General features: G+C 42.1%; 1 protein-coding gene across 1 annotated transcript; it reads right to left on the minus strand.

Annotated features, from left to right (window-relative positions):
* Positions 1 to 2,115: 2,115 nt before the first annotated feature.
* LOC147457086 (putative protein phosphatase 2C 33) lies at positions 2,116 to 6,670 on the minus strand. Its single transcript, XM_086512100.1, has 5 exons — positions 5,397 to 6,670; positions 4,851 to 5,225; positions 4,513 to 4,636; positions 3,797 to 4,020; positions 2,116 to 3,702 (listed from the first exon to the last, which is right to left on the minus strand). Exons 1-5 carry the CDS (start codon positions 5,640 to 5,642, stop codon positions 2,764 to 2,766), a joined length of 1,908 nt encoding a protein of 635 aa, XP_086368226.1. The 5' UTR covers positions 5,643 to 6,670; the 3' UTR covers positions 2,116 to 2,763.
* Between the last annotated feature and the right edge of the window lie 65,419 nt (positions 6,671 to 72,089).

A 72,089-nucleotide genomic window follows, 5' to 3' on the forward strand; every position in this document is an offset into this window, starting at 1 on the left:
TTGGATTTGGTTTGCCCTTCCATATTGAAGTTCTAAAGACTACTCTACTATTTGCATTTTCTTAGATTTGTTTTGCCTTTGTTTTAGATTCAAAAAGGCTCCAAATACAAAATAGTGTTGGGAATGGGTTACGAACACTCTAGATCTAATATAATTTGACCCACGAAAATTGATTTTCTAATTGATGTTGTGAATGGATATGAGATGCAACATGGATCATAACCATGCACTAGCTCTTGTATCGACCTCTTGTCAAACTGCGGAAATTGATAAATCGTGATTTATGTACACTCTCAAATGCAAACAAGACTTTTGATATTTCCTCTCTAATGCCTAATTAAGTCCTTTTCAAGCTTTTCATGCAAAAATCTCACGAATTGACTCTCTATTATGGAGTTTGTCTCAAAGTTTAGAGTTATGATTTTTTGTTTGAAGTTATGGTCAACTGAAATTTTTTATGGCATTTTGGAGCGAGGAGGAGATGGATATTGATGTAATTAACGTACTCTTGTATGCACATAATTGAGAAAAGAACAAAAACAATCTCAAAAAGTTTAGTGGAAATGGAGTCACAAACGAGAATTTAGAAGCACATGAGTGAAAATCAAATGGACACAAATTCCCTAACCAAAAACCACTAACAGCATACTCAAAAACTCCCGAGTAAGATAACTAGTAAGCATCACCTCCTAGCTTTCCTCAAGCATCAAAACCGATAGTCTAACTATGTCATTTGTAAAGGCACTCTACCTAATCTAAAGAATCCTTAAGCTAATAATAGAGCACACGGCCAACTAAGAGTCGATCTCCAACAACAATGCTGCAACATTATGATCTACGCACTAATATTACAATGTTAAAAAAAGGGAGTCCAACCAAGTAGGGCACAAAGACTATGTCAGCTTATCAAGCAAAACAAAATGGTCTATCCACAATGATAAATGAGCTAACAAACAAAAACAATACATAAAGATCATGCAAACAATCTTGACTACACCTCTATTAACAAGATTGGGCATTTTGATGAACAAACAAACTCAAAATCAACAAAACAGAAAGAGCATTATACTACCTTTAGACCTACTATGACCTAATAAAATATCAATCCAAGAATGCATAAAATTGCAACTCATTGTCTTCAAGGTGCTATACCTTTCTAACTCTTTTTAATCAAAAACTAGTTAAATTTACTTCAATCAAACTACTTAACAAGCAGACTTAAATCATCAGCAGTCCATTCACATTCAACAGTAATCATGCATTGCTATAGTTAAGCCGAAGAATATTGCCAATGTTACTTTGATCTGCGAACGGACACAATGGACATGAGAGATCTTGATTTGAATTCTTGCTACACAGTCGGCTTTAACAGCAACTCCTCAAAATGAGTTGAAAATGAAAAAGTATCCAACATCAACTACTCCAAACAAATGCACAAAACTTGGAAAACTACACAAGATCTCCAACTAGCATCGAGGGAAGAACAAGGACCGTACTTTTAAGTGACCCAATCCTACTACGTTCGGTTAAACTAACTGTCAATTTAGCATAAACAAGTACATCAAAATCAAATACCGCAAAAAGATGCGCAAAATCCAAGTTGGCGATTTTACTTTCGGCACCAAGACTGGGCTCAAATAGATTGCAATTGATCAAAGTTGTTCTCTATTGCTTTTCCACATTAAATGAAATCTATCATGTTGGGCTGTCTAGTTTAGGCAGTACTTGATCAAGCAAAACTCACTTACAAAGCCAATTAGCAAGTAGAGCTAAGTTTGTTTATATTTGCAATTAACTCAAAAGACAGTCGAAGACGTGGGAACGTAGTAGTATGTCGAAGCAAACACTCTCTCTCTCTCTCTCTCTCTCTCTCTCTCTCTCTCTAGGAAAGGCATTGCCACGTGGGGAAGTCCAAGAGGCAGTTCACATGGGCATTTGGTTGCGCACAAGTTGCACACATTTTTAGTTCCCATGAGGAAACTTTATTAAAATGTTGCGCACTTGTTGCGAACTTGTTGCAACCCCGCTCCAGGCCTCGGGGGAGGAGCACCATGGCAACCGAAGAAAACAACAAGCGAGGACTTTGGTTCTGAATGCAGGCATTCGTTTTACTAGTTTAGCGCCAAAATTTCACTTTTTTATTAATAGTACTGCCTTTAATTGGGGGCAACAGTAGGTGCAAAAAAATAAGGTGTGCGCCATGTGAACTCAACCACATGTGGTTGCAGGTTGGCAACTAGTCTCCACGAGAACTGACTCCAATCTCCTTTACAAGTTTACGAGTCTACGACCCACATGTGAAACAGGGACAAGATATTAAATGAGCGCGTGAAACGCTGAAAAAAAGTAGCTGGCCGCCCTGGACAGACAAAAGTTATACATGGTTTTAAAAAAAGGCGTCTGTCTCTTTGCCGCCAGTCGCGTTGTCGACTACCGATGCTTGCACACCCTCTCACACTGTTGCACTCGCACGCACGCGCGCACGCTCACATCCCCCCCTTCCCGGGCAATCGACCTCCATCAGCCACTCCGCCAAACTGTGGCTGACGGAGCTCGAGCCCTGCCTCACACGCTGGTGCGCATCGCACTTGCACCGCACCCTTGTCAGCGCCTCGCAACAGTGCTTGCGCACCCGCGTACCATACACAGACCATCTGCTGCTACGCAGATCTCTAGCAGCAGATCTCTCCAAGCAAAATGTGGGTCAGGAGACCCACAATTGTAGAATACCCGGCACGCCTCATCACGCTCCGTCTCCACTCTTCACCACCTCCGTTTCGCTGCCGGCGCTGCGTTCTTCCCTACCCCTTTCTTGCTTTTACTTGATTTTGCCGCCCGGAACGATGGACTCCCCATTCTCTTGTCGCCTCCTAAAAACCTTGGCAAGTTCATCAACGAATTCACACGCGCCACACCCTCCAATGCGGACCACTCATCTTCATCTGCTACTGACAGGCATTCGGCCAGACTGCGCCTTGATGACGATCGACCCATGGCTACATTGCCTTCAATTTTTCCAACCTCATCTTCTCCTACATCTGACATGACAGTGATCTCAGACGGTGCCTCTTCCTGCACAGTTGGTAGCAGGGTCTCAAAAATCTCTGATCTCTCTTGTGGAGAGGGGCTTCTGGAAAAGGGTGAATTGACATGCTGTGTCTCTGCAATAGCCTCACAATGGTGGTTGTTATCCTCCGGTTTAGCATCCACCAAATTCACATTCGTATGCACAGCATCAACTGACAAACCCCCATTTTTATCATCTGCACCTGCATCCATTTGCTCGCTAATGGAGCTTTTGCCAATGGACACACCTTCCTCGATGGCTATGTCACCATGAGGTTGTGAGACAAGACTCTGTTCTACAACTGAATGCCTATCATTGACTCCTTTACCGCTACTAGATGTCCGGAGTGTATTTGAGCGGTTGAATTCAGGAGGGGCCATTGCCTCTTCTACATCCATTTTGGGGACCTCTCCTAGCTCCACTGCAGAGCATGCAGATACCGTTGCTTGAGCTTGCCATCTCTGCTGCTTGTTGAAATAGAAGCAAACGACTGCACAATCATCCACTTTGGATGTAGGATACTTAAGCCTCCATGCACGCACTGCAGTCTCCACTAGCGATCTCGCCGCAGTTGTCCGCGTGGGTGCCTCCCAGATGGTCTCCACTACCTCCTTGTTGCTCAACACATCCCAGACCTACACAAATGGTCCTTGGCTCAGTCAGTATTTTATCAAACTCCCATGTTACATGTCTATCCCATACAGATCAATCACAAAGAAGAAGACTTACTCCATCACTAGCTAGTACAATAAATTGATCCCTCTCCGTTAGCCTTGTGTAGGTCACCTCTGGGACCGCAATCAAACCAAAATCCTTCAGGCAAAAATCCCCAAAGGCCCTTGCCATTGCAAGCCCTGGTGAATCATCATGTGGTAACCATACCCTAGCTACTTCAGGCTCATCTTCCAGTGCAAAAACTCGTCCCTTGCACCGCTTTATCCTTTCAGCCTCCACTGCACACACACCCATTTATGTTCACCATTCAAGAGCTTTGCTTTGTGGAAGCCACAATTTTACCAGCATGACACATGACTGCCATAGAAAACTTATGTGAAGATAAAATATGATTGCAGTGCACATACATAAGTGGCTCATATGTCCTTTAATGTCGGGCTTATGCTATACTTCATATAAGCTTGACATAAATGTGTGAACATGATCTTTCCATACATGTATGTACTAAACAGACATGGCATTGTGTGCAACTGACAGGCACAGATACATGCATACACCATTTGTGGTACATCTATATTTCTAAATTCTCAGCCAATGGTATGCTTCATCTAATCGTTGCATACACATCTTGCAGAATCTTTACACAAGCCATACCCAAGTATGCAACTTCTGGTGTGTTTGTCAAATACTCTAGCTGATCTCTTCATCATTGCAAAGCTAGAAAGAAGGCCTTCATGTAAAGGGCATCGCATTGCACAAGATACACTTACAAGGCAAATTAGGCTTGAGATCCACAGTCAGCTGAATGGCCTCCACCTGAGTATTATCATCTTCAATTAGCGTTGCCAGAACAGCTCGTGAATCTCCCACATTTGCAATCACTATATCTTGCCCCTGACAAGCAAAGCCGCGTTTTTCATCAACTAAACACCCAAAATGCGATTGTGCATGCAAGATCACAAACTTCAAACTTAAACAGAATAGTGTGTCACGACATGCACAAAACCTACGTGCATATCAACGTCCAGAACCAGTGCATCAAGGAGACACAAGCATTCACATGCACAAAAACCATTGGTTAAGCATCTGCTCAATTCATGCGTCGGACCTGTAGCACCATGGTTACTGATGTTGTCCCACTGCAAAAACAATCGATGGTTGGGTGAGACTTGAGCTCCTTGTCCATGGCATGGTATGCTTTAAGAAAGCAGTCCTTCCAACTGGAGAAGACTTTTTTTGGCCCATCGGCTACTGTCCCATGGGCATTAACATCTAGTGCAACTCCTGTATAATTTAATGCCTTCACCTCATCAATGCCATTTGCCGATGGGATCATTCTCATCTCTTGCCGTGCTTGCGTTTTGTAGATTGCAGCAAGCTTGGAAGGTAATGAGTCTCTAACTTTCCTTGCAACAAGGTGACCATAAGGGCCATGCCCATCAAAAACTCCACAGAAGGTAGTGTCTGCTCGAGATGCAAAGCTCTATCTCAAAAAACAATCATGTAGGAGTTAGGAGAACAGAGAGACATATGAAAAACCATACAAAAAACAGCATGCATAGCTGAGCTGGTTATGAACTCAGCTCCTTCAATCATCCCACAACGAGATGGTACCTTTAATGCAAAACTTGCAGAAACAACAAGAGGTACCCACCTCCCAAACAATCATGGCATCCTGATTTGTGCCCTTTCTGCCTTGTTGAGTGAAAATGCAAGCGTTGCTGCTGGACCCATTCAGACACATCCGACCTGGCATGCGGAATAGGAGCTCATTATTCTTGGCCTCAGCTGCCAAGACCTCCATAATGCGCTGCTTTCTCTGCTTCCGCTTAGCGCGAGCAGAGCCGCCACAACCAACTTCATCATCTGAGCTATCATCGACCGATAGGCATGCGCCCATCTCGAGAAGAGGAAGCTGGAGACTTTGTACAAGAAAGCTAGCAAAACAAAAATCGGCTTTCTAAGGTAAACTCCGATCAACTTAGGTAGATTTGGAGAAGCCTATCGAAACCTGATAAGAAAAAAGTAAAACTGGCAATGGTAGGGAAGCCTTTGTGGAGTTGAAAGTCTTTAGAGGTATGATGGTTCCATGTAATCTGTATGAAGTGGACTACCACAGAAAAGGCATCACATGGTAGATGCAACTATAGACTGCTGGGAAAATCAAGTGAAGCAACTTAGACCCTTCTCCATCAGCTGCAACCATGGTAAAAAGCTGAGGACAAGCTGCTTGAAAAGTTGTCCTGTCGCCGGCTTGCGGTGAAGAGCTGGACGGAGTCTTGGTTGGACGCAACAAGCCTAGGGTGCACAATCGGTGAGCTATGGGAGCAAGGGAACAAGCACAGCTTTGCAAGTAGAGCTGATGAAGTCGGCACGACATGCGCAGAAGCTCGAGCCGATTGTGAGCAACTCAGCAAAGGCCTTTGCTAACAGAGTGAGTACAACCATCTTTCATCATGACCTTGGCATTCATGTGTGTTGTGTAAATGCCCAGCCAACCCGTGACCCATGAATTCAAGAAGATGAGCTGTATGAGATGGAAGGCGTGTCTTTCTGTTGAGTGAGCTAACGAAGCCTTTCAGCGACCTGTCATGGCTTCGGAACCTCGACATGACGAGCTGCCGCTTTAATTTATAGGGTTCACAGGGAGCGTCACTGTTCAAGTGTCATTTAGAGGGAACGGGGGGAAGGGGGAAGCTTGTCGTCTAGTTTAGAGCCAGACGCGTGTGTAGGACAAGACAGAAAGAGGAGCGGAGAGAGAAGAGAATCAAGAGATGCGCTGTGTGTGTAATTAGAGTTTGCATGAAAGAGCCCTATCTTTCTGCTGGCAAAGGGCTCGCTACGTGTGTCCTTCGACTCCAACCCAGCACCCGGTAACGAGGCAGCATTTCCCAGCTCTCATGCGTCAAGAGGCCGACAGAGAGAGAGAGAGAGAGAGAGAAAGAGAGAGGGGAACCGACTCTCGGGTGCAGGGGACCGAAGGCTCGAAGGTCTTCCTTCTCTCGGTTATGATACGAAAGAGAGACATTTTGCTCTCTCTCTCTCTCTCTCTCTCTCTCTCTCTCTGTCATCCGAGTCGTAACGCCCCTTTGCATTGAGCCTGGCAGTATATGCCGTCCGGGCCCGTCCCTTCCCGTCATTCTGTCTCTAAGCTCCGTTCTCTCTCTTCTCTCTACTTGTCCTTGTTGATTCTCTCTATAAAGCTCCATATGAGTGATCTGAGTTAACTTTTTGCGTTTTGAATCTTGTTCTCTTGCATTGCATTCGTCCGATCAAAATTTGTCGATGTATCCGACGGTGGAAGAATGGTTACTCGGCCCGAATTGTGCTCGAGTTCGAATTGCCTACTCTAAGACCATACAAAATTCCTTTTTATGGATTTCCCACAGAAAAATTTGAAAAATAGAGCTAATTTTTACTATTTTTACACTATATTGCCCAAATTTTAGGCGAGATTTTTGCATTTTCCCTTCCTCTCAACCGTAGGGATTTCATTCAAGTCTTCACCTTGAAGTGGTAATGACTTATCGTATTAAGACTCCATGGGAGTGTTAATGACATCAAATTCACAATGATTGGTTAGAACCGGGCTTTGTTGTAAGCCTGTCGGGTATTGCTCCTCTCTCGCAGGGCTAGCAGAGATGCGCAGCGAGCTCGACTATTTCCTCTTCACAACCCCCATATTTGGAGGTGGATATATAAACAGTGTCCACTCCTCCAAGCCCTCCATTTTGTCACTAACAATTTTAGTTGAGGTTTACTCATTTGGATTTCGTTCAGGTAACTTCGATCCCTCTATTTTCTAAAATCCATGAATAGTTACCTCCCCTGGTGGGTTTCTATCCGCTTGTAAACAAGTTTGGGTAGGGAGCATCCTCGTGGAGGGTTTAGGTGGTGCAGGTGCATGGGGCTCATTTCTATAGTTGGAATGGAGCGTCCCTTATCACTACACTGGTGTACTTATCTGTTACGTTTAGTTACCTCCCCTGGGTGTATATCCGTTTGGAAACAGGTTTGGGTAGGGAGCATCCTCGTGGAGGGTTTAGGTGGTGCAAGTGCTTGGGGCTCATTGCTATAGCTTGAATGGAGCGCTCCTTATCACTACACCAGCGTACTTGTTACGTTTAGTTACCTCCCCTAGTTGTCTATCCGTCTAGAAACAGGTTTGGATAGGGAATATGGTTTAGATGGTGCAAGTGTCTAGGGTTCATTTATATTGTTGGGATGCAGTGCTCCTTATCACTACACCGGCGTACTGGTCCGCTACGGTTAACTACCTCCGTTGGGAGTCTATCCACTTGGAAACCGGTTGGATAGGGAGCATTCTCGTGGAGGGTTTAGGTGGTGCACGTGTTGGGACTCGTTTCTACAGTTGGAATGAAAGCGCTCCTCATTATTACATGGGTGTACTTGTCTGCTATGTTTAACTACCTCCCTTAGGTGTCAATAGGTCGGATAGGGAGCATCCTCGTGGAGGATTTAGGTGGTGCAAGCGCATGGGGCCCATTTCTATTGTTGAAATGGAGTGCTCCTTATCATTACATTGATTTGATGCCATTTTTGTTTTATTTTATATGTATATTATTTTACTTTATTATCCAAATGTTCAATTAAATCCATTTCAAAAAAAAACTAACATTTTTGTGATTGTATGAACATAGGTGGCTTGTGAACTTATCATGGACGCTAATGCTTGCTCCCAAAACATCAATGCAGCTACTTTTAGTCGCCCATCGACTGGTGGTGAAGGATCAAACGATGGAACTTCCAATAAAGGGAAGCGCATGGCTTGTGGTGAGGTGCCAGCATGTGAGTGGTTTTTTAGATTGGCGTTGCAAATTAAATAGCAAAGAAAAATCAAGAGGTGCACCTTGTATGAGGAAACACTTCCTTGGATCAGGGAATGGAACAACTAATAGGAAAAATGGAGGTAGATGTAATGGCATAGGTCTTGAGAGTGCTACGAAACGCTTCAAAGAGTTATTAGGAGGCGTAGCCAATGCAAAGCGACCTAAAATACTGACTTCAAGGACAATTTGCTTCAGAGCACCAATACAGTGTTGCCTCAACACAAGGCAGACAAAATAGTGGTGCACATGTAATGGAATTGGTATTTTTGATAAAAATGTTATTCATTACGAGGTGTTGTATGTGTAATTGTGGAATTGTGCGATGGGAGATTGTTATTTTGGTTCTACAGGGAAAAGGGGGTGGGCGGTCCTGTGTGAAGGAGTACGAGCGGAAGTGTGACGCGAGAGAGAGTGCGAGAAGAAGAGCACGATGATATGGTGAACTCGCTCTACTGTAATGTGTAGAGCATAGTGAGTTCTTATTAGGTTTTTACAAAAGAATATGTGTACATACCTGGCGGCCCGCCCACTTACCTAGGCGACCACATTGGGCTTTATACCCCAACAACCTCCCACTTAAAGTCCAATGTGGTACTTTAAGTGTGAGAGAAGCTACTATACAAGCTAATATACAAGAGATGTAGAGAAGTGATGTACTACCCTACACCTAACTGCTTGCGAAAGTGCGCAAAGCTCTCTGAGGAAAGTCCTTTTGTAAGTAGATCAGCAGGATTTTCTGTGGTGTGAACTTTGACAAGCTGAATTTGCTTATCCTCGAGCATTTCCCTGATGAAATGATACTTCACATCCACATGCTTTGTCTTTGAGTGATAAACTGGATTGCGAGCCAGTTGTATAGCACTCTGACTATCACAATATAACACGGGCATCTCTTCTTTGATTCCCAAATCTGTTACTAGTCGATTAAGCCAAATTGATTCTTTGCATGCCTCTGATGCTGCAACATATTCAGCCTCTGTAGTAGACTGAGTAACACAATCTTGTAATCTAGAACGCCATGATACTGCTCCACAAGCTAATGTAAATACATACCCTGACGTAGACCTTCGGTTGTCTAAGTCACCTGCATAATCTGAGTCTGTAAAACCCTTTACACTTAGCTCCTGACTCCCATAGCATATACGCATACTCTTTGTAGCTTTCAGGTATCTCAATATTCCTTTCACTGCCTCCCAATGTTTCTTGCCTGGGTTTGACATGTATCGACTTACTACTCCCACTGCAAATGCAATGTCTGGGCGAGTAGCAATCATTGCATACATCAAACTACCCACAGCAGAAGCATATGGAATCTTATCCATTTCAGCCTGTTCTTCCTCAGACACATGACAATCTTGTTTGCTAAGTTTCACATATGGTGGCAATGGAACACTCAATGCCTTTCCCTTCTCCATATTGAAACGTTGCAAAACCTTGTCAATATACTCTGTTTGAGATAACCAAATCAACTTCTTTGATCTGTCTCTCTCAATGCGCATACCAAGTATATGACTTGCCTCGCCCATGTCTTTCATGTCAAACGATTTTGCCATCTTTGACTTCAAAGCTGAAATTTCTTGCAAGTGCTTGCCAGCAATCAACATGTCATCCACATACAAAATAAGGATCAGCCAACTACCATCCTTAGCCTTCTTTGTATATAGATAGTGATCCAACTCACTACGTTTGTAGCCTTGAGAAAGCATAAACTTGTGGAATTTATGGTACCATGCCCTCGGTGATTGTTTTAAGCCATAAAGACTCTTTAACAACTGGCATACCAAATCTTCCTTGCCTTTTGTTAAGTATGGAGCCTGATTTACCCTTGTAATTTTCTGTGGTAAAAGCGCACATTTGTAAGGCCCCCATTATGAGGAGAAGCCATCGTGCGTGAAGGAAAATCACTCATCGGAAACCAAAATTTTCACGGACAAGAATGAGGGGCAACTTTAAAGGCCTCGGGGGCGGAGGCCCCCGAGACTTTTTTTTCGCCGGAATATTATGGCCGGACGGCGGCCGGAAAGTGGTCGAAAAACAACCGGTCGGTTGGCCGGTGGCCGGTAGTCAATGGCCGATGGCCGGTGGTCGGAAGTCAATGGCCGGTGGCCGGTGGCCGGAAGTCAATGGCCGGTGGCCGGTGGCCGGTGGCCGAATTCAATGGCCGGTGGCCGAATTCAAAAGTGGACTTGTCTTCTCAAGGGCGGCCACACATTGGCGGATTGGAGGGTCCGATTTGGACTTATTCGCTCAAGGGCGGCTACACATGGCTGTCTCTCATAAGAGAGGGCAGCCCTTTTGGCCTATAAAAGGAGGCCATTTCTACACACATTTCATAGTGTAAAGTTGATGCAACAAGGTGAGTGTGAGGTGGTGAGAGTGAAGCAAGGAGGGAGCTCCATTAAGGGTATAATCCCTTTGTAAACTACTTCTTGTTTTGAAGTACGAAAGCCATTGAGTGGCTGCTTTCCCGTGGACGTAGCCCACATTGGGTGAACCACGTATATCGTGTGTACTCTCTCTCTCTCTCTCTCTCTCTCTCTCTCTCTACTCTATAATCTCGTGTATATAAATCTGTCTCTCTCCATTAAGTAATCTACTCAATTATCTATTTAGCTACGTCTTATTTCCTAACACCTTTCTCAACAAACCCTTCTGGCTGCTGCATGTAAATTTCCACATCTAAATCACCATGCAAGAACGCTGTCTTCACATCCATTTGGTGCAACACCAAATCTAATATGGCAACCAATGCAAGAAAGCATCTCAATGTAGTCATCTTGACCACCGGAGAGAAGACTTCATCAAAGTCAATGCCTTGTTCTTGCTTAAAGCCCTTGGCAACAAGCCTTGCTTTGTACTTTGGCTGACTATCATGAGCGGTGACCTTATACCTGTAAACCCATTTACAAGGTAGAGCCTTTTTGCCGTGTGGTAATTTAACTAGCTTCCATGTTTGGTTTTTATGCAGAGCTGTCATCTCTGACTGCATGGCCAATTGCCAATTCCCGGAGTCCTTCATTTGCAATGCTTCCTTGTAACATGAAGGCTCATTGCAATCAGTCAACATGACATAGTTGATAGATGGAACAAACCCATCAGGAGGTCGCGTGATACGTCCAGATCTACGCACAATAGGTGGCTCAGGCTCAGCCACAACCTGTGGTTCCACTCTATCCTGTCCTTGCTCCTCTTGAGCCCTGACATTTTGTCTTGCACGTCCAGCTCCATCTTCTTGGAAGACAACTCTTCTAATCTCCTCAACCCTCTCTAGTTTAGAGTGATATTTGGCTTCATTAAAGTGAACATCATTGCTGCGGATAACCTTTCTGGATTCAGGATCCCAAAGTCTGTACCCCATCTCACCAGAATTACCATAGCCTAGAAAGATGCACTTTCTACTCTTTGGCTCAAGTTTGTTCCTAAATTCCTTTGGAACGTGAGTATATGCCTCACAGCCAAAGACTCTGAGATGCTTGTATGAGGGCATTTTGCCTGACCATACCATCTCTAGCACTGAATCCTTCTGCAAAACCTTGCTAGGAGATCTATTTATAAGATGAACAGCTGTTGATACAGCTTCAACGCAAAACCCGTTTGGCAGTTGTGCATTAGACAACATACTTCTGACCTTCTCTTGTATGGTCCTATTCATCCTCTCAGCAACACCATTTTGAGGAGGATTGTAAGGAGCAGTAAGTTCACGTTTTACACCTTTTGACTCACAAAAGTCCTGAAAGGCCTTTGAAACATACTCTCCACCTTTGTCAGTGCGTAAGAATTTAAGCTTCTTGTCACTGTGATTCTCCACAAGTGTCACAAACGTTTTGAAAACACTAAACGCTTCATCCTTGTGCTTGAGAAAGTAAACCCATACCTTCCTCGAGTAATCATCTATAAATGTCATAAAGTAAGAAGCTCCCCCTAGAGATAGGTTAGGCATAGGTCCACACAAATCACTATGAACGAGTGCCAACTGTGTATCTCTTCTACTGCTTCTATGCTTATGTGGCTACTGTGTTTGCTTACCATACAGACAATGTTCACAGAATTCAAAATCATTAAATGAAAAGCCAAGAAAATAACCAGAACGAGACAAGATTTCCATTCCCTTCTTGGACATATGTCCTAACCGGCTATGCCACAAAGAAACGTTCGGCTGCTCGGTTACATTGATTACATTTTTAGAGACATTTGATACATAAATCATGTAAAGTCCTCCAGACTTTACTCCATGTGCTACTGTCATCGAACCCTTGGATATCTTCCACATGTTTTGTCCAAAAGTGGTGAGGTGCAGAATTACTCAAAGCTGTGCGAAAAGTGTCCCAACTTTCCGGCAATGTGATCAATAGGAACATAGTTGTAACAGGTTCATCAAACTTGACACCTTGAGCTGACAACTGACTGTAGATGGTGTTGAATTCATTCAGATGATTGGACATAGGTGTCCCTTCTTTCATCTTCAAGTCAACAAGCTTCTTAAGCCAGTATACCTGTGAAGTTGCACTCTGCTTCTCATAAAGATCACTCAGCTTTGTCCATGCTTCATAAGCCGACATCTCGTCTGCTACATTGAAGTAAATGCTTTTTGCCAAAGTCAACATAATGGTAGAAAGTGCCAATTCATCCATTTCTCTCCATTCATCTTCGTCCATATCTTGTGGTTTTATCCCCTTGAGCTTTATAGGTTTTATCTGCTTCTTTTGTACCAACACGTGCCAAATCTGCTTCTTCCACAATGGGAAATTGGTTCCATCCAGCTTCTTGATATTGTAAAGAGCAGTGTCCTGTGATCCAGCCATAGCTATGCTTCACAGTAGTTTACTTTCCTGGGAAAAATTCGGCAGAGTTTCCCCTGTAAACTGACCTCTGAACCAATATCAACCTGTCAAATGAACCAAGAAAGATTCAGATTCTGCAGAAATTTCGGGAGAGTCTCCTTTGTAAAATGGCTCTGGTGTACTCAAGAACAGACCAAAAAACAGCTCAAAAAACACTTTCTCTCTGACACTGTAAGCTGCGGGTAAACCTGTCCTGCACCTGTACTGTCTCTCACTGTATTGTCATTGTCCTGTAAGCATAGACTGCGACAATGCCTCAACGGCAGTAAAGCAAAGATGCAATCCCAATTGTCTAACTCACAGTCAATACATCCTAGCTGCCTATCTAAGGGTGCTCGAGGGATCGCTCCAAGACCTATATCACCGAAAGGATCTCAACATTCGAGAATCCCCCAGCTCAATAAAACCTCACTCGACCCTCAACAAAGGCTGTAGTAAATCTGACAATACATAGACTTCTCACAAAATCATACATCCACAAATTTCCCACTATATGTTGTAACCGATGGGGCGATTGTTTGCTGCGTGACTCACAGCCAGCAAACCCTCAACAGACATACATCATCTCTGACAATACATCCCATGTGGAAGTACCTGCAATGTCAGGATGAAATCTGGAATATCAAGCAGCAAACACAAGCTACCTGATGAACTAGTGGATGTTGCCTACAATCTGTGTGTAGATGCGCCCGTGTCGTATGTGACACGCCTCCAAGAACTGTGAGCCGTCCTTTGATGTGTAGACAGCCACAAATCAACACCCTGGGAGTGCCGATATCCTCAGCACCTGTAGTCGTAGGCCGAAACCCCAAATTTGCAGAGTCGGATCTGCACCCGCTGAGACCACGTAGTCGAAAATGGCCTGCGCAGAACTTTGTCGAAGGCGAACGGTGGCCGAGATGACCTCAGAGCTCTGATACCAGTTGAAGGAGTACGAGCGGAAGTGTGACACGAGAGAGAGTGCGAGAAGAAGAGCACGATGATATGGTGAACTCGCTCTACTGTAATGTGTAGAGCATAGTGAGTTCTTATTAGGTTTTTACAAAAGAATATGTGTACATACCTGGCGGCCCGCCCACTTACCTGGGCGACCACATTGGGCTTTATACCCCAACACTGTGAGTAATTATTTGTGCGGGGGGTAGGAGTATACCCGTTAAAATAGCTACCATTGCAACTGTTGCGATTGTCCGATCGGTTGCGTTGTTGAAAATTGGGGCTATTATTTTGTTGTGGATGCATGCGGCGTGCCTCTTGCACGATGGAATTTATCTCTTTCTCAGCATCGGGAGCAAAAGAGATAGATTCGTACAGTGTAGATAGTTTGAGAAAGTTTAGCTTTGATCAAATAATCCATAACACTTTATAAAAAATACCGACTCCATTAGAACACCCTCCATGCCAGTCACTACACACACAGAAAGTGCTAGTACTCAAGATGGGTTGCATGAGTACCAATTTGGAATGCATAGAATGAGGCAAGTTAGTCTCGAGCAGAGCTTTCAATCAACCGCTCTTGAAGAGGCACAGTCTGCTCTTGCACAAGCTATCCATTTTACAGGCGGTTCTATGTTGGTGGTAACATGAGAGCCATGGAAGCATGCATGGAAGAACATCGATGAGTATGGTGCTGGTTTTTCCCCTCCATCATATCATCAGATGCACACAAAGTTCTTCAACACCCAAAAGGAAGTTGATAGATTGATCTTGAAATCAATTGATCAAACAAGATGCACTATACTCAGTGATGGATGGCCAAATGTCCAACGAAGGCCGCTAATTAATGTGTTGTTGTTCAGTCCTTGAGGGGAGTGCTTTATTAACAGAGTGGACAGCTCGGGTGAGATTAAGTCAAGGAGCTATATAGCTGATATAATAACAGAGACAATTCATCAAATAGGTGTCCCCAATGTAGTACAGGGGATCATGGACAATGCAAAAAAATTAGAGCATCTGGTCATCTCTTGGAGAAGCGTTTTTTTAGCTTGCACACGTTTGGTTGCAAAGCGTATAGCTTGAATCTTGTGTTGCAGGATTGGTACAAAAAAGATGACACTTATTGGTTCAAAAGCATTATAGATAAAGCAAGGAAGGTGGTGAAGTTCATTTTGAGGAGACAACGTGTGTTGGACATGTATCGGCAACGTCTATCCACAATGTTGAAGTTGCCTTGTGAAACAAGATTTCGTACTAACTTCTACACTGAGGAAAGCCTGTTGCAAAACAAAAATTTTGTTTTGGAGACATTTGTTTGTGCTGAATTATATGAGTGGGAAGTTGAGCAACCAGAAAGAGTAAAAACAAAGGTGTGGTCCTTGAAAGTGCTTAGTGATGATAGACACTTGCGGTCTGATGTTGGTGACACATACTTGGTGATGAGATCTATGATGATATCCTTGCGGCAGTTTGATCTTAAGCTACCAATATATAGAAAAGGTGTGCGTGTACTAGTATAATGTTCAGGAGATTTTGAACTCTCCTTCAAAGCCTGCTAATTGTTTTGATTAAGCCTTGCCCTTTAATGAATCTAAAAGGGATATCTTAAATAATTATGTACATGCTTGATGGGTCAGTGCACATAGTCCATTGCATAGTGTTACTTTTCTGATTGTTCTAGAGTACTAGAACATGAATTGTTATGAATTAGATGAAGAGGTGATTGAAGATTTCTATGACGTGGTTAGTATTTTCTATAGCAATCCAGATGATCAAGCCCAAGCAGTCGTCGACTTGACAAAGTACAGGTTAAAGGATGACCTTTTTAGTTTAGATTTTGTTCAGAACCTTGCATCAGAATAGCGAGCATGGAGATGGTGGCTCATGAATGGTGATTTGATGCCTACATACGTAGATTGCCTATTAGTGTTCTTGCACAGTGTGTTGTCAATTCAAATTTCGAGCGAAATTGGAGTACCTACAGCTATGTACACTCAGCTATTCGTAATCGGGTTCTAAGCAATTGTGTTGAAAAATTGGTATACATATATTGCAATAATAGGCTCCTCAACAATATTCAATTAGAAAGTTATGAAGAATACGAACCATGGTGGACTCTAAATTAAAAATGAAGATGACCAAGAGCAAGGGGAAGAGGTGACAGTAGAAGAACTAGAATCTTGTGAGCTTGGGAAGTATATTTCAACATAGGAGTCTGAGTATTGCCATTTATGACTTTAAGAAGTTTGGTTGCTTGAATCAATGGGAGGCTTTCTACACTTTGCATTTATAAAGTTAAGTGACAAGTTGTTTTTACCACCATTGCCTATCAACATTGTCAAATGTTGCTTTAATGTGGACAACCACTAGGACACTAATATTAGGACCAGCATGGTGGATATACACCAAGTAGGACTATCAAAACATTCACAAATCACTTTATCTACTTGTTTCATTGCAAGGGAGTTTGCAAAACACATTATACACATGACATTATTTTGCAACCAAAAGTTTTCTAAATGAGAGTATCATAATTTATGAGTCTCAAAAATCATTGTAAGTTTTATAAGGTTTAGCTTTCATTGCAAGGATATCTTATACAATGATTCAAAAAGTCACTACAATTCACTCCAAGTTATGATGTTTATGAAGATAAATTTAGGTTGTCCAAAATAGAGTCTCTCTATTGAAATGGTTGCCACTAAGCATTGACATTCTTTCTATTGGGGTAAAGGTGTTGAGCCTTTGCCCGGGGCCCGACGTATGGTGTCCAACCACCCGCCCACCGTGTGTACATCCCCATATTCATTATATACATAAGAATAAGGAGCTCCTCATACTATGTCTTCTCTTCCAAAGGTTGCTCCACCCACACACCGTCTTGTGCTTCTCCCCTTCCCCGCACACACCGCACCGTGCACACGTGCACTCACAAGTGGTATTAGAGCTACGACGAAAAACAATGCATGCGCACCTGCTCGGGAGCGATAGAGCTTGGCCATGGCGGCTTGAGCTCGATGGTAGCAGATCTGAATCGGCGGCATCGAATCGGAGCCCATCGAGCACCGAGAGGTGATCGAGCGAATCTTGGCAACCCGACGGGTGTAACGACTCCATCAAAAAGGGGATCTTGGAGCTTTGGTAGGTCTACAGAAAGACAGTCGAAGCGTGTGTGCTTGGCTTGGAGAATGCAAGGAAATTGCAATTGAAAACAGAGTTCTTGAAAAAGCTTGGAAATTGGGAGCTTGAGTAGGTGCAGTCGAGCATAGAGTCAAAGCTTCGGAGTCGAAGAGTGTGTGTCGTTACACACACACGGTCAATTTGGGTTGACGAGGGGCCCCATGAGCAGCAGGAGAATAAGGAGCAGCATTGCTGCAACAATCGGGCAAAGGAACACACACACACACACACACACACACACACACACTATAACGCTCTTTGTTTCGAGCAGGGCGGGCAAGGTTGAGAACAACCGATTTTTGGCAATCAAAGCAAGAGGAGCATGTGGAGAAGAGGCAGATCGCCATTTGCCCCCCCCCCCTATCTTGTGTGTGTGTAACACACACACTCCCCCTCCCCCAACTCGTCTGACTGTCGACAGTGTGTAGGCAAGCTCGCTTGTCAGCTTTGAATTTTTTGTTTTGAAACAAAAAATTGTGTGTGCGCGCATGGGGATGTCCCCGCCAAAGGCCCTCGACCTCCCTAACCCCGACTCTCCGACTAAAGCTCAACAGTTGAGAATGAGATTGAGAGCGAGCAAACGTGAGAGAGAGATAGCGAGTGAGTGAGAGATATAGAGAGAGCCCTCTTGTTTGGCGTGCATTTATGTGCACACACACACACACACAGGAGTTTGTTGCACATGGCGAGCTTTGGCGAGTAAGCCCGGGCATCACCCAACATTGGCTTCTCCTCTGTTTTGGTTTTCGGCGGCTTGACATCGGCTTCGACATCAATTTTAGCGATTTTCGCGGCGTTTTTCTCTATGGTTTCGCATTGATAGCTCGGCACATCGATTTTGACACCAATCAGGTGGCTATTTGACTAGCACGATTCCGCCCGATGGCGGAAGCTGACAACGAGCGTTCTCTCGGCACAGCATCATCGCTTCCGCCCGATGGCGGAAGACGGCTCTGACGGCCATCCCCGGCTTTTCGACTTCGATGTTTTTCCAGTTTTCAACTTCGACAGCCATCCCCGCCTTTCCAACTTTGATGTTGCTCCGGTTTTTGGCTCTAACGGCCCATTCCAGAGAAGTTTTTTCCCTTGAGCGCACTTGGCTCTTGGTAGGTGTTTTACTGATCGATGAGGTAGTGTGGATGTGTTTACTGAGACACTGTGTGTCTGGTCTTTATGCGATTTGGTGAGACTTTTTTTTGAGTTTTTTATGAGTTTCCAGGGGAAACTCTGTCGGATTTTTCTCAGATTCTTGCCATGGTTTATGGGTATTTGCAGTTTGCTCTTTGATGGTTTAATGGCCGTGCTAGACTCCCACTCAGTGGATCGAGTGTTTACTCTCACTTTGACAGGTTTTGTCAGCTTGGACACAGTGTGGTGTTCTTGTACTCTCATAGGAGTGAGGATTATGTATGCTTGTGTGGCTACAGACTTTGACAGTCTCACAGGTTTCACAGTATTTTGCAAATTTTTGCAGGCAATTTCTCTTTTGGGATGCGTTTTGAGCTAGTTTTCTCTCTACTTGCATATATGGTTATGCACTTTACGCTCGGTTGAGCAGTTTGTCCCAGTTTATGCTTGCAAAGTTTGCAGATTGTGGAGTTGGTTTTATGCATAAGTGAGCTTCAGTTTTGATGCGTTTGATCATGCTTTTGATGGTTGTGTAGTGGTCAAGTTACCTCCAACTTTGTTGCCAGTTTGGCATGGTTTATGGTTGAGATTGTACTTGAGGTTTCACTCAGTTTCTAGGGGAAACTCTGCCAGTTTTTTCCCATATTTCTCACCATACTTTTGTTCTTAGCCATTCACATATGGTTGCAGATATGTGTGACGATTTAGAGTCGAACAATAATGACTCTTGAGAGACGGCGGTCTCATTCTTGCCGATACATATGATGTTGGCATTGTGGTCACACAGGGCACATTAGACGTCGTTGTTTCAAGCGTATGAGATAGCAACGGAGATCTATGTATGGTGCACATGAGATTTTGACACATGCTAGAGCAGTGGCTTCATATGGCAGTGACGGTGATGTCACATTTGTCTTTAACGTTCCTCTTGATTACACGTCTTTCAGCTATGACAGTTCTCCACATTGGTTGCTAGATGAGGATGCAGTTTTCCATGACATACTGCATCGTGACTGGTTTAGCACCTTCTCTAGTGGAATACTTGGCTGTGTGCACTTGGCCGATGGTTCGGCATTGGACATAGAGGGTACAAGAGACGTTTGTTTGTCTTTGCCTGGTGGTGCATCATACACGCTATGACATGTGCGCTATGTTCCTCAGCTGAGACAGAGCTTGATCTCAGTGAGACAATTAGCATTTGGTTGTCAGATACTACTTAGAGAGTAGTCTTTTCAGATGCATTGCGGTTCAATAGTCATTGCCAGAGGAGACCGCAACGGCTTGGTATATCCTATGCATGTGTCTGAGGTTTCGATATAGCGTAGTCTCGCTTTTGTTGCTGGCATGCTTTGAGCGAGAGATGAGACGTGTCTCTTTCGCATGTGAGCTCCACCATGCTCATGAGATAGAGAATTTTGTTGTGCAGGACGTGCCAATAGACTCAGTAAAGAAAAGGTAGAGCGGTAGAGCGGTAGTGCTCTAGTGAGACACAACAGGTGTTGTCAGAGTTTGTGCAAGTAGAGGTAGAGCAGGTCTGCTCCCTAGAGACACGGACAGAGATGATGGATATGGAGTTTTTTGATATTCTCATGTTAGAGGCCGATGCGTTGGTACCAGGACACACAATTTTGCCTATGGGTGACAGGGATGTAGGTTTCCCAATGTCAGTGTTGACACTTCCATACGTGATGGGTAGTCTTGATGATGTGGTGATTGAAGATAGCACACGGGGCGCGAGTTCAACCATGTTTGCATAGATTTTGTAAGCGTTTGAGTATCTCATGTTTGACTTGTTAGTGTCGAGACCCGATCTAGCAGCTGCAGTGGGAGCATTTGCAGTAGGGGTTGTAAGTCGTGCGATGGCTGACACTAGCATGATGCATAGTGGAGTTTTGTAGACCATACAGAGTAGTCTGTGGGATTTACATGCAGGCTCTAGCGTGGGTATGCACACTCGCCTACCGTAGAGCTGATACAATTGCATGTAGATCGATAGAGTGAGCCAGTGGGCATAGGTTGAGAGAGTCTCTCACCTAGTTTCTTGTACACACTAGTACTTTAGCTAGTAGGTCTCATTTGTCGGTGCATTGCCTTTAGTAGTAGGAGATTGTTGGGATAAAGGCACTCCGCCTTTTGCCCGGGGCCGGACATCCGGTGTCCGGTCACCCGTCCACACGTGTACATGCCCTTATTCATTATACATATATGAATAAGGAGCACCTCACTCACTACTTCTAAAGGTTGCTCCACCCACACACCGTCTCGTGCTTCTCCCCTTCCCCGCACGCACTGCACCGTGCATGCACACACGCATTCGTGCACACGCGCACTCACAGTTTCTCCATTTTGAACATAGAATACACAAGCTCATCAATCAAAGCCTTGCATATATGGCACTCCTTTTTATTCACCATGTTGTTCATGAGACATGGAAAACGGTACATATGGCGGCAAGCTATTATGTAGTGACTACTCCAACTGTGGAAAATGTGCCCGCAAATTGGGCAAGGACCCATAATGTCTTTTGTGTAAGTTGGAGGTGGTTGCAATGTCTTGGGATGCTCAATCATGTTCACGATTGATTGTTGTTGACACCACTCCTCCATTTCACGGAGCTCACACCTAAGGAGCTTGATGTCTCTCTGTAACTCTTTGGAGTTACTTGTGTCACCTACCCTCGTCATCTATGTGGAGGTACAAATATGTGTTTGTAACTCCTCCACAATGTCATGTGTTTGCATAGCGATGCCATCCAATGCATGTATTAGCTCCTCTTCTGATATTGTAACCATCTCACTGTGCATATCCTCTATGCTCTTATTGGGGGCCCTACTGCTGAAGTCCACTAGCTCATTTTGAACATATTGCGCCTATAGCATCTTTGTAAACCATAGGGGACAATCCGTGTGGGCATGTGCATGCAAGTTGTATGACCTCAGCATGCATGCAAATTTTTGGCACAACACATTTGTCCAACTTCAATCTCCCCTTGCGGATGGAGAATTCAGACACGCTCAACCATGCTTCCTTGACCATATTTGTGGTGACATCTTTGTTGATGTCTTTCCATTGCTCCCCATTGGTTGATGCCCACTCACTCGTCCGAACGGCAACTCTCGCTTGGTCATTTGGGCTAGTTACATTTGTAAGTACGTGCAAGCGATCGTATGTCTCTTTTGGATTTCTCGCGTTCATCCATGCCTAGCAGAAACACATTTACTTAAGTTATCACAACACACCACATATTGTATTGAGTCACTTTGCACCATGGGCCATCATTATAAAAAAACTTTACTTGTGAATCTGGTGTCCAGAAATTGATTTAATGTATTGATCACTTTGCACCATGGTCTATCACTATATAGAAAATTCCATTTGCAAATTCAAAGTCTAGAAATTGATTTAAATTTTCACAACACACCACATATTGTATTGAATCACTTTGCACATGGTCCATAAGTAATGAGAGAGTGTACAAATGAGAGAGGTACAATTTAACTCCATGGTCTTTATTGTACAAAGAACTCCATTTACAAGCCCAATGTTCACATATCCGATTGGATAATTACCATGAGTAAAACATACAAGACCATTGTCTACAAAAGTGAACAAAAAAAACTAGAATCTAAGCATCATCTCACTAAACGGATGCAAACACACTTTCGAGTTGAGCTCTAACATATCCAAATGGTCACTCATATTTTGCAAAGTCTTTCTTTGCCTAGGTGGTAACTAACAATAACTCCAGCCTAGTAGTAGAGCTGATGCCAATAGCAACAAAGTAGGGCATCATTCAATGGAACTAACAACAACTCTAGTCAAGTAGTAGAACTAATGTTGATAGAAACACTAAATTAAGCCTAAAAAATAGGGCATCATTCAATGAGACTAACAAAAAAGCCAACCCAACAATAGAGTTGATGTTGATAGCAACATTGAACTAGGCTAAAAAGCAGGGCACCATTCAATGAGACTAACAACAAGTCCAACCCAATAGTAGATCTGATGCCAAAAGCAACACTGAACTAGCCTAAAAACCAAGGGCATCATTCAAAGAAACTAACAAAAACTCAAGCCCAATAATAGAGTTGATGTCAAAAGCAACGCCGAACTAGCATAAAAGCATGTATATCCCACAAAAGACATAGAAAGCATCCTAATAGCTTGCACAACGACAGTCCCAATCCAATAATAAAACTGATGCTGACAACAAGACTAATAGAACTACCTATAAATCGAACATAACCAATTGTGGGACGCATGTCTAACCTCACCATCCTATCTTATTGTAGTATTAGTGAGAACCACAATTAAATTGTCAATCCATGGGATGAAGCTGACTCGACTAGTGCATAGAGGCTACAAGAGGTTGTCAATCTCTTGGAAAACAACTAACAACTCGCATCTAACTCAAGCTACACTCAAGTGACTAAAAACACCAAAAGACAATTGCTCATCAGTAAACAAATCACATCCGTTACAGCATCAAATGACATCCAAACATAATGAAACTTATAGGACATGCTTATAAGACCTAAGCACACATGCTTATGGTCTCAAACGCCACTTTAGGTCAAGTTTCAAAATCGCGATTATTAACAGCTGTGGATTTTTGACCTAGTCATTTTCGACCCAGAATGCATCTAAATGCTTAACAATGATGCCCCAATACCCCGCCTATGCTTGGTTTTTGATTTGAAAGTGTAAATTTCTAGTTATGAAAAAGTTAGGCCGCCGGTAGGCAACGCGAAAAGATACAAAATACTGTGATGTGTTTACGTCAGTGCGTAGAGCTTTTACCTGCGGTTGCAATGCAACAAACACGACTGCAATGTGACAACCGGGGAGGGAGTAGGAAGCATGAGAAAGAGAGGAGTGACGCTGTTAGCTCATGCTGTGTATTTCATTATCCAAAACTTGATAATAACTTACAAAAATTGGCTTTTATAGCTTAGCCAAGGTTTTTGGTGGTCAAAACTAATAATCTGGGAGTTCTACGAAAGATAGGTAATGACAGGTTGATACAATCTGGAAGCTTGTAGTCCCGGCTCATTAATTACAGAGTTTATTCGAGAAAATAGAAGTTACAATATTCCCGATTTATCAAAATAATAAGTGTTTTACAATGAGAACTCCGAAAAATGATACCGTGTTAGCTGCTAACATTCCCCCCTCCTCGCCTGTGTCGTCCCTTGACACAGCTTTATGGGTTGAAGTAGTCTTCAGGCTGGCGGTTGGCGAGGCGGTCTTTAAGTGCATTCAATGGCTTTTGGTATCTGATTTTTCTTTTTTTATTTGGCACTTGCAAAAATTGCATAGTTACTCTGTTTTTCAGCTCCACTACTGAGTAGCCTACAAACCTTGATGTGAGGTTGCTGACCACTGGCGCAAATATCTTCGCTCGCCAAGTGAAGAATCCCGTGTAGAACGCTTCCTGAAACGCCAGCATATTGTGTGAAGGTAGAAACATGCATTTGGCAGAGAAGCCATAGAGGACTTCTTCAGAAGGTTGGCCACTAAGATCGTAGCACAAACCTTTATTACCCTCAAGGAATGACATCCAAGGGGTGCCTGCTTGCTCTAGTTCATTGAACACTTCGATGCATGTGAGCAGCATTCGGCAGATCTTATATAGCATAACACACAAATCTGGTAGACTTTTAAAGAATGACATGGCGCCCTTTAGGGTTTTCACCATGTATTCTTCAGTTGCTTGTCCCTTTTCTGGAGCAGGCAATATGGGGTAGTTTAGCCAAGTTGACCACTTCTTGAGTAGTGCCTCATGTGCTATCCAGGTCCTTACTCTTGGTACATGATAGAAAGTCGAATCTTTTTGCAGGGCCGCAGGTGCTCTCGTGAACAAAATCAAGTATCTTGGGTTTTTGTTCAGTCAACTTAACCTCCACTTCGGGTGGTCTCTATTTGCGCCCTCGACTTGCATGTCTACGTAAAGCCTTTCTTTTACCTGTAGCAACTCAACTTTTATCAAAGGGTAGGGCAGGGATTGTTGGTGCCATTGCGCATTGATTTGATTGGGAGTGAGTTGTGTAACGTTGACGGAGTGAAGAACTCTCAACTCCCAATCCATCGCTGCCTTCCACTGCTCATCTACCTCTTGTGTAATATTTTCTTTCAGTGCATCTTCTTCAGCCTTTGAGAGCTGGACCATGGGCACTGTGTCTTCTTCTGTAATGGTTACCTAAAAATCCTCCACACCACTCAGTTCTACTGTGGACTGTGTCTCCATTTTAGCAAATGACACTGAGGGTATTTCTATTTGAGGCTGCTCCGAAGTGCTTGCCTCTTCTTGCGTTTCTGGCTTTCCATCTCTCAGCAGTTGGTTAACTCTTTTAAGCTCGACTATTTCTTTTAGCAACTCTTCTTCTCGTTGCACCCGCATCAAAGCCAGGTTTCTGTGTTGAGACTTCTCTAGCTTTAGCTCAAGCTTGAGGTCTTTGTTCTTTTTCTTTAATGCTTTGTACACTTCATCTGTCCCTTTGATCGAGGCTACTACGGGATTTTCTTGTATTTGCCGCAAAAAAGTTGCCTGATCATTTATTCCCTGTTGTGAGTATTGCAGGGAGGCGTTTGCTACATCTAATTGCACTTGAATCTTCTGAACTAACAGGGTTGTAGTTAGAAGTTCGTTGGTAACCTCTATCAGTTGTTTATCTTTGGCTTTGCAAGCATCTGACAATTTCGTAAGTAGGTCACCTAACTCCTCCATCTCCTTATGCTGTTTATCTCTTGCTAGCTGATGTTGTTCAGCTTCAGCTTTCATTTCTTGCACTTGCCTCTGAAGAACAGTGATGACATTTAATCTATCTTCTAACTCTCCTTGCAGAGTGTCAATCACCATGTCCCTAGTTCTTTAGCCTTTGTGCTGCGGCTAAGTGCTGCTGAATCGGAGTCTTTCCGTCATATCCTGCATTTGCCTTGCATATTCATTGACTTGCAAGATTACCTCATAATTTGATTGCCAGTCTTCATTTCTTGCTAGCTGCCTAGATGTCTCGGTAGTCTCTTGTGTCTCTCTTGGTTGCGCCGTGGTGGTTGGTTGTTCTTGCCCTTGAGGCTATGGCTTGCCTTCTTCTGCTTTGTCATCCTGAGGCTTTGTGGATGCCTTGGTCATTTATGCAGTGTGGAGGTGAAAGGTGTTTCCCTTGTTCCATGTTCGTGTGTTTGCTCAAACTTTGTGGTCTCCTCTAGTGCAGGACTCGTTGCCCTTTCCGACTCTGGTTCTTGTTCTTTGTGTTGCTCTTGTGTAGTGGCTGCCTGTTGTGCAGATTCGTCTGCCTTTTGCTGTTCAAGCTCTTGTGTAGCTTCGGCTGCTTTCTCTTGTTCAAGGTCTGCTTCTTTAGTTGGCTCATTTGTGGTGTCTTTAACTGCCGGTGATGGTGGTGGGCTCGGCATGGGTTGATCTTGGTGTTTAGAGACAAGAGAAGAGATGCGGGGAGACACATCACCTTGGGCATGTCGTGCTTCTCCTTGTGCAGTGGTCTCCTCTGCTCTCTTTTGTTCTTCTTCCTCTTTTGCCTTCCTTGCCACTTCTTCGGCCTCCTTTAACTTTAAAGCTTCTGCTTCTTGGTACATACCTTCCAGTGCTTCAGCGGGTTCTTCAGCCTCTTTCTTGGTGTGATGCTTGGTCCTTGGTCCCTTAAGTCCACTAGGCACCCATTTTTCCGGGTCCTTTTCTTGTGCTTGTTGGCTCCATTGGTATGCATGTTTTTCTCTTTCAAACCGGGCTTGCTTTTGCATGGGCTCTTCTTGGTGTGTTGCCACGGATTTTCTCTTCATTTCCTCTCTTTGTGCTCTCTTTTCTTCATTAACTGAGCTTTCACTGCTGTGCCTTTTCGACAAGCTTTCAGCGGACTCTTCATCAGATTTGTAGGATCTCTTGGTTGATCTTGTAGCTCGAGGAGATGGTTGAGCTGACAATATCCAAGTGTTTTGGTCTAAGGTAGCTAGTAGATTGTCGGCCATGCCGATGGCATGGTATGCAATCCTTGTCAATACCTCGGGTGCACCCAGGTAAGTAATCTTTCCTTCTTTCTTTGTGCCTTTCAAAGTGGTCAAGACATATTGTGTGTGGTCCACTGGTTGTTGACTTGAGGACTTGCGTGAAAGTGGTGGCAACCGGATGATTTGGCGTAGTATACCTTGGTGGCCTTTTAGCTAGAAAGTGGAAATGCTGGTGGTATAACCTGGCTGGCTCTTCCACCTGCTTGTGAATTAGGTCTGCAAAGGTTGCTGTGGTGATTTCTTTGGTGAAAGTACCTGCCATTTTCCTGTCCCTTGCCCTCATCGTCATTCCTTCTGTGGGAAGTCTGAGTGCTTCTGCCACTATTTCCTTGGTTATCACCACTTCAACTTTATTCCCCTGAGGGTCAGAAATCTGGGCAGTTCCATCTTCTTTAATCGTGGATAAAAGCTCATAAGCTTTTTGGAAATCCACACCGCACGACTCCTATTCATAGAAATCTCAAAGTCCTAGCATGCGGTTGGCTTCTTTGGTCTCAGGCTTCGCGGCGACATCATACACTTCTTTCGGTAGGAGTTGCAACTCTACCTGATGTCCCTCGTCACTCTTGAATCTGCGGGTGAACATTGTGGTGTGATGCTCTTCTAGCTGTTCTTTTGAAAGATAGGCTGCCTTGGTGGCTTTGGCTGAATCTGGATCCAATTGGTATGCGGGTAGCTCCTGCAACTTTTCTTTCTGGTTGAGCTTCTTCTTGGCCCTCTCTGCTGCTTGCATGGCTCCTGTGCAGTGAATGGAGTGTCAAAGTTAGCAGTTTTGATGGATTTTTCTTTGAAATATCCTTTAGTCTGAAATGCTGACAATTTTGGTCCAAATGCTTCAAATCAATTTTTGAACAAGCATAGATGCATAAAAACATGCAAGGAGCAAAATTGTAAAGTTCAAACAATTATTTGCAACCAAAGTAAATAATCACGATTATTTACAACTGAGTATTTTTTTCAACATTTTGCAAACTTGGCATCACAGGCTTGAAGTATATACCAAATACATGCTCTGAGTGAAATATGGGCTCATTTGGATGCATAGGGCGAAAATGGTACCAGATTTTGGCTTTAGGTCTCTGAAACAGTAGATAGAGTGGAAATTTGAGATTTTGAGCTCCAAATTGGTTCAAACTTGGCTAGTGGGCTTAACACATCATGTACTTTGGATGTATGATGGCAAAATATCAAAATTTTCCCATTTTGGCTAGAAAGTAATCGCGATTATTAACTTTTCTACCAAAATCAACATTTTTTGGTACAAATTGGGTCTAGGCATTGTATAGACTCTGTGTATGAGATATGAGCTAATTTGAATCAAGAAATGTGGTCCATAACCCAAAAATTGGCTTGCAAAGACTTCTTTGCGTTTTCTGGCAATTTTCCAAGTTATAGGTGCTCATTTTGGCTCATACTTGACTTTTGGCATGTAATAGGTGTATACACATGATAGGTGAGGTGATGATACAATTTCCAAGCAAAAATAGTGCAAAAGTAAATAATCACGATTATTTATAGCAGTCACAATTTTTTTACGAAACTAACAAATTTTGACCGAAACACATTCTATACACCTAAAACAAGTCCTACATTGAATTTGGTCAAGTTTGGTCTTGCTGGCATCACTTTGTGCTTTATCCACTCTGAAATATCTGATTTTTGTGACTATATTGCTTGTTGAGTTGGTCAGTCAATTTTGAGGCTTTGGACTTGTCCGCAACATAGTCATGAAGTAACTCATCCAATTCTGGCTTATTTGGAGTCAGTTTGACCCCGTATGTCGAATTTGACGCTTTGTAGCCTTCGAGCCATTTTTTTCTTTTCGAGGGCTTTGCTTGATTGATTTCACTAAACCAATTATATACATTGTATATGAACCTCGTAGGCAAGTTGTCTTTGGAGTCAGATCGAAATTCTGGCATCTGTCAAAAACCTAGCTTTTCTACTGGGGACCCCCTTGACCCCTGCCGAATGGTCAACTGATGATATAGAAAGGTTCTATTATGTTAGGGCATGCTACAATTCAAATCCCATCTGATTTGGTCAAGCTGACAGACCGCTATGGTCAGTTTTTGTTCGTAGGTCTTCTTGCACTGCTCGATTTCTAGGGTTTTTCTAGGAGTTTAGACTAGCTAGTGGCCATACAAAATGGATCATTCACGAGTAAAGAACTTACCCCTCATGTCTCGTGTGAGACGGCACTGAAAACGGGAAACTGTAGACTCCGGAAAAGATGCGCGGAAGAGGTCAAAAAGCTCTCTCTGCAAAGGCCACAAGTGGAAATGAGGCGGTTTTAGCCTACCTTAGATATCTATACCCGCACTTCCCAAAAAAAATTTCCCCAGATTCCCTCGTTAGTTCTACTAGACCGTGAAATCTATGTTAGACTCAAAAATTTCCTTGATCGGATTCTTGTAGCTCATTCTGCAAGAATTTTGCAAAAGTAGGTATGGCCGCTTAATTTAGGCTCTTCTGATTTCATTGAAATTTTTTGTGCTTGTCCGCCTTGTCTTTCTGATCACCATCGTGTCTTCCATTTTTCCATCTGAGCTTCCTTGCTATTCATTGTTGGGGTATAAAGCCGAATGTGGTCGCCCAGGTAAGTGGGCGGGCCGCCAGGTATGTACACATATTCTTTTGTAAAAACCTAATCAGAACTCACTATGCTCTACACATTACAGTAGAGAGAGTTCACCATATCGTCGTGCTCTTCTTCTCGCACTCTCTCTCGCGTCACACTTCCGCTCCTACTCCTTCAACTGATATCAGAGCTCAGATCGAGGCTCGGGGCAGCATTTGCAGGTAGCCAGAGTAACCTGCTCATATTGGAGTGAGATTCGGTGAGTCCGAAGCACTCGGTGTGCTCAGAATTTCATTCTGAGGTCATCTCGGCCACCGTTTGGCTTCGACAAAGTTCTGCGCAGGCCATTTTTTACTACGTGGTCTGGGGTGCAAATCCGACTCTGCAAATTTGGGGTTTCGGCCTACGACTGCAGGTGCTGAGGATATCAGCACTCCCAGAGTGTTGATTTGTGGCTGTCTACACATCGAAGGACGACTCACAGTTCTTGGAGGCGTGTCACATACGACACGGGCGCATCTACCCACAGACTGTAGGCGACATCCACTAGTTCATCAGGTAGCTTGTGTTTGCTGCTTGATATGCCAGATTTCATCCTGACATTGCAGGTACTTCCACATGGGATGTATTGTCAGAGATGATGTATGTCTGTTGAGGGTTTGCTGGCTGTGAGTCACGCAGCAAACAACCGCCGCAGCGGTTACAACATATAGTGGGAAATTTGTGGATGTATGATTTTGTGGGAAGTCTATGTATTGTCAGATTTACTGCAGCCTTTGTTGAGGGTCGAGTGAGGTTTTATTGAGTTGGGGGATTCTCGAATGTTGAGATCCTTTCGGTGATATAGGTCTTGGAGCGATCCCTGGAGCACCCTTAGATAGGCAGCTAGGATGTATTGACTGTGAGTTAGACAATTGGGATTGCATCTTTGCTTTACTGCCGTTGAGGCATTGTCGCAGTCTATGCTTACAGGACAGTGACAATACAGTGAGAGACAGTACAGGTGCAGGACAGGTTTACCCGCAGCTTACAGTGTCAGAGAGAAAGTGTTTTTTGAGCTGTTTTTTGGTCTGTTCTTGAGTACACTAGAGCCATTTTACAAAGGAGACTCTCCCGAAATTTCTGCAGAATCTGAATCTTTCTTGGTTCATTTGACAGGTTGATATTGGTTCAGAGGTCAGTTTACAGGGTAAACTCTGTCGAATTTTTCGCAGGAAAGTAAACTACTATGAAGCGTAGCTATGGCTGGATCACAGGACACTGCTCTTTACAATATCAAGAAGCTGGATGGAACCAATTTCCCATTGTGGAAGAAGTAGACTTGGCACGTGTTGGTACAAAAGAAGCAGATAAAACCTATAAAGGTCAAGGGGATAAAACCACAAGATATGGACGAAGATGAATGGAGAGAAATGGATGAATTGGCACTTTCTACCATTATGTTGACTTTGGCAGAAAGCGTTTACTTCAATGTAGCAGACGAGATGTCGGCTTATGAAGCATGGACAAAGCTGAGTGATCTTTATGAGAAGCAGAGTGCAGCTTCACAGGTATACTGGCTTAAGAAGCTTGTTGACTTGAAGATGAAAGAAGGGACACCTATGTCCAATCATCTGAATGAATTCAACACCATCTACAGTCAGTTGTCAGCTCAAGGTGTCAAGTTTGATGAACCTGTTAGAGCTATGTTCCTGTTGATCACATTGCCGGAAAGTTGGGACACTTTTCGCACAGCTTTGAGTAATTCTGCACCTCCAGATGGTTTGAACATAGCAGGTGTAGAAGGAAGTCTGCTTACTGAAGAAACTAATAGAAAGACAATGGACATAGGCAAAGGAACAACCTTAGTTGTCAGGGGAAGGACCAAAGAAAAGTACAAAGGTTGAAAGAGGAATCAGTCTCGTAGCAAGTCCCGCAGTGCTAAAGGCAAGAGTGACATAGAATGCTACCATTGTGGCAAGAAGGGTCACATGAAAAGAGACTGCAGAGAATGGAAAGTAGAAAAAGGCAAAGAGAAAGCTGAAGACCATGGTGAGAAGAACAAGTCCTCAGTGAAGATTCAAGAAATAAATGTGACAAACACTGTTGCAGAGGATGACAGTCTAGTGTCAGGAGACATCTACTTCTTGAAGAATACAATGGACTTAGCTCTTCTTACAGTATCTGATGGAAATGCACTGAGTGACTGGATTATAGACTCAGGGGCATCACTTCATGTGTCTCCAAACAAGGAGTGGTTTACCTCTTATGTGACCACTAAAGATCATGTTCGGCTAGGCAATGGGAAAACATGTGAGATCTTAGGTGTTGGAGATGTTCAATTGAAGTTTCAGAATGGCTCTTCTTTCACGCTGAAAATTGTGAGACATGTTTCCGCAATTACAAAGAGCTTGATCAGCACAGGTTTACTTGATGATGCTAGCTACGTCACCACTTTTGGACAAAACATGTGGAAGATATCCAAAGGTTCGATGACAGTAGCACATGGAGTAAAGTCTGGAGGACTTTACATGATTTATGTATCAAATGTCTCTAAAAATGTAATCAATGTAACCGAGTAGCCGAACGTTTCTTTGTGGCATAGCCGGTTAGGACATATGTCCAAGAAGGGAATGGAAATCTTGTCTCGTCCTGGTTATTTGCCTGGCTTTTCATTTAATGATTTTGAATTCTGTGAACGTTGTCTGTATGGTAAGCAAACACAGCAGCCACATAAGCATAGAAGCACTAGAAGAGATAAGCAGTTGGCACTTGTTCATAGTGATTTGTGTGGACCTATGCCTAACCTATCTCTAGGGGGAGCTTCTTACTTTATGACATTTATACATGATTACTCGAGGAAAGTATGGGTTTAATTTCTCAAGCACAAGGATGAAGCGTTTAGTGTTTTCAAAACGTTTGTGACACTTGTGGAGAATCAGAGTGGCAAGAAGCTTAAATGCTTACGCACTAACAATGGTGGAGAGTATGTTTCAAAGGCCTTTTAGGACTTTTGTGAGTCAAAAGGTGTAAAACGTGAACTTACTGCTCCTTACAATCCTCCTCAAAATGGTGTTGCGGAAAGGATGAATAGGACCATACAAGAGAAGGTCAGAAGTATGTTGTCTAATGCACAACTGCCAAACGGGTTTTGCGTTGAAGCTGTATCAACAGCTGTTCATCTTATAAATAGATCTCCTAGCAAGGTTTTGCAAAAGGATTCAGTGCTAGAGATGGTATGGTCAGGCAAAATGCCCTCATACAAGCATCTCAGAGTCTTTGGCTGTGAGGCATATACTCACGTTCCAAAGGAATTTAGGAACAAACTTGAGCCAAAGAGTAGAAAGTGCATCTTTCTAGGCTATGGTAATTCTGGTGAGATGGGGTACAGTCTTTGGGATCCTGAATCCAGAAAGGTTATCCGTAGCAATGATGTTCACTTTAATGAAGCCAAATATCACTCTAAACTAGAGAGGGTTGAGGATATCGGAAGAGTTGTCTTCCAAGAAGATGGAGCTGGACGTGCAAGACAAAATGTCAGGGCTCAAGAGGAGCAAGGACAGAATAGAGTGGAACCACAGGTTGTGGCTGAGCCTGAGCCACCTATTGTGCATAGATCTGGACGTATCACGCGACCTCCTGATGGGTTTGTTCCATCTATGAACTATGTCATGTTGACTGATTTCAATGAGCCTTCATGTTACAAGGAAGCAGTGCAAATGAAGGACTCCGGGAATTGGCAATTGGCCATGCAGTCAGAGATGACAGCTCTGCATAAAAACTAGACATGGAAGCTAGTTAAATTACCACAGGTCAAAAAGGCTCTACCTTGTAAATGGGTTTACAAGTATAAGATCACCGCTCATGATAGTTAGCCAAAGTACAAAGCAAGGCTTGTTGCCAAGGGCTTTAAGCAAGAACAAGGCATTGACTTGGATGAAGTCTTCTCTCCGGTGGTCAAGATGACTACATTGAGATGCTTTCTTGCATTGGTTGCCATATTAGATTTGGTGTTGCACCAAATGGATGTCAAGACAACGTTCTTGCATGGTGATTTAGATGTAGAAATTTATATGCAGCAGCCAGAAGGGTTTGTTGAGAAAGGCAAGGAAGATTTGGTATGCCAATTATTAAAGAGTCTTTATGGCTTAAAACAATCACCGAGGGTATGGTACCATAAATTCCACAAGTTTATGCTTTCTCAAGGCTACAAACGTAGTGAGTTCGATCACTGTCTATATACAAAGAAGGCTACGGATGGTATTTGGCTGATCCTTATTTTGTATGTGGATGACATGTTGATTGCTGGCAAGCAGTTGGAAGAAATTTCAGCTTTGAAGTCAAAGATGGGAAAATCGTTTGACATGAAAGACATGATGAGGCAAGTCATATACTTGGTATGCGCATTGAGAGAGACAGATCAAAGAAGTTGATTTGGTTATCTCAAACAAAGTATATTGACAAGGTTTTGCAACGTTTCAATATGGAGAAGGGAAAGGCATTGAGTGTTCCATTGCCACCATATGTGAAACTTAGCAAACAAGATTGTCCCGTGTCTGAGGAAGAACAGGCTGAAATGGATAAGATTCCATATGCTTCTGCAGTGGGTAGTTTGATGTATGCAATGATTGCTACTCGCCCAGACATTGCATTTGCAGTGGGAGTAGTAAGTCGATACATGTCAAACCCATGCAAGAAACATTGGGAGGCAGTGAAAGGAATATTGAGATACCTGAAAGCTACAAAGAGTATGCGTATATGCTATGGGAGTCAGGAGCTAAGTGTAAAGGGTTTTACAAACTCAGATTATGCAGGTGACTTAGACAATCGAAGGTCTACGTCAGGGTATGGCTTTAGATTGGCTGGTGGAGCAGTATCATGGCATTCTAGATTACAAGATTGTGTTACTCAGTCTACTACAGAGGCTGAATATGTTGCAGCATCAGAGGCATGCAAAGGAATCAATTTGGCTTAATCGACTAGTAACAGATATGGGAATCAAAGAAGAGATGCCTGTGTTATATTGTGATAGTCAAAGTGCTATACAATTGGCTCGCAATCCAGTTTATCACTCAAAGACAAAGCATGGGGATGTGAAGTATCATTTCATCAGGGAAATGCTCGAGGATAAGCAACTTCAGCCTGTCAAAGTTCACACCACAGAAAATCCTGCTGATCTACTTACAAAAGGACTTCCCTCAAAGAGCTTTGCGCATTTTCGCAAGCAGTTAGGTGTAGGGTAGTACATCACTTCTCTACATCTCTTGTATATTAGCTTGTATAGTAGCTTGTCTCACACTTAAAGTACCACATTGTACTTTAAGTGGGAGGTTGTTGGGGTATAAAGCCCAATGTGGTCGCCCAGGTAAGTGGACGGGCCGCCAGGTATGTACACATATTCTTTTGTAAAAACCTAATAAGAACTCACTATGCTCTACACATTATAGTAGAGCGAGTTCACCATATCGTCGTGCTCTTCATCTCGCACTCTCTCTCGCGTCACAGTTCCGCTCATACTCTTTCATTTATTATTAATTTTGACCTGTTTATTAAAAAAATGAAAGAAAATAACAGAATGCTCTAAAAAAGTAAAGTGAAAATGCAATAGTTAATAAAATCCACTGAAAAACACAAGTTTATTGTTTTTTGTTGGATTTTTTAATTTTTAAGTCTCATTATCAATAAAAATGATGAAAAATAACCAAAAAGGACTATTTTTTGATAGTTTATACACTATTTACACTCATCGGGAAGATATTATCAATGAATTTTCCCTTGATGATGAATTGTAAGGGCATTATTAGGTAATTTTGCAAAAATCACACGTTAACATCGAACTTTTTCCTCTCTCTTCAAACACTGCCCTTAATTACTTAGTGCCCTTCCTTTTCCTCCCTCTTCAAACACTGCCGTTAATTACTTAGTGCCCTTCCACCCCTCCTAGATGGTGTACTCCTGGACGACTGTGTGCATGGGTTGAACAATCGTGTCTATGCATAGCCGTGGTTGGCTCTATCATGCTTTGAAGATCAATGCAATTCAAAACACTATGCTGTGCAAGAGGCGGGTCTTGAGTAATTAACTCAAGGGTTTCTGATGTCGAGGCTTTCTGATGCTGTCTTCCAAAGAGAAAATCTTGCAGTTTATGTGCTCTCTGTTTGATTGTACCATCAAGATGCTTCAGCATGCTGATTGCTTGGGCTGTTGGTAGCACTTTTGTTTGTTGTCGAGCTTTTTCTCGCCATTGGTAGCTTGGTTTGCTTGGTGCTGTATGGTGTGGTGGAGTCTTTTGAGACTTAACTCGCCATTGCTTGACTGATCTTACGGTTTGTGGAGAAGATAAGTGCTCCTTTTTCTTCCAAATCCATTTGAAGTTAAGTTCCTTGCACGGAGATGCTCGTCTCTTTGTTTTTACCCTTGGAACCTTCTTTTGTTTTGTCGGTGAAGTTTTGGGCACCCAGATTTGAATCGGTTTGTCCTTAAGCTGTGATTTTGGTATCCAAATTTACCTGACTCGTTGGATGCTACTTGTAGCATTTTCTTGTCGAGGGGATGGAGAAGATTGATTACTTCGTGGTTTGGTGTGCTGATTGCTTCCTTTCCATTCCTCCTTGCTTGGTGCAATTGGAACAATGAGTTGTCTGCCTTAAGGTGATAGCTTGAGCTGATTTGTATCCCAATCTGGTACTGCTTGTTAAGTATGGAGCCTGATTTACCCTTGTAATTTTCTGTGGTAAAAGCACACATTTGTAAGGCCCCCATTATGAGGAGAAGCCATCGTGCGTGAAGGAAAATCACTCACCGGAAACCAAAATTTTAATGGACAAGAATCAGGGGCAACTTTAGAGGCCTCGGGGGCCTCCGCCCCCGAGACTTTTTTTTTTGGCCGGAATATTTCTTTTCGCTGGAATATTATGGCCGGACGGCGGCCGAAAAGTGGTCGGAAAACAACCGGTCGGTTGGTCGGTGGCCGATGGCCGGTAGTCAATGGCCGATGGCCGGTGGTCGGAAGTCAATGGCCAGTGGCCGGTGGTCGAAAGTCAATGGCCGGTGGCCGGTGGCCGAATTCAATGGCTGGTGGCCAAATTCAAAAGCGGACTTGTCTTCGCAAGGGCGGCCACACATGGGCGGATTGGAGGGTCTGATTTGGACTTATTCGCACAAGGGCGGCTACACATGGCTGTCTCTCATAAGAGAGGGCAGCCCTTTTGGCCTATAAAAGGAGGCCATTTCTACACACATTTCATAGTGTGAAGTTGATGCAACAAGGTGAGTGTGAGGTGGTGAGAGTGAAGCAAGCCGGGAGCTCTATCAAGGGTTTAATCCCTTTGTAAACTACTTCTTCTTTTGAAGTGCTAAAGCCATTGAGTGGCTGCTTTCCCGTGGACGTAGCCCACATTGGGTGAACAACGTATATCGTGTGTGTACTCTCTCTCTCTCTCTAATCTATAATCTCTTGTGTGTGAAATCTATCTCTCTCCATTAACTAATCTAGTCAAAATCTATTTAGCTACGTCTTATTTTCTAACAACTGGTATCAGAGCAAGGTTTGCTCGTAGCTAAATTATCTCAAGGAAAGGATTCCTTGAATTGAGTGGGAGTTATGGCGGAGGAAGAGAAGCTCAAGATTGAGAAGTTCAATGGCAAAAACTACCAACATTGGAAGATGCAGATTGAAGTCTATCTCTACCAGAAGAACCTCTATTTTCCACTAGGCGGTCTTGTGAAGAAGCCCGCAACAATGGCAGATGAAGCATGGATTGTCCTTGATCGAAAGGCACTGGGAACAATCCGGTTAAGCTTGGCGTCAACGGTGGCCTTCAATGTTTCGGAGATGAAGACCACGGAGGACTTGATGAAGTCACTTGACGACTTCTACGAGAAACCATCGGCATCCAATAAGGTATTTTTTATGAAGCGCTTGTTCAATCTAAACATGGCAGAGAATGGTTCAGTTGCAGAACACCTAAATGACTTTAACACGAACATAAGTCAACTTCGATCAGTGAAAATCAATTTCGATGACGAAGTGCGAGCTCTCCTTATACTATCATCTCTACCGGATAGTTGGGACAGCCTTGTGATGGCTGTAAGTAATTCTATCTCTGGCACAAATACTCTTAAGTTTGATGATGTTGTGGGTGTTCTCCTAAGCGAGGAAATGCGAAGGAGAAGCACAGGAGAATCATCAAGTGCTGCACTATCAGTGGAAACAAGAGGAAGGCCTAAGGAGAGGTTCAAAAACCAAAAGGGTCGTGATCGCTCAAGGCGAAGCAAGTCACACACAAAGTCAGTTCTTGAATGTTGGAACTGCGGCAAGAAGGGCCACGACAAGAAGGATTGCTGGTCCAAGAAGAAGAAGAAGGAGACAGAGTCTCAAGACAACAAGCCAACATCGGAGGCCAATGTGGCAGGTAAAGTAGAGCAAGATGCTCTAATTCTCTCATTAGACAATGTGTCTAATTCCTGGATAGTAGATTCCGGGGCTTCATTCCATGCGACGCCACACAAGCAACATTTCCAAGACTACACCAAAGGTAATTTTGGGTATGTATACTTGGGAGATGATGAAGCTTGTGAGATTGTCGGCAAAGGTACAGTTTCTGTCAAAACTGCTAACGGAAATGAATGGAAGCTTAAAGATGTTAGGCATGTTCCTTCTCTTCGCAAAAATTTGATCTCTACAGGACAATTGGACGATGAAGGTCACAACATTGCATTCGGAAACAAATGGTGGAAGATCTCAAAGGGATCTTTGGTGGTTTCCAAGGGAGAAAAAGTCGGTACACTTTACTTGTGTACTGTTAGCACGCAACCTTCAGCTTGTGCAGCAACTACAGAAGTTGACAGTGCGGTGTGGCACTACCGACTTGGGCATATGAGTGCCAAAGGAATGCAAATCCTTCAAACAAAGAAGCTTCTACCAGGTTTGAAAGAAGTGGACTTAGAGTTCTTTGAAGATTGAGTTTATGGTAAACAAAAGAGGGTAAAATTTCAAAAATCAAGAAATGAAAGAAAAAATAAAAAACTTGAGTTGGTTCATTCTGATGTTTGGGGTCCTGCAAGTACACCATCACTTGGTGGCTCATTGTACTATGTAACATTCATAGACGATGCGACTAGAAAAACATGGGTTTATGTCATGAAGAATAAATCCGATGTATTTTCCATATTTCAAAGGTGGAAAGTCTTTGTGGAGAATGAAACAGGTACCAAGGTTAAATGCCTCAGATCCGACAATGGAGGCGAATATTGCAGCCAAGCTTTTGAAAGCTTTTGTGCTAGCAATGACATTCGGAGGCAAAGGAAAACCCCAAGGACACCTCAACAGAATGGGATTTCAGAAAGGATGAACAGGACAATCATGGAACGAGCACGAAGCATGCGGCTACATGCAGGCCTACCGCTTGAGCTTTGAGCGGAAGCTGTAAGTACGTCTGTGTACTTAACCAATCGGTCACCCTCAACGGCATTGGATGGGGGAGTTCCAGAAGAGGCATGGACAGGTAAACCGGTGAATTATGCATTTCTCAAAGTGTTTGGGTGTGAGGCTTTCATGCACATAGATAGAAGCCTAAGATCAAAGCTAGATGCAAAGTCCAAAAATTGTTTCTTCATTGGCTATGGAAAAGGAGACTTTGGGTATCGCCTATGGAATCCTGAAGATGGTAAAATCTTAAGGAGTAGGGATGTAATTTTTAACGAAAAAAATATGTACAAAGATTACTTGGAAAGAAAACAAACAAAAGAAACAGGTGATGAGTACATGGAGCTTGAGGACGGTGAAGACTCAAGGATTGCAAACGGTGACATGTGCAACAACGTCAACCAAATGAGGAGCCTCAACCTATTCTCCGAAGATCTACAAGAGCAAATAGACCTCCAGAAAGGTTTGTTCCTTCCTTCAACCATCTCTTGATCTCAGATTCTGGAGAGCCGGAATCATACGAAGAAGCTATGCAACATGAATCCAAAGAAGAATGGACGAAGAGCATGCAAGTGGAGATGGACTTACTACATCGCAACCAAACATGGGAGTTGGTTGAGTTGCCTAAAAGTAAGCGGGCACTTCAAAACAAATGGGTGTACAAGCTAAAGGAAGAAGAAGGTGGGAAGAAAAGGTATAAGTCTAGGCTTGTGGTAAAAGGTTTTTCTCAAAAGAAAGGTATTGACTTCAATGAAATATTTTCTCCTGTTGTAAAAATGAACTCAATTAGGCTTGTCTTAAGCCTTGTGGCTGCTCATGATCTAAATCTCGAGCAAATGGATGTAAATACGGCATTCCCTCACGGTGACTTAGAGGAGGAAATCTACATGCTTCAACCAAAGGGGTATGAAGTAAAAGGTAAGGAGAAAATGGTTTGCAGATTAAAGAAGAGCTTGTATGGTTTAAAGCAAGCATCAAGACAATGGTACTTGAAGTTTGATCTATGGATGTTGGATCATGGATTCACAAGATGCAACTCGGATCACTGCGTCTACACAAAGAATTTGGGAGGTGGGAAATTCATCATCCTAATGTTGTATGTTGATGACATGTTGATTGCAAGTGCTAACATGCAGGACATCAAAGACCTAAAAGAGGAGCTGTCCAAATCTTTTTCAATGAAAGATTTATGTGTTGCAAAGAGGATACTTGGTATGAAAATATCAAGGGACAGGACGAAGAAGACAATAAAGCTATCTCAAGAAGATTACATCAAGAAGGTACTAGAAAGGTTTGCAATGCAAAATGCAAAACCAGTTTCTACACCTTTGGATGGTCATTTTAAACTAACGAAGGATATGTGTCCAAAGACACAAGAGGAGATAGCCTATATGTCTAAAGTTCCATATGCTGCAACGGTAGGTTCTCTAATGTATGCTATGGTCTGGACAAGGCCAGACATTGCACATGCAGTGGGAGTTGTGAGTAGGTTCATGGACAACCAAGGTAAAGAGCATTGGCAAGCTGTGAAGTGGATACTTAGGTATCTAAAAGGGACAACAACAAATGCTTTGTATTTTGGAGGAACTGATATTTTTCTAGAAGGGTATGCTGATGCAGATATGGCAGGTGACAAAGATACTCGAAGAAGCACTACTGGCTATGTGTTCATAGTTGGAGGCATAGCAGTAAGCTGGGCTTCAAAGCTGCAGAAAGTGGTTTCACTTTCTACCACGGAAGCAGAGTATGTAGCAATGACGGAGGCAAGCAAAGAAATTCTGTGGCTTCACAGATTCTTAGAAGAGCTTGGATTCAAACAAGACAATTGTGTCTTGTACAGTGATAGCCAAAGCGCTATCCATCTTGCGAAGAACTCAGCCTTTCATTCAAAGACAAAGCACATTGAGGTGAGATATCACTTCATACGCACTCTTCTGGAAGAGGGACAGCTAAAGCTAGGAAACATGCATACAAGTGAAAATCCTGCAGACATGTTTACAAAGGTGGTCAACAAGGAGAAGTTGAGCTTTTGCTCATCTTCAATTGGCATTCAAGGATAAGAAGCCAGAATGGAAAGCAGTCATAGGTTTGGTTTGGGGATCAGTTTCCAAGTGGGAGATTGTTAAGTATGGAGCCTGATTTACCCTTGTAATTTTCTGTGGTAAAAGCGCACATTTGTAAGGCCCCCATTATGAGGAGAAGCCATCGTGCGTGAAGGAAAATCACTCACCGAAAACCAAAATTTTAACGGACAAGAATCAGGGGCAACTTTAGAGGCCTCGAGACTTTTTTCTTCGCTGGAATATTCCTTTTCACTGGAATATTATGGCTGCCGGCGGCCGGAAAGTGGTCGGAAAACAACCGGTTGGTTGGCCGGTGGCAGGTAGTCAATGGCCGATGGCCGGTGGTCGGAAGTCAATGGCTGGTGGCTGGTGGCCGAATTCAATGGCTGGTGACCGAATTCAAAAGCGGACTTGTCTTCTCAAGGGCGGCCACACATGGGCGGATTGGAGGGTCCGATTTGGACTTATTCGCACAAGGGCGGCTACACATGGCTGTCTCTCATAAGAGAGGGCAGCCCTTTTGGCCTATAAAAGGAGGCCATTTCTACACACATTTCATAGTGTGAAGTTGATGCAACAAGGTGAGTGTGAGGTGGTGAGAGTGAAGCAAGCCGGGAGCTCTATCAAGGGTTTAATCCCTTTGTAAACTACTTCTTCTTTTGAAGTGCTAAAGCCATTGAGTGGCTGCTTTCCCGTGGACGTAGCCCACATTGGGTGAACCACGTATATCGTGTGTACTCTCTCTCTCTCTCTCTACTCTATAATCTCTTGTGCGTGAAATCTATCTCTCTCCATTAAGTAATCTACTCAAAATCTATTTAGCTACGTCTTATTTTCTAACACTGCTTTGTATGTTCGCATCCAAGGTATTCCAAGAATCATCGTCTCATTCATGTGTTTATCTGGTAAGCATACAAACTAATGAGGACATGAACATGCATCTACTATCACGTTCAAGTTGACTACTCCCAATGTTGGGATTGGGTTCTTGTTGCATTCTTTGATTGTCACTATTCCTGTTGTCAATGCTTGATTTGCTGCCTTCTTGTATGTGGAATAATTGACTGCATTTACACTATCTCCTATGTCGACCAAAGCATTGGTGCTATGATTGTTGAGTTGTACTTTGATGCACAGGTCCATTTTGTCTAACCAATCATCATTTGTTGAAACTGCATCTTCAGGTAATTCCCATTGTCGGTCATCTATTTCTAGAGGTGTTGATGGGAATCGATATCTGTTGATTCTTGAGAGCAGCTTTCCGTTTTAGTACCCAAAGCCGAGCTTCCTCTTGGGCTTCATCAATAACCTGCTGTTGTTTAATCCTTCTTTGCGTGGCTGCATGCATTCTTTCTAGCATTTCATTGGTTAGTGGTAAAGTGTATTTCTTTAAACGGCAGCCACTAATCCAATTAGCCATTGGTTCACCATCTAGGGTGAACAATTTTACAGCTCCACTTGGAGATAAATCTTCAATGATAAATGGTCCATTTCCCTTTTTCTTAAACTTGTGAAAGTGTTGCTTAAGGGAATAGATTAAAACTAAGTCCCCTTTCTTGAAGATTTTGTGATTAAGTGGGAATCAAAAAACTGTTTTTGCTTCCGCTTTTGTGCATAGATGTGAGCTATAGTAGTTAGCCTTTGCTCATCTAGCTTTTCCAAATCTTCAAGTCTTTCTGACAATTCATGTCCAGTCCACTCAAGATTCGTTGCTACCCTTAATGTCGTCAATAGAAATTCTATTGTTAGTATGGCATCAAGACCATAAACAAGGTTAAAGGGTGTAGCATTTAAAGTTTGTTTTGAATGAGACTCGATAAGCCCATAGAGCGGCATGGAGATTCATTTCCCAGTTTGTCCTTCTTGAACTTACTACTTTAGTCAGCATTGAGTTAAGAATTTTGTTTGTATGCTCAGCTTGTCCGTTTGCTTGTGGGTGATAGGGACCTGATTTGTTATGGATTACCATAAACTCATTAAACAAATACCCGATTAACTCATTGAGGAAATGAGTTCCCCGATCACTGACAATTTCTATTGGCAGTCCATATCTCGTGAATACATACTCATATAAGAATGTAAGAGTGGTTCTGGCATCATTTTTTTTGAGTTGCTTTAGCCTCGGTCCACTTGGTCAAATAATCTGTAGTAGCTACAATGATATATTGAGCTTGGGTTCTATAAGCAGGTGGCTATATTGGCCCTACAAAATCTATACCCCATTTTGCGAAAGCTCTAGCCCCCATCATTGGTCTTAAGGACATGCTATCTACACGTGTTGGCATTTTTGCTCATTGACAAACATCACACCTTAGAACATATTCTTTGGCATCTGCAAAAAGTGTTGGCCACCATATGCCTGCCATCAAGATTGCTCTTGGGGTGGTCTCACTAGAAAAGTGACCTCCAGCTACTCCAGCATGTGCTTGTTCTATAATCAAAATATACTCGTCTTCATTTGCACAAAGATGCAAATGTTGATCTTTACCTCTCCAATACAATTGGTTCCCATTAAGAGCATAGTCTCTTGCTTCAGTTTTAATTGCTCTTTGATGGAGTTTACTCATATCCTCAGGAAATGTTCGGCTTGATAAGTAAGTAAACAGATAGTCACTCCACTTAGGAACAAGTGACATTTGAAACAATGTTACATGAGATATGGGTGTTTGTTTTTGACATTGAGGACAATCCTTTACAAAAGATCGAACATCACTCCTCATAGTTGGCCAAAATACTCCAAGTCTCAAAATTCCTTGCATAGTTTAATCTTCCGCAAAGTGAAGTCCTACTATGGTAACATGTGCTTGACTTAGGTACTGTTTTTTTCCTTCAGGATTAATGCATAAGAGCAGTATTCGATCTTGATTTCTTTTGTATAGCCTACCAGCTAGTAATTGATACATAGCCGATTGCTCAATTAATCCGATCGTAATAGGAAGTGGTATTTGTGAATCCACTTGAGCTATTGTCATCAATGACACCATGTTTTCCGACCATCGAGGTATTCGTTGATGTATAGTGCCCTTTTTAACAACCACAGTGCAATCAAATTCCAGAAGAATGATGAACCATCTCACTATTCTTCTTGTGCTGCATGGCTTGTTGACCAAATACAACAAAGCTCGGTGGTCTACAAAAAACACAAACTTGTTGGCTAATAGGTAATGTCTATACTTTTTAATGGCACAGATCATTCCTAATCCTTCCCTTTCTGTGGTGGTGTAATTATTTTCCGCCATGTTCAACTGTCAGCTAGCATAAGAAATAGGAAAGTCAATTTTCTCGTCTCCTAATTGATAGAAAAATTGGAAGCATCTACATGTATGTGGAGTATCTTATTCCAATCTGGTGCTTTCAATATGGGAGCTGAGGTGAGAGCTTGCTTAAGCTTCATGAAGGATTCTTCACATGCCTCCGTCCACTCAAAGTGTGTAATCAATCTATACATGGGTTTTACAATTATAGCATACATGTAGATGAACCGTCGGTAATATCCACAATGTCCCATGAAGGCTTGTGCCCCCTTGACTGTTATTGGTCTAGGCAAATCAGCAATGAGATGATTTTTTTCAATATCAGTAGCTATGTCATTTTTAGACACAATATGTCCAAGAATTTTTCCTTGTCTACCCATGAATGTGCACTTTTTAAGAAAATGCATTTTTTGAATACCTTTTTGAGATGTTCAAAATGTTCAGCCCGGATTGATGAATGTACACATAGATCATCCATATACACATCAAAGAATTTCCTAAGATATTCTTTAAAAGCATGGCTCATCAACCTTTGAAATGTGACTGGAGCATTAGTTAACCCAAATGGCATGACCCGATAGGCAAAAATATCCCATCCTGCTGCAAAAGCAGTTTTATGATGATCTTTTGGGTCAACCAGAAGTTGATTTTATCCCAAAAAGCCATCTAAGAAGCTGTAAGCTTCTTTTCCTGCAACTCGTTCCAAAACATGTTCAGTGATTGGAAGAGGAAATTTGTCTCTAATGGTAGCTGCATTCACCTTTTTGAGATTAACACACGCTTGTAATTTCCCATTCTTCTTGGGTACTACCACAATTGGAGACACTCAATCTGTGTGTTCAATTTTGTAAATGAATTTGGCTTCCTTTAATTTTCCAATCTCTTCTTTTATCTTCCTGGCAAATGTTTCATTATACGTGTATGGCCTTTGTCTACTTGGTTTCACATAATCTCTCATGGGTATACTATGTTGACAGATTTCTGGATCAACACCCTTGAGATCCTTGTAAGACCAAGCGAAGATATCTCGGTATTCCTTTAACAAGCTTAGCAAGAGCTCTTCTTCTTCTTTTGTTAGGTCATTCACAATGTAAACAGGTCTAGGCTCTTCTCCTCGTTCAGCCAGGTCTATCTTTTTAGCGTTTTCAGGCCCTTCGTAAGACTCACCCTGTTTCAGTAGTTCCCTAATAGGTTTTTCGACTATGATTTTTCGATCTTGGAGGGTATACTTTTTGTAATGGGATGGAACACTCGTTACATCCTTTTCCATCCTCTTCCGTGGTTTCCATTTCGGTCATATATATCTCCTTTAAAGATTTTTTCAACTCTTGATATTTCTTTTTCCTCTCAACTCATGTCATGATTGGCTTCTTATCCTGTTGGTTTGCTTGAATATCCTTCCTTGTTTTTCTTGATGTTTTAGACATTTCTATTTTTGTTTGAAGGATATCTGCCAGTGATTTTATCCTTGACACAATCATTTGCATCTATTTGCATCAGGAATTGTGTTCTATTGGAAACTGATGGCATAGGTCGTGTTTTCACGTTTCTGGTATCTCTTTTTCGTCTATACCATTTTTGTCTTCTTGATTTTTGGTTGGGAAAGTAAAAAAACTTTTCCTCCCCTCCGTTCAAGAGTAGGTTAGCTCTCACATGTTCTTTTTCTGACCCCGAGTCTGAAAAGACTTATTGAGCTTTCATCAAGTCTTTGGGTTCCTCATCTTCGTCTTCAATGTTGAGGGTTGAAATCATTTGAATGAAACTACGTCATAGCCATCCTCATTGCAAAATTGAGTAGGTAAGGACGTATTCACACATACATCCATGGTCGCTAAAATTTGAGTCCACTTGAATGGCTCAAACAAATGCTTTGGAAAGGGTTCAGGTACATAGGCTTCGTCTCTGCAGTCTCTTTCTAGAATACATTCTTCTCGTTTTAAGCTTCCATTTTCTGAAGCTCCACACATCCAAATAGGAGTGTCTTTGTTTAACCAAGATGGAAGCTTAGTTTCAGCCGAAGAGACTGAATCAAACTCTTGTATGGGTGTTTTCAAGACATCTCTATAAGTGTGATCGTTTAGATTTACTCTTGTTATAGATCCCACTTGCTTCAAGTACAGATAAATGTTTCCCCAATCTTGGATAAGCTGTACTTGTCACATGAAAGGTCTTCCCAATATGATTTCATAATTGAGTGTTTTTCCAAAGTCTACTATGGAAAAAGTTTGTTGATATTCAATTCCCTAGGAATTGACTATCACCTTTTCAAGCAGCCGTAATGGTCTCTCAATGTGTTCGTCAGCAAATTGCAATTTCATTCGAGTTTGTCTAATGGTTGGTTGTCCCCAGGATTCCCATACTACTTTCATGGCTATGGCTATGCCTGCTCCACTATCCAGTATTGCCATGGTTTCAATGTCATTATATTTCACTGGGAGGGTGGTGTTTCCTTCTTCCCCTTCATAATATTCTCCGACTTTGTTTATTGGAACACATCAAATCTCTTTGATCTCCATTTTGTTTTTTATTTTTCCAATTTTTTTGAGAGTAGCCTCGTTATCCCCACCTTCTCTAGGGTTTTTTTGTAGATCATTCCATAAATATGGTATGAGTTTTAACAGTTCTCCCAAGATAAGAGTGCATTGGATGGGTGTAGACATGATTGAATGAATGTTGTCTACTTCTAGGGTCTGTTTAGCTCTTTTTACTTGAGTGGTCTTACACACTATAGATTCAAGGTCAATGGTTTCGACATTCCTGAAGCTTCAGATCCGCAATCCCCATACAAGGATTGTACATCCATATTCATATCAGAAGGTAGGTTATCCAACCAAAAATCCTCTATAGGAGCTGTCTTTAGAGTTAGGCTTCCATCATTGATCTCTCTACCTTTTTCCCATAAGTGTCCTGGCCAATCTTTCTCTACGGATGGAATTTCGTCTAAGGTATCTTCGCTATCCAACACTATAAGTTCTGGTTCTTTTGTTTCAAGGTGGGGTTTTGCCACCACATCGGGTTTTTGTTTAGTGTCTCTTACCACAAGCTCCTCAAGTTTTGCGATACTTTCAAGCTTGGGTTTTTGTTTTTCCAGCATTTCTTGCGTGATTCTTACCAAATTTTGATAAGCTTCCAGCTAAGCTACTTCCATATCTGGAGAAGAATAGTTTTTTCATTTGTTTCTATGTTTTGGCCTTCTTGGTAGGCTTCCAAGGCTACGTTAATAGGCTCAAAAATTTTATCAACCAGAGTGGATCCTTTAGATTTCACGGTTGTTTCCTTGATTTCACTTCCAGTTTCTTTCAACTTTTCCTAGAATAGCTTTTTTGTTTTCTCCTCGATTTCAACCCGTTGTTTTTGTTTTCTCATCTCATATCTTTTGCTTCTGCTTCTTTTGATCCTTTGAGAGGAAACTTTCATATTTTTTGAATCATCAGAGGTGTTGTGTTTCGTTTTCTTGGCCTGGGCTCTAGTGATTACCTTGACTGGAACAATCGGTTCACTCTCTAATGAGCTACTAGGTATAACTTGGACTACGTTTACTAATGTTTTACCCTTTTTTAAAGGATTTTTAGGACAATCTTCCGAAAAGTGTCCTCCCTTTTTGAAACATTGTATGCAATAGGCTTCAACTGTTTTTGAGGTTTTTGTCAGGCTCTGGACATTCATTTTTCCAATGATCATCTACACTAGAGTTGTGACAGTTTCCCATTCTTGGCTTAATCATGGTCTTACCATGGGAAGTCTGACACCTTGATTAGCTACATAATACATTGGTGCCAGCTCTGGTGGAGCATAATTCACGGTTTCTTCCATTGGTGGTGGATGTGAATTATACCAATCTCCTTCTACCATTACTGTAGATGGACTAGGCTATGCATAGGGTGTAACAGGCACTAATGCTTGTTCATCTATGACTCCTTTGAAGTGCATGTAATTTGCAAGAACTGCATTATGTTCTGGGTACGGAGGTTGTTGACCTAACAGAGGTTGAGGTCTTTCCATACCCATTGGTGGTCTTTGAGCTTGGGCCATATTAGGCTGATATCTGTACATGGGTTGTCCTTGTGGCCTCATAGGCACGTACTGAACATTCCCATCATACTTTGGTATGAAGTAGCACTTGTGGGTCTCATGGTTGGTCCATTTAACCTCAATTTCACACCGTTTTTGTGGCCTAATTGGTTGTCCCTGTTGAGGTATCCGTTGTCCTGGTCCCCTCATAGGTGCTTTTTGCATGTTATTCATCATGTCGTGCATTTTTTTTAGCATATCTTCTATGGCTGAAAGTGGTGCTGCAGTAGCCGTTCCCACTTGTGCTGGTTTAGTGGATGCTATTTTCTCACTTTGGCTATCCATAGGAACATCTTCTTTGTTAAAAATATCACAATTGTTTCCTAAGTCAATAGCATCTGACACACACTCTTCTAGGGTTGTATGCTTTCTACTATAGAGTATAGCATGAAGTTCTTTGTTTAGCAGTCCCTCTAGAAACAAAGATACAAGTCATTCTTCTGCAGACATCTCTAGCCTTGGGCATCTGGCAATGTATTGTTTCATTCGAGTTGCACAATCCCTAACAGACTCACCATGTTTCTGTTTAAAGCTATAGATTTGAGCTACCGTATTATGTATGATCCCAGCTTTGGAACAAGCAGCTACAAATCCTTGAGCTAATGTATTCAAGTCCATGATCGACAGTCAGTGGGTGCGGGGCCTTGGGTTACTGAGGTAGATGATGTAAGACAAGATCACTTTTGACAGTGGGAAGTCCGCATAGAGAATCCAGATAGAGAGCACTACGGAGGCCATCCTACGGTTCCTCTTTTCTCCCAGAGATAGACTTTGCAAACCCAGTACTTGTTGCAAAGCTCCAAGCAGTGGAGGTGGGTACTCACTCACATTTTACCTCGTGAGTATATGCAAATTTACGAATTTGGGAGATGGGAGAGCAAGCCCATTGCACGCTAATTGACAAAGAGATGGAGCTCGCTAGGATTTAGTTCCAGCACGATAGAGCTCATACAGAGGCTAAAGAGTCTTCAAATACAGTTGAGGCCCATGTCGAGAAGACTACAACACCTGGCAGTCAGCACACCATAGCACAAAGAGTAGTACAAGTCCCCCACACTAGGGTGCAATTGGCATCGTACATAGAGAACGTAGCTTTAGTCTCTGATTTAGATTGATTTACTTGTACATATTTTAGTGTTTGTTGCATTTTCTCTATGATTTTACTTTCTAGGTTATAGTTTACGGAGTATATTTGAACCACACCTTCTTGTACGATGTATCTTTATGATTGCAGTCATCGTGTTCTAATTTATGTAGTTGCTAGGTTATAGTTTATGGAGTATACTTGTACCACACCTTTTTGTATGATGTATTTTTATGATTGTAGTCATCATGTTCTAATTTATGTAGTCCACTTTTATCACACCTTTGTACGATGTGTCTTTATGAGTGTATTTTCCATGTTCTGATGTATACAGTCCATTTGTACCACATCTTTTTGTGATGCGTCTTTATGATTGCATTTGACATGTTCTACTTTATGCAATCCATTTGTACCACACCTTTGGATGATGTGTCTTTATGATTTTAGTTGCCACATTCTAAGTTTTGTAGTCCACTTGTACCACACCTTTGTACGATGTGTCTTTATGAATGTAGTCGCCATGTTCTACTCTATGCAATCCATTTGTACCACACCTTTGTGCAATGTATCTTTATGATTATAGTCGTCATGTTCTAGTCTATGCAATTCACTTGTACCATACAGAAGGTGGCCATGAAACAGAAGTTGCATGTGGTAGAAGGCCAACTACCAAATTCATTGATGATCTAGATCATGTCAGTCTAATCCATGAAGAGTTAGAGCGAGGCTCTGAGACTGAAAGAGAACCTAGAAATGAGATAAATGTTCCTCTAGAACAAGGAACAACTAATGAACCAAGGGATTCTCAACACTCGACACACTCCAAGTGTAGACGCATAGAAAGAGCAAAGAGACGGAACTAATATCATGGATCTCAGCAAAGCAAGAAACATACTGACAAAAGTGAGGTCATCAACAAGCAAAGTCATCAATCAGCAAGACATAAACTAGCAAAGAAGATGGAAGACAATACAATGATTAAGACTGGAGATAACAATGACTGGGAAATTAATACAGACCATTAGAGTAAAAAGAAAATATAAAGATAGAAACCAAATCACAAAACTAGAACCAGTAACCACGAACGCTCTACTGACCTAAAAATCTCTTTTCTAGTCTTCAAATGAGGAAAGAAAGATGACCCACATGTGCACATCCAAGCCTTTGAATATTTTACTAAAGACAAGGACATAGTTACAAACAAGTGGGGAGGATATTTTCTTGAGACACTGAAAGAGACACCTAGAAAATAATACTACCATTATCCAACTTGTCAACTCAGAACCTACAAAAAGTTGATTAAGGCTTTTTGATTGGATTATTCATATAATAGGGGTGATGAGGACATATTATGTGAAATGGATAAAATCAAGCAAGGCAAATTGTTGGTCAGAAGCTATGTGGAGAAGATTAAGGAATTGACCAGACAGCTGCAAGAGCCTCCATTAGAGAAAAGGATGCAAGCATGGTTCCTTAATGGGTTCAAAAGCAAGAAGCTAAGGGAAGAGGAGGTTCCAACACTGACAAAGAAATTCAATGATCTAGATCAAAGAGCATTGAAATTAAAGCAGCAAGCCAAAAAGAAGAAGGGACACAAGAAAAGACAATCCAATACACTGAGTCATCGACGGAAGGATCAAAGTCTAGCACGCTGCACAACTTCAAGCTTATTTGAGAGTGAGTCAGATGCAAAAGACAAGGACAAGAAGAAGATATTTTGGACCAAAAATCTAGAAGAGATGTCGAAACAAAGTGTTAAAATGGCTAAGACAAGGTCATCAATAAAAGAGATAGAGAGCTAGTGTTCAAAGATGCAGATCAAGAGACCACATATCTGATGAATGCTCCTAGTGGGACCAAGTGACTCCAAGGAAAATGAGACCAACACAAGTACTGGTGGTGGAAGAGGTAGATACCAAGGGGGTACTGGCCAAGGCAGAGGCATGGTTGACTTTCAAAAAAGGATCCTAAATTGTTATACTTGTGGGAAATATGGTCACTCTGCATCTCAGGGCATGAATGCTGCCAAACCAGAGGGATCTAAACAGAAGGCACTAGAACCAGTGCCAGTGAGAGTCATGACTAGAAAAAAAGGTATCATAATTGAAGAAATTTTAGATGAACTTGAGAAGAAACGAATTGCTGAAATCAAGAAGTGGGAGCAAGCAGAGAGCTATATGAAAGGCAAAAGGCAAAGGCAAGTTAGTTGATGAATGGAAAGAACAAAGAGCTCTGGCAACTAAGATTACAAAGAATTTGGCAAGGAAGATTCCATAATAGACAGAGTGTTCAAATGCTCTGACAATTCAAAAACTAAAACCTCAGCCTTCAAGGGCTCAAGAAGAGCACTTACGACAAACAGGGGAGAAACTAGTATCTAGATTCCGATGAATCCATAATAGTTGTAGTACAAAGTCTGGTTGAGGAAGTATGACAAGTTGGATCAGACTTGATTGAAGGTCGAGCCATGAAAGTGGTGAGACCAATCCATGATATCTATAGTACAAAGTTTGGTTGAGGAAGCACAACAAGCTAGATCATACTTGAATGAAGCTCTTTAAATACCTTCGCTTTGCCATGCATCACCAATGGGAATGTCTTCATCTTGCTATCCTTGTTTGATATACGCAATGATAGCATATACATATCAAAATTTTTAATCCACTCATCAGGACTCTCTTCACCTGTAAAAATGAATCCATAGCTTTGAGACGCCATGCCGGCCAACACCCAAAACTGCTTCTTTTCACCTAACTAGGAGCAATCAATGCTCCTCTATGGGGGCACCAAAAGATGGAGAAGGGGAATGGGGAACTTACCCTGAACACACCTGAAGCACATACAACTTCCTCACTATTTCTCAGGGCATTTACAACACCCCTATCCTCTCAAAAACACCGTCAAAATATAGAATTCACACTCACAGGTCACCGTTTGCACATTCTCGTATGCTAGCAAGAACGCCATTCAACTCACACACACCATCGATGCTTGTTTCAACACACCCAATGCACACCACTACTCAAATTTTCACTCCCTTTGCACCACAAAACGACTACGGGCACACACTTCCAGTGGCATTGGCACACACAAAGAGCAAGAGAAAAGAGAGGGGAAGGGGGAAACAACGCTAGGAACGGGGGGGGCAATGGCTTTCAATTGCTTAATCAAAGAGTACATTGGATTTTATATCCCACAAATGGTGAGCTTGCAAAAAAACGGCCCCAAGGGCTCACTCTTGGCTTCTCTAGTACTTCACTATTCAAAAAACACGAGGAAATCCCTTAAAATAATTCTAAAAAGGGGTTTATAGGTGAGCCCCACCCTTTTTAGCAACTTTGATTTGATTGGACCCCTTGGGAGGCCCCCTTTGATCATTTTCCACAAGGCATGGACTTCTCAGATCAAATCTCCCTCACCCTTCTTCATATTCCACTTCTTGAGCTCAAGGGGGGGGGCACTAGTGCTCCCTACACATTGGCCTTTAATAATTTTGTCTCGGGACCAACAATCCATGTGAACTGCCCCCTTCCGGGTGCTACTATCACATCATCACTCAATGCGAGCCGCCCATCGGGTGCCCACCACCATATGGCTACTTGTTGCCACCGTCGGCCCACCAAAATAACGGGTGTTGTCCTTGCACGGCTGCGCGCAATGCGCACGCATCACCCAATGGTGATTGCCATAGCCACGAGAGAGGGGAGCTCTCTCTCCCTCACTCTGATACCAAAGGGTGGTCACGGGGCCAGAAGGCCTTATACCGCAAAATTTGGCCCCTGACAGTGCATGTGGGTTCACTCCAAGCGCCATGTGGCAGCTCATGGTGAACCCCCTTCCTTTGAGCTCCCCAATCCTCATAAAGTGACCAAATTTTTTTTCTTTTTCCACCAGTATCTAGGCCTTGTAACCTTGTGCCCTTGGATCTGATCTTCAAGTCATGAAGTGCCACCGAGATCTGCCAACCTAGACTCCACTCTCACCGCACTTTGTCTTTGCCTACCACGTCATCTGAGGCTGTAAAATTTGGAGAAAGACATCGGTCCACTGTCCACCGCTAATTGCATACTTTTTCAACTTGGCATATCTTGCCGCTTGGAACCCCAATTGACGAGGCGTCAGTTCTTGCTAACTTTTCATGATAGGGACTGCCTTCTAGAACCTGGTTGAACCCAAAGCAACATTAGATGGTACAACTTTCAAAGCGGTGGGGTGGGCACATACCTGGCCCCCATCAAATCTTCATCTCACCATAACTTGCCTTGTAGAGCTCCGATTGAAGATTTGAAAAGATCGGCACGCTCCATAACTTGAGCTCTATATCCCTATCCACTTGTACCAGCTTTGACCACATGTCCATACCTACCCTATCCTTTGGGGATTTGCAAGACCTTTCAACTTTGGATAGCCCCATCTTTCACACCGTGGCTTCGTTTGATGATCCGTTTGGACGGGCTTCTAGAGCACCTCGAGCACTACATTCTTAGGCACTATCTCTGCACTTTGGAATCTTTGACTTGGCATCCCAAGTGGCCCTTTCTAGAGCCTTCTTGGACTAAAAACCGCATATACCATACATTTTTGTTGGCCTTTTTGCTTGCCCATGTCCTCCACACTTGCTTAAGCCCTTGGTCCTGCACCTGTATGCACCCACGGTAGTGCTTGGCACTACTTCTAGCTCCGACCAACTTTGCATGTACCAACATCTAAAGCCTCCTAATCTTGTGAAGGGCGGTTCATGTAAAAAAAACCACAAGGAAACTATTGAGCCCTCATCCACTATCTAAAGAAGTAAGAAGTGACCAATCAATAAACACATGAGAGCTCATGCTTCTAGGTCTTGTTTTTGTTGTTTGATTTGTGTCAGGGGAAGCAAGTAAATAGGATTACTAGGCCAAGTTGGTGGCTTCTCATTTTGAGCATCTCCAAGGGCATGTTCGTTGGTGAAGGCATGAGGCGTGAAGGCCTGCTGTGCCAATAGTCTCTCCACCCAGTCTCATGAGATGACTACCTTGCAAGCAACCGCTCAATGCCATTGATAACTTGTAACTTAGGAAGTTATAAAAAAAATCCAAGGGCAAAAATTTAAAGGGGCTTCTATCCAAAGTATTTTGTAAAATAGGGATGGGGGATGGACAAACTTGGGAGAGTTCTTGAGAATGAGGGTGGGGGGCCATGGAAATGATGGTTAAGTAGTGTAATCCATGCCAAGAATGGGAGGGTTTGGGCTAAAAGATACATTCCCCGAGCATCCCCCTTTGGAAACTCACACATGGTCCTATCTATTTGCAATGAAACCTAGGGTAGAGGAGCTAGTTTAAGAGATAAGTTTCAATTTAATGAGGAATCAAAACCCAATTTAAGTACTATTCGAAATGAGTCATGTAGTTAGCCTAGTTTATGTGTAGGGTGATCCTTTGTAGGGTTCGAGTTTTACATTTCTTTCTCTCTCTCTCTCTGTCTCTCATTCACTCTCTCCACATTTCTCTCTCTCTCCCTCTCTCTCTCTCTCTCTCTCTCTCTCTCTCACACACACACACACACACACACACACACACACACACACACACACACACACACACACACTCGTGCCTGTTTTTCTCTCTCACACACATGCATGTACGGTAGTGCACGTGCTTCTCTCCCAACATGCAGGCGCATGTGTGTGTGTGTGTGTGTGTGTGTGTGTGTGTGTGTGTGTGTGTGTGAGAGAGAGAGAGAGAGAGAGAGAGAGAGAGAGAGAGAGAGAGAGAGAGAGAGAGAGAGAGAGAGAGAGAGAGAGAGAGAGAAACTGGCACAAGTGTGTGTGTGTTTGTGTGTGTGTGTGTGTGTGTGTGTGTGTGTGAGAGAGAGAGAGAGAGAGAGAGAGAGAGAGAGAGAGAGAGAGAGAGAGAGAGAGAGAAGTTGGCATGATTGTGTATGTGTGTGTGTATCTTTGTGTTCAATTAGTTTATCTAAGTTGCAATCCTCTACCAGCAATCTCTCACACTTGGAAGCTCCACACATCCAAAGATATGCTTTGGTTTGTAATCATGTAGGTATTTCCTTCTCATTGACCATTGTTGAGTCAACTTCCTCTTTAGGATTTTGACTAACATCTCTATAATTGTGGTCCTTTACGATAATCCTTGTGGTAATCTCCTTGTGTTGCAAGTAGATATGGTCATAGCCCCAATCTTGTACCATTTTAAGTTAATGTAGGAACAATGTCTTTCCAAAATGACATCAAAGTTGTTGATCTTACCAAAATCCACTATGGTGAAGGTATGCTCATACTCTATCCCACACAAGGATACTATAATTTGTTCCAATATACCCACTAGTCTATCTACATATCCGTCTACAAGTTGTAGTTTCATTCTGATTTTTCTGAGAGGTGGTCTTCCCCATTTCTCTCATATCTCTTTTGTGGAAATGTCCACTCTAGCCCCGCTATCTAGTATCACAATTTTCTTTACCCCTTTGTGTTCCAATGGCAAGGTAATATTTTATTCTTACCCTTCATATTAATCACCCACCTTGTTTATAGATACTAGTTTAGCCTTAGGTTTTTAGGTGGTGAGCTCCCAGGTAGAAGCCATGTATGGTCATCATCCCCTCTTTTTGGAGGTAACTCCATAGGGATGTCATAGATAAAAACATATTGGAATATATTTACAAAATTAGACAGCTCTAATGCTTGATTCCTACCACTTTGTTTTGGTAAAACATTAGCACCATTTAGAGAATCTTTGAAAAAAAACATATAAGCAAAAATCGAGATTTTCATCGACTTATCAAAAGTAGGAAAATTTACAAGAGGCATAGTATGACATGACTCATTAGCATCTATGTGCATGTTCTTGTCAAAGAGGGAGAAGCACATCATTGCACCACAATGTGTGAGTGAGTGAGAGAGAGAAGACCTCTAAGTGTGTGTCCCAAGTGCAATTCATCACCATGTCTAATGCTTGAGATTCTTGCATCAGTGGTGGTTGGGCCCCCCTCTCTATAGAATTGGCTATGGCGAGCTCAATTTGCTCAATGTCACAAACTCAATCTCAAACTCAAAGTCAATGAAGAGAGTTAGAGTGCAAAATCAAAAAATTTAACACGTAATTATGTTTTTAATTGAAATAATGCAACTCGGCAAGTTACGTGGACATGTAACTCGTAGGGTCACATGTCCACATAACTGGGCATGCCACGTAACTCACTGAGTTATGTGGTCTCCTTGATTAGGATGCCACAATGACATTCAACATCCATCCACGGTGGTGGCCACGTAATTTGAGGAGTTACATGACTTTCTTGTGTAGAGAGCAACATGGACTTGCCACATGACTCCCCGATTTATGTACGTAGTCCACGCTGGCATGGATGTGAAACACCTCTTCTACCACTGTGGAGTGGGTGCCTAATTGGGCAAGTTATGTGGACACTCCATTTATTAACTGAATGAGTTTTGAGGCTAGGCCATGCGGCACAAGTTGGTGCTTTGGGAGTGAGTGTAGCTCAACGAATTAGCCACATTGCAGATGTCACACTTGGGTGGGGACTTTGGGAAATGGGTATGCTTGATCATGCATGTTCCCTCATCACCCTCAACAAATTCTAACATATTATCCTCGTCCTTCATCCTCATCCATAACATTTTGATTAGAGCCCTTATTTTGATTTTCTTGTAAGTCAAAGGGATCTAGGTCACCTCTTCTTTCTAACAACTTGATTCTTTTTCCTATAATGATAATTCTTATTTCTGTCCACTACCTAACTCATGCAAAGTGTAAGTTTCATTCCCAAGGGAATACTTAACAACATAAGGACCAAACCATATTTTTGAAATAAGGACCTTATGATTAACGACGTAAGGTCCTTCTGCTAATGAGAATAGGTCCTTATGCTTAACAACATACTAGACCAAACATCTCTTTGAAAGATTTCTTATTGTTGAATGTTTGTTGTCAAGACTATTGTCATACACCAACACCCAATCACCTTACCAAATAGCTTTAGATCAACCTATGCCTATTATAGAATATGTCCTTAATCTTTAGCCTTGCATCTTTTAATCATGCTACTTCAATCTTAATATCTTGATGCCTTCTTTCTAATTGTTGTACTAAGCAAGAAAGATAGTATCCACTATCACAATCACATGTCTTTGAGATTCATAATTTACTTTTCTTAAATTTAAAGACATAAGTATCAACTTCTTTAATTTCCTCATGGCAAGTGTATGCATTTCTTCCCATTGGAATATTGATTCTTTCTCAAGAGTTGATTCAAAGGTTGTGCTACATGTGCATAGTGTGGAGTCTAGATAACATAAAACACACATAAACACCCAAGAACCTTTGAATCTCAGTCGTGTTTATACATGTCTCTTTCATCTCTGAATTGTACCAGTCTTCGTTGGACAAGTTATTCTACTATATGGTGTGCACACATATCCCACAATAAGAACTTCATTCACTCCAAACACTAAATTTTTGCCAATACAAGGTAAGGTTCACTTCTTCCAACCTTGACAAGATCTTATCACAATTATTGATATGATTTCCCACATACTTGAGGCACCCCCTTGATTCCACAACCACATCTATGTCACTTAGATCATATCCTTTGATGGAACATAATCAAGAACATGCATCATCGTTTGAGGTATGAATTCATGTAAGACTTTGTTCATACCATTCATCATATGCACAACTAAATTAGTTGCTTCTTGAGGTAAGGTGCACATTCTTACAAAACCCAAAGGTGTCCTCATGGTAGTCAACTTCTTGCTTTCCATAGCTAGTTTGAACTAATCATACCCTCAGCACAAATCTCCCATAGAGTATATCGCCCTTCTTGCAAATGCCTTTACAATCTTATCTACAATTGGCCGTGTATCCACTTTGTTGATTGTTACATTATCAAAGTGCTGCATAAACTGGTAAAGAATAAATAGCCATTTCTCTTTAGAACTCGAAACCACCTATTTCAATATGGAGCACAAGAAGGCTCTAGAATATCCCTCTTGATCTTTCATTAACTAACTCAATGAGTTTTGGAAAATGAGCCATTGGAATTGGAATAGGCCACAAGTTCCAAGGTACATGAGGTGTTGGGATTGAAGGTGAAGTGCCTTTATTTGGGGCCAGATGTGCAGTGTCCCGACAGCCAGTGGCCTTCCCTCCTTATTAGTTGTACCTACATACACTAATAAGGAGCTCCTAATTCTTGAGGCCTACTCCACCCACACATGGTGCATACTCTATTCCTCTTCCATCTCTTGTGCCACACCATGCACATGAATTTTTCCTTTGGTATCAGAGTGATGAAGATCAATGTAGGTGCACCCCCCCTCTTTGATGAGCTCTTGACAACGGATATGGTGTTGGGGTATAAAGCCCAATGTGGTCGCCCAGGTAAGTGGGCGGGCCGCCAGGTATGTACACATATTCTTTTGTAAAAACCTAATAAGAACTCACTATGCTCTACACATTACAGTAGAGCGAGTTCACCATATCGTCGTGCTCTTCTTCTCGCACTCTCTCTCGCGTCGCACTTCCGATCGTACTCCTTCAACTGGTATCAGAGCTCAGATCGAGGCTTGGGGCAGCACTGGAGGAGGCAGGAGTCACCAGCTCAGATTGGAGTGAAATTCGACAGGTGAAGACACGGTCCCAAATCTCGTGGGAATGCTCGAAGGGCTCGGTGTTGTTAGAATTTCATTCTGAGGTCATCTCGGCCACCGTTCGGCTTCGACAAAGGTCTACGCAGGCCATTTTCGACTACGTGGTCTCGGCGGGTGCAGATCCGACTCTGCAAATTTGGGGTTTTCGGCCTACGACTGCAGGTGCTGAGGATATTGACACTCCCAGAGTGTTGATTTGTGGCTGTCTACACATCGAAGGACGGCTCACAGTTCTTGGAGGCGTGTCACATACGACACGGGCGCATCTACACACAGACTGTAGGTGACATCCACTAGTTCATCAGGTAGCTTGTGTTTGCTTCTTGATATGCCAGATTTCATCCTGACATTGCAGGTACTTCCACATGGGATGTATTGTCAGAGATGATGTATGTCTGTTGAGGGTTTGTTGGCTGTGAGTCATGCAACAAACAACAGTGGTAGCGGTTATAGCATACAGTGGGAAATTTGTGGATGTATAGCTTTGTGGGAAGTCTATGTACTGTCAGATTTACTGCAGCCTTTGTTGAGGGTCGAGTGAGGTTTTATTGAGCTGGGGGATTCTCGAATGTTGAGATCCTTTCGGTGATATAGGTCTTGGAGCGATCCCTCGAGCACCCTTAGATAGGCAGCTAGGATGTATTGACTGTGAGTTAGACAGTTGGGATTGCATCTTTGCTTTACTGCCGTTGAGGCATTGTCGCAGTCTATGCTTACAGGACAGTGACAATACAGTGAGAGACAGTACAGGTGCAGGATAGGTTTACCCACAACTTACAGTGTCAGAGAGAAAGTGTTTTATGAGCTATTTTTGGTCTGTTTTTGAGTACACCAGAGCCATTTTACAAAGGAGACTCTGCCGAAATTTATGCAGAATCTGAAGCTTTCTTGGTTCATTTGACAGGTTGATATTGGTTCAGAGGTCAGTTTACAGGGGAAACTCTGCCGAATTGTTCCCAGGAAAGTAAACTACTGTGAAGCGTAGCTATGGCTGGATCACAGGACACTGCTCTTTACAATATCAAGAAGCTGGATGGAACCAATTTCCCATTGTCGAAGAAGAAGATTTGGCACGTGTTGGTACAAAAGAAGCAGATAAAACCTATAAAGCTCAAGGGGATAAAACCAAAAGATATGGACGAAGATGAATGGAGCGAAATGGATGAATTGGCACTTTCTACGATTATGCTGACTTTGGCAGAAAGCGTTTACTTCAATGTAGCAGATGAGATGTCGGCTTATCAAGCATGGTTAAAGCTGAGTGATCTTTATGAGAAGCAGAGTGCAGCTTCACAGATATACTGGCTTAAGAAGCTTGTTAACTTGAAGATGAAAGAAGGGACACCTATGTCCAATCATGTGAATGAATTCAACACAATCTATAGTCAGTTGTCAGCTCAAGGTGTCAAGTTTGATGAACCTGTTAGAGCTACGTTCCTATTGATCACATTGCCGGAAAGTTGGGACACTTTTCGCACAGCTTTGAGTAATTCTGCACCTCTAGATGGTTTGAACATAGCTTACTGAAGAAACCAATAGAAAGACAATGGACAAAGGCAAAGGAACAGCCTTAGTTGTCAGGGGAAGGCGCAAAGAAAAGTACAAAGGTGGAAAGAGGAATTAGTCTCATAGCAAGTCCCGCAGTGCTAAAGGCAAGAGTGACATAGAATGCTACCATTGTGGCAAGAAGGGTCACATGAAAAGAGACTGCAGAGAATGGAAAGCAGAAAAAGGCAAAGAGAAATCTGAAGACCATAGTGAGAAGAACAAGTCCTCAGTGAAGATTCAAGAAATAAATGTGACAAACACTGTTGCAGAGGATGACAGTCTAGTGTCAGGAGACATCTACTTCTTGAAGAATACAATGGACTCAGCTCTTCTTACAGCATCGGATGGAAATTCACTGAGTGACTGGATTATAGACTCAGGGGCATCACTTCATGTGTCTCCAAACAAGGAGTGGTTTACTTCTTATGTGACCACTAAAGATCATGTTTGGCTAGGCAACGGGCAGACATGTGAGATCTTAGGTGTTGGAGATGTTCAATTGAAGTTTCAGAATGAATCTTCTTTGACGCTGAAGAATGTGAGACATGTTCCCGCAATTACAAAGAGCTTGATTAGCACAGGTTTACTTGATGATGCTGGCTACGTCACCACTTTTGGACAGAACATGTGGAAGATATCCAAGGGTTATATGACAGTAGCACATGGAGTAAAGTCTGGAGGACTTTACATGATTTCTGTATCAAATGTCTCTAAAAATGTAATCAATGTCACCGAGCAGCCGAACGTTTCTTTGTGGCATAGCCGGTTAGGACATATGTCCAAGAAGGGAATGGAAATCTTGTCTCGTTCTGGTTATTTGCCTGGATTTTCATTTAATGATTTTGAATTCTGTGAACATTGTCTGTATGGTAAGAAAGCACAGCAGCCACATAAGCATAGAAGCAATAGAAGAGATACACAGTTGGCACTTGTTCATAGTGATTTGTGTGGACCTATGCCTAACCTATCTCTAGGGGGAGCTTCTTACTTTATGACATTTATAGATGATTACTCGAGGAAAGTATGGGTTTACTTTCTCAAGCACAAGGATGAAGCGTTTAGTGTTTTCAAAACGTTTGTGACACTTGTGGAGAATCAGAGTGGCAAGAAGCTTAAATGCTTACGCACTGACAATGGTGGAGAGTATGTTTCAAAGGCCTTTCAGGACTTTTGTGAGTCAAAAGGTATAAAACGTGAACTTACTGCTCCTTACAATCCTCCTCAAAATGGTGTTGATGAGAGGATGAATAGGACCATACAAGAGAAGGTCAGAAGTATGTTGTCTAATGCACAGCTTCCAAATGGGTTTTGGGCTGAAGCTGTATCAACAGCTGTTCATCTTGTAAATAGATCTCCTAGCAAGGTTTTGCAGAAGGATTCAGTGCCAGAGATGGTATGGTCAGGCAAAATGCCCTCATACAAGCATCTCAGAGTCTTTGGCTGTGAGGCATATACTCACGTTCCAAAGGAATTTAGGAACAAACTTGAGCCAAAGAGTAGAAAGTGCATCTTTCTAGGCTATGGTAATTCCTGTGAGATGGGGTACAGACTTTGGGATCCCGATCCAGAAAGGTTGTCTGCAGCAATGATGTTCACTTTAATGGATCCAAATATCATTCTAAACCAGAGAGGGTTGAGGAGATTAGAAGAGTTGTCTTCCAAGAAGATGGACCTGCACGTGCAAGACAAAATGTCGGGGCTCAAGAGGAGCAAGGATAGGATAGAGTGGAACCACAGGTTGTGGCTGAGCCTGATCCACCTATTGTGCATAGAGATGGACGTGTCACGCGACCTCCTGATAGGTTTGTTCCATCTATGAACTATGTCATGTTGGCTGATTTCAATGAGCCTTCATGTTACAAGGAAGCAGTGCAAATGAAGGACTCCGGGAATTGGCAATTGGCCATGCAGTCAGAGATGACAGCTCTGCATAAAAACCAGACATGGAAGCTAGTTAAATTACCACGGGGCAAAAAGGCTCTACCTTGTAAATGGGTTTACAGGTATAAGATCACCGCTCATGATAGTCAGCCAAAGTACAAAGCAAGGCTTGTTGCCAAGGGCTTTAAGCAAGAACAAGGCATTGACTTTGATGAAGTCTTCTCTCCGGTGGTCAAGATGACTACATTGAGATGCTTTCTTGCATTGGTTGCCATATTAGATTTGGTGTTGCACCAAATGGATGTCAAGACAACGTTCTTGCATGGTGATTTAGATGTGGAAATTTACATGCAGCAGCCAGAAGGGTTTGTTGAGAAAGGCAAGGAAGATTGGGTATGCCAGTTGTTAAAGAGTCTTTATGGCTTAAAACAATCACCGAGGGCATGGTACCATAAATTCCACAAGTTTATGCTTTCTCAAGGCTACAAACGTAGTGAGTTCGATCACTGTCTATATACAAAGAAGGCTAAGGATGGCAGTTGGCTGATCCTTATTTTGTATGTGGATGACATGTTGATTGCTGGCAAGCACTTGGAAGAAATTTCAGCTTTGAAGTCAAAGATGGCAAAATCGTTTGACATGAAAGACATGGGTGAGGCAAGTCATATACTTGGTATGCGCATTGAGAGAGACAGATCAAAGAAGTTGATTTGGTTATCTCAAACAGAGTATATTGACAAGGTTTTGCAACGTTTCAATATGGAGAAGGGAAAGGCATTGAGTGTTCCATTGCCACCATATGTGAAACTTAGCAAACAAGATTGCTCTGTGTCTGAGGAAGAACAGGCTGAAATGGATAAGATTCCATATGCGTCTACAGTGGGTAGTTTGATGTATGCAATGATTGCTACTCGCCCAGACATTGCATTTGCAGTGGGAGTAGTAAGTCGATACATGTCAAACCCAGGCAAGAAACATTGGGAGGTAGTGAAAGGAATATTGAGATACCTGAAAGCTACAAAGAGTATGCGTATATGCTATGGGAGTCAGGAGCTAAGTGTAAAGGGTTTTACAGACTCAGATTATGCAGGTGACTTAGACAAACAAAGGTCTACGTCAGGGTATGTCTTTACATTGGCTGGTGGAGTAGTATCATGGCGTTCTAGATTACAAGATTGTGTTACTCACTCTACTACAGAGGCTGAATATGTTGCAGCATCAGAGGCATGCAAAGAATCAATTTGGCTTAATCGACTAGTAACAGATTTGGGAATCAAAGAAGAGATACCTGTGTTATATTGTGATAGTCAAAGTGCTATACAATTGGCTCGCAATCCATTTTATCGCTCAAAGACAAAGCATGTGGATGTGAAGTATCATTTCATCAGGGAAATGCTCGAGGATAAGCAACTTCAGCTTGTCAAAGTTCACACCACAGAAAATCCTGCCGATCTACTTACAAAAGGACTTTCCTCAGAGAGCTTTGCGCATTTTTGCAAGTAGTTAGGTGTAGGGTAGTACATCACTTCTCTACATCTCTTGTATATTAGCTTGTATAGTAGCTTCTCTGACACTTAAAGTACCACATTGGACTTTAAGTGGGAGGTTGTTGGGGAATAAAGCCCAATGTGGTCGCCTAGGTAAGTGGGCGGGCCGCCAGGTATGTACACATATTCTTTTGTAAAAACCTAATAAGAACTCACTATGCTCTACACATTACAGTAGAGCGAGTTCACCATATCGTCCTGCTCTTCTTCTCGCACTCTCTCTCGCGTCGCACTTCCGCTCGTACTCCTTCATATGGGAGCCTGAGAATTGAGCTCTATCCGGATCTGGTGAGGAGAAGGCTACTCTAAAGCTGGCAGAACTCGGAGCTTTGGTGTGTGCAACCCCTTGCATCCTTCAATGGAATCTTTGAGAGAATGAGTCTCTGCATAGAACTGACATAGGGACTCAACAAGTGGGTAGTAGATCTTTCTTGGATCAATCTCTAGCTCTCGCGAGCACACTCTCTATGGCCTTTTGGCTTTTAATGTTCTTCTCAGCTTTGCATTGGCAAGGCATTGACCATCAGTGGCTATGGCATCGGTGCGCTTTTGTGTACAATGGCATAATGCCGCATCAAGTGTTTTTTCTTGGCTTTGAAATTCTAGAGAGTAGTTAAAGCACGATTTTTTGTAGTTTTGCTATGTATGCATATGTGGAAACAACACAAGTTAGGTAAGCTTGTAGGTGGTAGATTCACTAGTTTATAAGTATTATGAACTGGTACAATCATCCATAGAGCCGCTTGTTCAAGAGTGAGCTACTTTACCAGGATTTTGGTAATTTATGTATGCCACATGTGGTTCAACTACTGAGACATTGAGTGTTTGTTCATGGTTTATGCAGTTTTGGTGAGATTTTTGAGTTTCTACTTGGTTTTTAGGAAAAGATCTGCCAAATGTTTTCCTGATTCCTTCCATGCTTTGTGGGTGTCTAGAGTTTACTCTTTGATGGTTTAGTGATCAAGATTTAGTCCCATTTTTATAGGGATCAAGTTCAAATTCTCACTTTGATAGTTTTGTCAGTTTGGACATGGATTTGGTGCTTGTACCCACTCTTGTAGGAGTGAGAGTTGCATATTCTTGTGTGGCTATAGTACAAGTAGTCATAGGATTTCCACGCTCTATAGGATTTTGCTAATCTTTGCTGACATTTTTCTTGTGGGATACATTTTGAGCGTGTTTTCTCACTACTTGCGTACATGGTTATATACTTTATGCTCCGTTGAGCTGTTTGTCCCCCCATGAAAATCATCTATATCTTCAAGATCAAAGATAAGAGATCAATAGACCTACCAACCTACCTGTTTAGGGATTGTTATAACAACAACTTTGTTATGATGACTCCTGAGGAGGTAGAACAAACCAAATACCAAGGGTATTCCATAAGGGTTTGGATATTGGGACAAGGACCAGAAACAATTCCAAGAGATGAACACCATGAGAGATCATATGAGAGTAATGTTAAGAAACCAGAAACCACCTCATCACATAGAAAACCGGGTGACACTAAGGCCGGTCCAGGGCTACATGAGTCACTATTTCCAACATACTGGTTTGAAGGACTTGGAAGAGAACCAACTGCTAGGAGAACAAGAGTTGAACCAAACAGATGCGTCAGACCAGCTGATTTTCAAAAATGGGTCAAAAAATACAGTGGATCAGGGGATCCATACGACCACTTAGTAAGCTTTAAGCAAGTGCTAAGAGTAGAACGTATATTCGATTTCCATACTCAATTTGAGGGGTTTGGAATGACATTAGAAGGAAAAGCATTGACATGATTCCAAAACATTCCACCAAGGTCAATCATGGACTTGAACACATTAGCTCAAGGATTTGTAGCTGTTTGTTCCAAAACGGGGATCAAACATAATACGGTAGCTCAAATCTACAGCTTTAAACAGAAACATGGTGAGTCTGTTAGGGATTGTGCAAATCGAATGAAACAATACATTGCCAGATGTCCAAGGCTAGAGATGTCTGCAGAAGAATGACTTGTATCTTTGTTTCTAGAGGGACTGCTAAACAAAGAACTTCATGCTATACTCTATAGTAGAAAGCATACAACCCTAGAAGAGCGTGTGTCAGACAAATGCTATTGACTTAGGAGACAATTGTGATATTTTTACCGAAAAAGATGTCCCTAAGGATAACCAAAGCGACAAAACACCATCCACTAAACCAGCACAAGTGGGAACGGCTGCTGTAGCACCACTTTCAGCCATAGAAGATATGCTCAAAAGGATGAACGACATGATGAAAAACATGCAAAAAGCACCTATGAGGGGATAGGATAAGGGATATCTCAATAGGGACAACCAATTAGGCCACAAAAATGGTGTGCACTTGAGGGTAAATGGACCAACCATGAGACCCACGAGTGCTACTTCCGACGAAAGTATGATGGGAATGTTCAGTATGTTCCTATGAGGCCACAAGGACAACCCATGTACAGATATCAGCCTAATATGGCCCAAGCCCAAAGACCACTAATGGGTATGGAAAAACCTCAACCTATCTTGGGTCAAAAACCTATGTACCCAGGGCATAATGTAGTACCTGTAAAGTAAATGCACTCCGAAGGAGTCATAGATGAACAAGCATTAGTGCATGTTACACCCTATGCGGAGCCTAGTCCATCTACAGTGATGGTAGAAGGAGATTGGTATAATTCACATCCACCACCAATGGAAGAAGCCGTGACTTATGCTCCACCAAAGCTTGCACCAATGTATTATGTAGCTGATCAAGGTGTCATACCTCCCATGGTCAGACCCATGATTAAGCCAAGAACGGGAAACTGTCACAACTGTGGTGCAGATGATCATTGGAAAAATGAATGTCCAGAGCCTGAAAAAAACCTGAAGCTAGTTGAAGCCTATTGCATACAATGTTGTAAAAAGGGAGGACACTTTCCGCAAGATTTTCCTAAAAATCCTTTAAACAAGGGTAAAACAGTAGTAAACGTAGTCCAAGTGATACCTAGTAGCTCATCAGAGAGTGAACCGATTGTTCCAATCAAGGTAATCACTAGAGCCTAGGCTAAGAAAAAGAAACGCCACTCCTCTGAGGATTCGAAAAATACAGAAGTTTCCTCTCAAAGGATCAAAAGAAGCAGAAGCAAAAGATATGAGATGAGAAAACAAAAACAACGGGTTGAAATCGAGGAGAAAGCAAAAAAGCTATTCCAGGAAAAGGTCAAAGAAACTGGAAGTGAAATCAAGGAAAAACCGTGAAATGTGGAGGATCCATTTTGGTTGATAAATTTTTTGAGCCTATTAATGCATCCTTGGAAGCCTACCAAGTAGGACTTAAGGCAGGCCAAAACAAGGAAAAAAAATGGAAAAACTATCCTTGTCCAGACATGGAAGCAGCTAAGCTGGAAGCTTATCAAAATCTGGTAAGAATCACGCAAGAAATGCTAGAAAAACAAAAACCCAAGCTTGGAAGTATCGGACCTGAAGAGCTTGTGGTAAGAGACACTAAAGAAAAACCCGATGTGATGGCAGAACCCCACCTTGACACAAAGAATCAGAACTTATAGTGCCGAACAACGAAGATTCCTTAGACGCAATTCCATTTGTAGAGGAAGACTGGCCAGGACACTTATGGGAAAAAGTTAGAGATCAATGATGGGAGCTTAACTCTAAAGTCAGCTCCTATAGAGGAGGTTTGGTTGGATAACCTACCTTCTAATATGAATATGGATGTACAATCCTTGTATGGGGATTGCAGATCTGAAGCTTCAGGATGTCGAAACCATTGACCTTGAAAACATTACCCTCTTACTTGAGAGATAACGAAGATGAATCCATAGTGTGTAAGAACACTCAAGTAAAAAGAGCTGAACAGACCCTAGAAGTAGATAACATTCATTCAATCATGTCTACACCCATCCAATGCACTCTTACCTTGGGAGAACTGTTAAAATTCATACCATATTTATGGAATGATCTACAGAAAACCCTAGAGAAGGTGTGGATAACGGGGCTAATCTCAAAAAATTGGGAAATTTGAAAAACGAAATGGACAACAAAGAGATTCAATCTGTTTCAATGAACAAAGTCGGAGAATATTATAAAGGGGGAGAAGGAAACACTACCCTTCCAGTGAAATATAATGACATTGAAACCATGGCAATACTGGATAGTGAAGCAGGCATAGCCATAGCCACGAAAGCAGTATGGGAATCTTGGGGACAACCATCCACTAGACAAAATTGAATGAAATTGCAATTGGCTGACGGACACATTGAGAGACCATTAGGGCTGCTTGAAAAAGTGATAGTCAATTCCTGTGGAATTGAATATCAACACGCTTTTGCCATAGTAGACTTTGGAAAAAAACTCAATTATGAAATCATATTGGGAAGACCTTTCATGTGACAGGTACAACTTATCTGAGATTGAAAAAACAATTATCTGTACTTGAAGCAAGTGGGATTTATAACAAGGGTAAATCTAAAATATCACACTTATAGAGATGTCGTTGAAAACACCCATACAAGAGTTTGATTCAGTCTCTTCAACTAAAACTTAGCTTCCATCCTGGTTAAACATGGAACTTCTATTTGGATTTGTCGAGCTTCAGAAAATGGAAGCTTAAAACGAGAAGAATGTATCTTAGAAAGGGATTGCACAAACGAAGCCTATGTACCTGAATCCTTTCCAGAGCATTTGTTTGAGCCATTTGAGTGGACTCAAATTTTAGCAACAATGGATGTATGTGTGAATACGTCTATGCTTACTCAATTTTGCAATGAGGATGGCTACAACACAATTCCCATCCAAATGATTTCAATCCTCAACATTGAAGAGGAAGATGAGGAACCCAAGGACTTGATGAAAGCTCAATAAATCTTTTCAGACCTCTACTACGATGCAAGAGATGAGTTAGATGAACACTCAGCTACCTTAGAAGATTTGGGGTTAGAAAAAGAACATGTGAGGGCTAAGCTACTCTTGAAAGGAGGGGAGGAAAAGTTTTTTGACTTCCTAACCAGAAATCAACAAGACAAAAATGGTATAGACAAAAAAGAGACACCAGAAACGTGAAAACACGACCTATACCAATAGTCTCCAGTAGAACACAATTCTTGATGCAGATAGATGCAAATGATTGTGTTAAGGACAAAATCACTGGCAGATATCCTTCAAACAAAAATCCAAAAGTGTCTAAAACATCAAGAAAAACAAGGAAGGATACTTAAACAAACCAACAGGATAAGAAGCCAATCATGACACGAGTTGAGCAGAAAAAGAAATATCAAGAGTTGAAAAAAGCTCTAAAGGAGATATATACGACCGAAATGGAAACCACGGCAGAGGATGGTAAGGATGTAATGAGTGTTCCATCCCACTACAAAAAGTATACTCTCCAAGATCGAAAAACAATAGTCGAAGAACCTGTTAGGGAACTACGAAAAGAGGGCGAGTCCTACAAAGGGCCTCAAAACGCTAAACAAATAGACATGGATAAACCAGGAGAAGAGCCTAGACCTTCTTACATTGCAAACAACCTAACAAAGAAAGAAGAAGAGCTCTTGCTAAGCTTTCTAAAAGAATACCGACATATCTTCGCTTCTCCTAGACCTTCTTACATTGCAAACAACCTAACAAAGAAAGAAGAAGAGCTCTTGCTAAGCTTTCTAAAAGAATACTGACATATCTTTGCTTGGTCTTACAAGGATCTCAAGGGGGTTGATCCAGAAATCTGTCAACATAACATACCCATGAGAGATGATGTGAAACCAAGTAGACAAAGGCCATACATGTATAATGAAACATTTAAAAGAAGAGATTGAAAAACTAAAGGAAGCCGAATTCATTTACAAAATTGAACACACATATTGGGTGTCTCCAATTGTGGTAGTACCCCAAGAAGAATGGAAAATTACGAGTGTATGTTAATCTCAAAAAAGTGAATGCAGCTACTATTAGAGACAACTTTCCTCTTCCAAAGAAAAAGAGTTGCAGGAAAAGAAGCTTACAGCTTCTTAGATGGTTTTTCGGGATACAATCAACTTTTGGTTGACCCAAAAGATCAGCATAAAACTTCTTTTGCAACAGAATGGGATATTTTTGCCTATCGGATTATGCCGATTGGGTTAACTAATGCTCCAGCCACATTTCAAAGGTTGATGAACCATGCTTTTAAAGAATATCTTAGGAAATTCTTAGAAGTATATATGGATGATCTATGCGTACATTCATCAATCCCGGCTGATCGTTTTGAACATCTCAAAAAGGTATTCAAAAAATGTAGACTTTATAGGATTTGCTTAAATCGTGAAAAGTGCACATTCATGGGTAGACAAGGAAAAATTCTTGGACATATAGTGTCTAAAAATGGCATAGCTACTAATATTGAAAAAATTCATGTCATTGTTGATTTGCCTAGACCAACACCAGTCAAGGGGGCACAAGCCTTCATGGGGCGTTGTGGATATTACCGACGGTTCATCTACATGTACGCTATAATTGCAAAACCCATGTATAGCTTGATTACACACTTTGAGTGAACCGAGGCATGTGAAGAATCCTTCATGAAGCTTAAGCAAGCTCTCACCTCAGCTCCAATATTGAAAGCACTAGATTGGACTAAGATATTTCACATACATGTAGATGCTTCCAATTTCGCTATTGATTGTATACTAGCTCAACCAGGAGACAGAAAAATTGACTTTCCTATTTCTTATGCTAGTCGACAGTTGAACATGGCGGAAAATAATTACACCACCACGAAAAGGGAGGGATTAGGAATGATCTGTGCCGTTAAAAATTATAGACATTACCTATTAGCCAACAAGTTTGTGTTCTTTGTAGACCACCGAGCTTTGTTGTATTTGGTCAACAAGCCATGCAGCACATGAAGAATAGTGAGATGGTTCATCATTCTTCTGGAATTTGATTTCACTGTGGTTGTAAAAAAGGGCACTACACATCAACGAGTAGATCATTTGTCAAGGATTGTACTAGGAGAATCACCTAAAGGGGTAGACGATGACCTACTAGATGCCTATTTGTTCTAAGTAAAAATGATACCTCGATGGGTCAGAAAACATGGTGTCATTGATGACAATAGCTGAAGTGGATTCACAAATACCACTTCCTATTACGATCGGATTAATTGAGAAATTGGCTATGTATCAATTACTAGTTGGTAGTCTATAAAAAGAAATCGAGATGGAATATTGCTCTTATGTAAAAAAAACAGTACCTAAGTCAAGCACATGTTACCATAGTAGGACTTCACTTTGCGGAAGACCAAACTATGCAACAAATCTTGAGACTTGGAGTATTTTGGCCGACTATGAGGAGTGATGTTTGATCTTTTGTAAAGGATTGTCCTCAATGTCCAAAACAAACACCCATACCTCATGTAACATTGTTTCAAATGTCACCTGTTCCTAAGTGGAGTAACTATCTGTTTACTTACTTATCAAACCAAAATATCCCGAGGATATGAGTAAGCGCCGTTAAAGAGCCATTGAAACTAAAGCAAGAGACTATGCTCTTATTGGGAACCAATTTTTTTGGAGAGGTAAAGATCAACATTTGCATCTTTGTGCAAATGAAGACGAGTATATTCTGATTATAGAACAAGCACATGCTGGATTAGCTGGAGGTCACTTTTCTAGTGAGACCACCGCAAGAGCACTCTTGATGGAAGGCATATGGTGGCCAACACTTTTTGCAGATGCCAAAGAATATTTTCGAAGGTGTGATGCTTGTCAACAAGCTAATTTGCCAACACATGTAGATAGCATACCCTTAAGACCAATGATGGGGGCTAGAGCTTTCACAAAATGGGGTATAGATTTTGTAGGGCCAATACAACCACCTGCTTATACAACCCAAGCTCAATATATCATTGTAGCTACGGACTATTTGACCAAGTGGGCCGAGGCTAAAGCAACTCAAAATAATGATGCCAGAACCACTGCTGCATTCTTATATGAGTATGTTTTCACGAGATATGGACTTCCAATAGAAATTGTCAGTGATCGGGAAACTCATTTCCTCAATCAGGTAATTGAGTATTTGCTTAATGAGTTTATGGTCATCCATAACAAATCAGCTCCCTATCACCCACAAGCAAACGGACAAGCTGAGCATACGAACAAAATTCTTTGCTCGGTGCTGACTAAAGTGGTTAGTTCAGGAAGGACAGAATGCAAAATGAATCTCCATGCTGCTCTATGGGATTATCAAGTTTCATTCAAAATAGCTTTAAATGCTACACCCTTTAACCTTGTTTATGGTCTTGATGCCATACTGCCAATAGAATTT

Source organism: Adiantum capillus-veneris, chromosome 5 (genome assembly GCF_014529385.1).
Source record: "Adiantum capillus-veneris isolate H3 chromosome 5, ASM1452938v2, whole genome shotgun sequence".
NCBI classification, from domain to species: Eukaryota; Viridiplantae; Streptophyta; class Polypodiopsida; order Polypodiales; family Pteridaceae; genus Adiantum; species Adiantum capillus-veneris.

Bases quoted from the DNA above. Each gene is read 5' to 3' on its own strand.
- LOC147457086 (XM_086512100.1), bottom strand. From the start codon at position 5,642: ATGGGCGCATGCCTATCGGTCGATGATAGCTCAGATGATGAAGTTGGT. The intron at 5,226-5,396 runs GTGGGTACCTCT...TTTTTGAGATAG, and splicing joins ATGCCATGATTGTTTGGGAG to AGCTTTGCATCTCGAGCAGA. The intron at 4,021-4,512 runs GTAAGTGTATCT...GTGTGTGTGCAG, and splicing joins TCTCAAGCCTAATTTGCCTT to TGGAGGCTGAAAGGATAAAG.